The sequence below is a fragment of the Ictalurus punctatus genome, chromosome 13, assembly GCF_001660625.3.
Source record: "Ictalurus punctatus breed USDA103 chromosome 13, Coco_2.0, whole genome shotgun sequence".
Taxonomy (NCBI): domain Eukaryota; kingdom Metazoa; phylum Chordata; class Actinopteri; order Siluriformes; family Ictaluridae; genus Ictalurus; species Ictalurus punctatus.
Window position 1 is genome coordinate 885,540 of NC_030428.2, and position 72,089 is coordinate 957,628.

At 40.1% G+C, this 72,089-nt stretch overlaps 4 protein-coding genes and 1 long non-coding RNA gene across 10 annotated transcripts in view; 2 read left to right on the plus strand and 3 right to left on the minus strand.

Moving 5' to 3' along the window:
* The first annotated feature begins 17,446 nt into the window (after nucleotides 1-17,446).
* LOC108274251 (uncharacterized) lies at nucleotides 17,447-20,882 on the plus strand. Its single transcript, XM_053685162.1, has 5 exons — nucleotides 17,447-17,690; nucleotides 18,035-18,087; nucleotides 19,084-19,128; nucleotides 19,413-19,457; nucleotides 19,810-20,882. The coding sequence occupies exons 1-5, from the start codon at nucleotides 17,550-17,552 to the stop codon at nucleotides 20,846-20,848; spliced, it is 1,323 nt and encodes a 440-aa protein (XP_053541137.1). The 5' UTR covers nucleotides 17,447-17,549; the 3' UTR covers nucleotides 20,849-20,882.
* An 8,030-nt stretch (nucleotides 20,883-28,912) lies between these two features.
* On the minus strand, nucleotides 28,913-52,683 carry LOC108273550 (zinc finger protein 385D). Of its 2 annotated transcripts, none has more exons than XM_053685279.1 (9): nucleotides 52,475-52,683; nucleotides 36,991-37,197; nucleotides 34,853-34,935; nucleotides 34,514-34,624; nucleotides 32,799-32,967; nucleotides 32,420-32,707; nucleotides 31,090-31,274; nucleotides 30,009-30,107; nucleotides 28,913-29,846 (listed from the first exon to the last, which is right to left on the minus strand). In XM_053685279.1, exons 1-9 carry the CDS (start codon nucleotides 52,515-52,517, stop codon nucleotides 29,616-29,618), a joined length of 1,416 nt encoding a protein of 471 aa, XP_053541254.1. In that variant the 5' UTR covers nucleotides 52,518-52,683; the 3' UTR covers nucleotides 28,913-29,615. The 2 variants fall into 2 exon arrangements, with proteins under 2 accessions (XP_053541254.1, XP_017338313.3); XM_017482824.3 differs by having other exon boundaries at nucleotides 34,808-34,935; nucleotides 52,475-52,678.
* A 5,971-nt stretch (nucleotides 52,684-58,654) lies between these two features.
* Nucleotides 58,655-69,144, minus strand: si:ch211-217a12.1 (alanine aminotransferase 2-like). Of its 4 annotated transcripts, XM_053685228.1 has the most exons (13): nucleotides 66,747-66,837; nucleotides 62,725-62,926; nucleotides 62,199-62,358; nucleotides 61,982-62,071; nucleotides 61,737-61,845; nucleotides 61,479-61,612; nucleotides 61,077-61,320; nucleotides 60,741-60,820; nucleotides 60,483-60,619; nucleotides 60,143-60,317; nucleotides 59,866-60,021; nucleotides 59,644-59,756; nucleotides 58,655-59,092 (listed from the first exon to the last, which is right to left on the minus strand). In XM_053685228.1, the coding sequence occupies exons 3-13, from the start codon at nucleotides 62,337-62,339 to the stop codon at nucleotides 59,002-59,004; spliced, it is 1,470 nt and encodes a 489-aa protein (XP_053541203.1). In that variant the 5' UTR covers nucleotides 62,340-62,358; nucleotides 62,725-62,926; nucleotides 66,747-66,837; the 3' UTR covers nucleotides 58,655-59,001. The 4 variants fall into 4 exon arrangements, with proteins under 4 accessions (XP_053541203.1, XP_053541205.1, XP_017338855.1 ...); XM_053685230.1 differs by lacking the exons at nucleotides 62,725-62,926; nucleotides 66,747-66,837 and adding an exon at nucleotides 68,942-69,144; XM_017483366.3 differs by lacking the exon at nucleotides 62,725-62,926 and having other exon boundaries at nucleotides 66,747-66,885.
* LOC108273811 (uncharacterized) lies at nucleotides 63,331-66,841 on the plus strand. Its single transcript, XR_001814374.3, has 3 exons — nucleotides 63,331-63,504; nucleotides 63,800-63,859; nucleotides 66,754-66,841. It is a non-coding gene; the product is annotated as an uncharacterized LOC108273811 (long non-coding RNA).
* A 364-nt stretch (nucleotides 69,145-69,508) lies between the features above and the next one.
* Nucleotides 69,509-72,089, minus strand: part of ppp1r16a (protein phosphatase 1, regulatory subunit 16A) — a 19,987-nt gene continuing 17,406 nt past the window's right edge. For both annotated transcript variants that reach the window (XM_017483364.3, XM_017483363.3), the window contains one exon: nucleotides 69,509-72,089. This exon is cut by the window's right edge and continues 1,360 nt beyond it. The gene's annotated coding sequence lies outside the window, so the exon portion shown is untranslated.

A 72,089-nucleotide genomic window follows, 5' to 3' on the forward strand; every position in this document is an offset into this window, starting at 1 on the left:
AAAATGTGTGCAGCTGTTCAGAGTGTGCATTTTAGAATTCTTTCTAAACAATGTACTTCTAGGAGAAAATGAGAGATTAAATGCTGCACTACATTGTCATGTTGATTCCTTTAAAAGAATGTTCAATAATTCTCAAGCGAAAGCTTTAGTGGGGGAGAAAAAAAGGCAACATGCATTAGGCTTTTTTAAGAAAAAAGACGGATCTGAACCTAGAGTACTGGGACCATTTCCCACAGATTATTTAAATGGAAAGCATAGTGAAGATTACATTATTGAAGAAATTAAGAACATGATGCCAAATAAGGAAATTAATGATTATTCTGAAATTTGGATTTACACTGTGAATAGTCCATGTATAGGCAGAAAAGGAAAGTGCCCCTGTATGTATAATTTAATTGATTTATCAGTGAAATTAAGTAAGGAGTACGGGATTAAAATGTACATCGGCTTCACAAAATTTTATGCATGTATAAAAAACATGGCTGATTTGATTACATACAGTAAAAAACTGGAAGATTCTTGGAACACAATCGTTGAATATTGCACTTTGGATCTTCAGTTGATGTTTTCTGTTAAATTCGAAAATTTGACTAATTTGAACATATCCATGAAAACAATTCCCAAAAATAAAAAGCAGGACGTTTGTGAAGGTATAAGAAGTATTCTTTCTAAGTGTCCAGATTCAGAACAGACTTATGAAGCTTGGAAACAGACACGAAATGCAATGGAAGAAGCATTTGTGTTGACACTGAGAGAGAAATTCGGGGCGAGTGATGATGAGGGTTTTTTTGCCGCAGTCAGATCCGTGTTTAAAAAGGTGTGGGATGGTAAATTAAATGAAAAATTCACTGAAACTGTAAGCAAACAGGTGGTTCTGTTCTACTTAAACCGCTTCCAGGGCAGTGAACATTACCCTGTGTTTTTCAAATGTAACCCTTATGATTAATACTGTAATTTGTCTACAGTAATGAGGAATTTTCAGTAACACTTTACAATAAGGGTACACAAATAAGCAAATATTAATGAGTGAACTAATGCTTCCATGATGATAAATTAATACATGAGCTAATACTTAATGCATCATGAAATAATGAAGTGTATACCTTAACACAGTGTCATCTGATAAGGGCAGGGGTGCCAATCCTTCAAATATTTAATATAAATATCTGATGTCTGATATAATAACACAGACACAGAAATAATAAGACAGACACACACACGCATAACAATAATAATAAAAAATCGTATATCTAAAAAATTTCCCTCCGTCACATCAACATCAGTATGCGTAACGTATGCGTGTGTTTTATCCGAATAATTAACGTGTGACGATGCGTGTGTAGTGAAAAAGAATACAAACAGATTTCTTAAAAGAAAAGCTCCAGATGGACTTCATCCTTATGGAGCTAAAGCCTTGTTTATACTTCCGCCTGGCTCCCCAGTGCGAACCTCCACTGACTACGCGTGCACCTCCACAAATATGCCGTAAAGTGAAGGTAATCCCGTTCCCATCTATGGGGCACTAAATTCTTTTCATTACAATAAAAAGATCTATTGGTTTTGAGCGAGAAAATAAAAGTTCTCCATGTGTAATCCTGCAGTTTATTTTTTATTAGTGTTTAAAGTCGCCAATAGTTCTTTCCTCGCGTAATCATATTTTGGTCATGAGTGATGAGGTTTCGCGGACCAATCGCTTCCCGCTAGACCAATTCACCTTTTTCACACTTCCGGGTTACGTGTTTCCGGCGCTCGCCATCACGGGGTTAAATTTACTTCCGGTGATAACAATGGCAGAGTCTAAGCATAAGTGTTGTTGTAGTGTGCCTCAGTGCAGCAATTCTAAACAAAAACAACAATATTTAAGTTTTCATGATTAATTATCGGGGACCAATGTTTAATGAGTGAATGGTTTTTCTTACTAGTTTACATTATTACAGTGACATTGTGATTGATTTTTTTTTTTTTTTTTTTTTACAATAGTAGTGTTTTAGTAGTATTTAGTAGTATTTAACTTGATAGTTTCTTAAAATAAATTTGTGTTCTTTATTGTTACTTTTAAAGTTTACTTTTACTTTGTTCTTTTACTTGTACATTAAGTTTCCTGAAAATCATTTGATAGGCACAATGAAAAAGTTGGCAATGAAATGGCTTTTTAATAATAATTTATGAAAAAAATAAATAAATGTGACAAACATCAATTCTGGAGTCCAGTTGTTATTTCACTAAATTAGAACATGAAATTGTACAACTTCACTACAAGCATTCCCTGGGAGTACATTTGTTAAATAAACTACAATGTATTCAATGTAAATTCATACCATTGACAGATGTACATCCATGTAAACATTACAGTAATACATGTCTAGCTCTTCACTAATGAACGATACAAAGGCATCATCTTGCCAAATCCTCTGTATTGTGAGATCAGATTTTGTGTCAGTCACAAAGTCACATCACTGTAGAGAATTGCCACTGCAAACTGGCCTTGAACCTGCCAATAGTACTTCTGGGTCTCTTTGAGTTTGGTTTGGCCTCTTTGGATTTTCATGAATGGAACCTGAGCAATGCTGTCAGCAGACTCCTACTAGTCTGAATGGGAAGGTTTGAGATGGATCGTGCACTTGTTCATCTGGACAGGCTCCTAGATGTTGTGCTTCTGGGTTAACAATAAAACCACAAGGTAGGACACTAACTCTGGCTGTCTCAGAATATCTCCTTAAAATATCAGGCTCAAATTCAAGGCCACGATTCATAGAATTTGTCTGCCCTCTGCCCTTGATAATTCTTGTTGCTAATGACTGACTAGATGAATCCCCAACTACTTGACAAACCTCTCTGAACCTGCTTGCAGTAACCCTTGATTGACGAATTTGTCCCCAAGCAGTATATTTTGACTGTTGTCTTGTGCCCTCTTCAGTCTGACAAGCTAAGCTATGGGTAACCTTTATAGACTCCAGATGAAGTGCTTGATCGTGTGTAGGCATAAATTTAAAATCACAGCTGAACAGGCACTGGGGGGAAATTTATAATATGTTGTGTGTATTGCTTTGTCGATTTCCCTCATATTCGTCCCAATATGGTCTTGTCAAATCCCAAACACCACCCATAACTATCATACAACAGCTACTAACCAGGGAAGGTGGAAGGAAACACATACAGACATGAGCACACAGACACCCACAATTGGCTAGTGTTGATGTGATTGACAGGAGAAGGACCGTATCCCTCCCACTCCAGAGAGCATGGCCAATTTTGCTCCCTTGGCTCCTGGCCATGGACGGTTATAGCTGTTGTGATCTCCGGACAACAGGGCAAATGTTTTTCTGTTGCTTTGAAAAAAACAGCGAGACACAAATAAATAAATAAATAAATAAATAAATAAATAAATAAATAAATAAATAAAACCCATTTACAAATTAAATTTGAATGATGCACTAAAATTATGCCCATTCATAAGGAAAATGCTGCCAAAGCAAAGGGTAAACACTGATTCCTAGTCATTTTCAGCTGCTAAACAAATTGGGGCAAAAACACTCTATTTTCACAAAATTGGCAGATATTGCATTGTTTTCATATGACTGTTTGTCTAGAATGTACAAGTATTCTATATTACACATCATCAATCTTTACTAATTTGCTGAAGAATTACACTCTAACATCATATAGAATGTACACATCCAAATTACACATCCAAAGGATTTGTGAATCTATAATTTAAACATTTGTCACACTTAGTGTCTTCTAGTCTTTCACGAAGATAATTTCGTTGTTCTATTAAACATTCAAAATTCCCTCCAGACTTGTTATCTTGGCTGAAGCTCTACAGTCTGTTTTGCATTTCGAAGTGCAAACTGGACTGTAGGAGCTTCTTGCATGTCAAAACAAGGGAAAGAAATGTAAGAAATAAATTACATATGTAAGGTCCTGATCACAGTTTCACTTAGATGGATGGACTTTATTGATCACCATGGGGAAATGTGGGAAATCAGGCAAAATAAACACCAATCATCATTTTTATGCAAGCTATGGGTTTCGTTCCCTTCACATAATCAATTTACACAAAATTATGTACACAAAATTCATATCACTGTCCTTTTACTTTTACATACTCTGAGAAAGTTTGCACCTACCAGCTTCATCTTAACTCTGTTGCTCTGCTGAATGAGACACCTTGCTTACTAAAGGAAACACAACATACACAGATAACATATAAGTAATAAATCTGACAGATTAGTGTAATGAATATTAGCTCATTATTATATTTATCTTTAATTAATAACTTGATAATAGTAATGCACAGTAGGTTTGATATAATGATGCATAGCATAATATTAATAAAATGATCCTAGCCTCAACCACCATTTGTCTTCAATAGCCAAATAAACACACAGCTCTAAAAATTACACCTTTATCAAGTTTCTTTGGAGTCTGTGCCATTGTTTTCTTCCCAGTTTTAATAATAAATAAATAATAAAGTAAGGGAAAAATATAATACCATACAACATACAAAACATTAATGTAATGAACCCATTCTGTTTATTTATTAGTCATTTATGTTAGACAATTATTTGAATGCATCCTTGTGCGTAGAATGCGTTTGGTTTTGCAGTTATGTTAGCTGAGTCATGACTCATGACCAAATTTGTAATATAGTTTGGTAAATTTGCGAACGACTTAATTAAACCATAAATCTAATTATTATTAATAATACTCATTATATTGGTTCATACTACTGATGGTATTTTACTGACATGTTTTACACTTTACATATTTCCACTCACTAATCATCATCACAATCCATGAATCACTACAATGAATAACATTCTCTGAATTTTGATCCTCAATCACTTTTTAAAATGTAATTCTTTATAGGGTATGTCAGCATAAAGGTCACAGAGGCAAAAAATGCAGCAAGACTGTAAGAGTGGGATCCCTTTTTGAGAAATCAAAGATTAGCTTATTGTCATGGATGGCATATATCTACAAGTAATTCTAAAAAGTTAAAGCGGAATATACAAATTGATATGTAATGCAGTGATTAGGTTTGATTTGAACTTGTAACAGTTGCTGATATACACATGAACTAAAGATTCATCAGCCGTAATGGGTCAATATTCATAACTTTATATATATACTATAACTTTCAGTCTAATGTCCACCCATAATCCTAATTCCTTGATATAGGTCATCAAATTGGATTTTGCAGATTCTCTCAGGGCTTGCACCTCAGGCAACTTGACATGATGCAAGACAGGATTGCAAGAAGCTCAAGGACACTCTAATGATTGTTGTGGAATTCTATTAAGTCCTTAAAATATATGACTACCTAATACAAATTCAATGCTTTTCTGTCCTGTGTGTGTTTCAATAAACTATTGCCACTGATCAAATAATATTGTTTGCCATTGAATTAACTGATTTATAAATTAGACAACTTGCATTAAAGATAAATTAATGATATGTAAATAAGTTAACTGATGATTTGTATACATATACTTACATCATGACTTTACTTGGAGGGACAAATAATCAATTCATGTTGAATATAGACAAGTTACGCAATAACGTATTAACTAATGATTCATTATGATAAGTACTAACTAACAAATGTATCATGCATCCTGACTTCATTGGGCATACTGATAATAATAATAATAATAATAATAATAATAATAATAATAATAATAATAATAATAATAAAAAGAAGAAGTATAATAATTGAGTTTAATTAACATTGCACTTATAATAATAATAACACTTTCATCTGAAAAGAGAGTACAGGATCATCATTAAGAAAAAAAGGTAGTAATCAAACACTATTTAAATGTTGAAAAATTACCAGGAATTTACCTGACAGCTTTTCATTTGGGCTAACCTATAATGTCACCAAATAGTACCTTCATAGTTTAAATAATTGTAATTATAAATAATACTGCAGTTAATGATATTAACTAACAGAACAAGTAACAGGTAATTAATACTAAACAAGTATAATTATTAATAGATGTGTACACATGACTCAGTTGTCATTTCCTTTATACATTCCTCTACTTTATTAAATTGGTGTCTCTGATCTGGCTTTGTTGAAACATATATCTGGGTGTCATCGGCATAGCACTGGAAGCTAATACCATGGAGACAAATAATTGTACTTGGAGGTACCACAAAGTGTAAAAGAGACTCTCAGTCACTGAAAGTTTGCATTCCGCTCCTGACGATACCCAAGCCTAATTTCCCCGTGTTTACTATCCTGTGTGTGCTAATAACCAGTTTCTAAAATTTTGTCTTGGCCTTGTTTATGCCATTTGTGCCTCGCCTGACCCTCGCCTGTTTTCTGATATCGATCCTGTCCTTCATTTTGGATTTGACTTGGTAATTCTCCCAGCTCTAGCACACCAGGGCTTGGAGAGTTGCAGCTTTCCTATGAAAGGTACATCACACACAGAATAGCTCTGTAGCTCAGACTATTTGAATGTGTTTGAATGCATTCAAATTTGACCTGGCAGCAAACACAGAACACAGAGAAACACACCTTGCTCTTTTCAGCAATCTTGGCTTTAGCTTTTACTTTTTATTAGCTAGATAAGATACATCATTCTCATTTCTTAGAGAATTGTTCAAATACAGTATAACGCATTCTATAACATAAAACTGACTCAAAGACACCAAAAACATACAACATAAGACTTAAGCCACATTTATATACTCGATAAATTGTTGGGTTAGAGCCACCTAATAACCCAAACTTCCCAACAACCCAAGCATTGGGTATGTTTCTCTACCTAGCTTCCATCCATCCATCAATCTTCTACTGCTTACTCCTTTTCAGGGTCGCGGGGAACCTGGAGTCTATCCCAGGGAGCATGGGGCACAAGGCGGGGTACACCCTGGACAGGGTGCCAGTCCATCGCAGGGCACAATCACATACACACTCACACACCCATTCATACACTATGGACACTTTTGACACGCCAATCAGCCTACCATGCATGTCTTTGGACTGGGGGAGGAAACTCCAAAGATAATGCGAACGAGTTTGTGGAAATATTGGCAGGGACAATTCTGCCCTCCCAAAATATTGGTAGGGACATGTCCCTTCGTCCATATGCAAACCTACACCCTTGGGCCTGCTATTTGCACAGCCACCTCTCACAGCCCCGAGTGAGATAAGACATTTCCTTATTTCCGCAATTAAATGCAAAACAAAAGTGTGCTCAAGTCAAGGTGTGGCTCTCACCTAATAAGCAAGGCAAATTCTGTTCCTTCTCCACCAAAACAGGACATGCAGTCCAGAAATGCTGGTCTCTAGGAAACGGACGTCCACCACCTTATTTTCTTCTATGCAGAAATACACATTCCGATAACCCAGAGCAGATACAGTATATGTGCCTATAAACCTATAAGACCTTCCACACTTTATGCACTTTATAAGATGTCCAAATAGCACTCTGCTGTAAAAGGCTGGTTTATGAAATTCTTTGACATCTGAAATAAGCTTAGATTGTTAAAGTGACAGGTTTTTTTTTTACGTTAAAAACAAACACAATTGTTCTTATAGAAACACATGCTATTAGTTGTTTATGTACTGAATATAAATTTAGATGTTTACTGATGTTGAATAGTTGTTAATGCATTATAGAGCATTTAGGCTTGTTAAATAACACCAACAGCCCAATAAGGAGTAGAGTAGAGTGTTGAATTTTAACTTGTAATGCTTCTCCCCACAGCATTTAGAGGTGCTACGCCTCTGTAGTTAATATAAAATGCTCTCACACAGCAACAGGATAGTAAATAGAGCCAGTTCACAACTTGCACATTATTATTATTATTATTTTATATTCTGGCTCCCTGGTTTAGTACCACGATTTTCCAAATTTTGCAACATTAATTGATATTAACTAACAGAACAAGTAACAGGTAATTAATACTAAACAAGTATAATTATTAATAGATGTGTACACATGACTCAGTTGTCATTTCCTTTATACATTCCTCTACTTTATTAAATTGGTGTCTCTGATCTGGCTTTGTTGAAACATATATCTGGGTGTCATCGGCATAGCACTGGAAGCTAATACCATGGAGACAAATAATTGTACTTGGAGGTACCACAAAGTGTAAAAGAGACTCTCAGTCACTGAAAGTTTGCATTCCGCTCCTGACGATACCCAAGCCTAATTTCCCCGTGTTTACTATCCTGTGTGTGCTAATAACCAGTTTCTAAAATTTTGTCTTGGCCTTGTTTATGCCATTTGTGCCTCGCCTGACCCTCGCCTGTTTTCTGATATCGATCCTGTCCTTCATTTTGGATTTGACTTGGTAATTCTCCCAGCTCTAGCACACCAGGGCTTGGAGAGTTGCAGCTTTCCTATGAAAGGTACATCACACACAGAATAGCTCTGTAGCTCAGACTATTTGAATGTGTTTGAATGCATTCAAATTTGACCTGGCAGCAAACACAGAACACAGAGAAACACACCTTGCTCTTTTCAGCAATCTTGGCTTTAGCTTTTACTTTTTATTAGCTAGATAAGATACATCATTCTCATTTCTTAGAGAATTGTTCAAATACAGTATAACGCATTCTATAACATAAAACTGACTCAAAGACACCAAAAACATACAACATAAGACTTAAGCCACATTTATATACTCGATAAATTGTTGGGTTAGAGCCACCTAATAACCCAAACTTCCCAACAACCCAAGCATTGGGTATGTTTCTCTACCTAGCTTCCATCCATCCATCAATCTTCTACTGCTTACTCCTTTTCAGGGTCGCGGGGAACCTGGAGTCTATCCCAGGGAGCATGGGGCACAAGGCGGGGTACACCCTGGACAGGGTGCCAGTCCATCGCAGGGCACAATCACATACACACTCACACACCCATTCATACACTACGGACACTTTTGACACGCCAATCAGCCTAACATGCATGTCTTTGGACTGGGGGAGGAAACTCCAAAGATAATGCAAACGAGTTCGTGGAAATATTGGCAGGGACAATTCTGCCCTCCCAAAATATTGGTAGGGACATGTCCCTTCGTCCATATGCAAACCTACGCCCTTGGGCCTGCTATTTGCACAGCCACCTCTCACAGCCCCGAGTGAGATAAGACATTTCCTTATTTCCGCAATAGATTTTCCAATTTTTGCAACATTAATTGATAAAAAATGAACGGTCATATTGCCTCTGGCTGGAGCATTTTATTTACATTTATCTCACAGCGCTGCTGAATCCTCATATCTCATTTGTCCAAAGCCATTGATTAATTTTCTATAACAGCACACCCTGCCTTGTTCTACTGTTTACGTATAAGTAACACACATAGTCATACACCTAGTAACAAACAGATATATAGAGAAAACACAAACTAGGTGTCTTAATACATATAGGAATTGTGTGTGTGTGTGTGTGTGTGTGTGTGTGTGTGTGTGTGTGTGTGTGTGTGTGTGTGGCATGGGCCACACACACACATCAGGGCATGACAGTGCGTGAGTCTGAGTTGTGATGCTTTGTTTATGTTTCCAGGTGTGATTTGTTGTGGTTTCTGTCCTGTCTCCGTCCCTGTATTGTCAGTGTTTTTTTTTATGTGTCTAATGTGTCTCAGCTGTTCCATGTTTCCACTTCTGATCAGTCCATCCATCCATCTTCTACCGCTTATCCTTTTCAGGGTTGCAGGTAACCTGGAGCCTATCCCAGAGAGCATCGGGCACAAGGCGGGGTACACCCTGGACAGGGTGCCAGTCCATCGCAGGGCACAATCACATACACACTCACATGACAATGACATCATCACTGAGCAACAGAATTTAGCTCCAATGGAAGCCGGTGTTGGTAGCTTCGATCTGTCTTGATGCTCACCTCACTCTCTGCAGTGAATATTGCCCTGGGCTTCATCCTTCATTGTTGTAGTGATTAGTGATGACTATGAGCTAGTGTTACATCATCGACTCTATTTCTGTCTGTACTGTGTGCCATTCATGTGTCTATGCCGGTGGTGGGATGGGTGTCTCCTCCTCTTTCAGGCCCAGTCCACTACAACGTGCCACGCTCCTGCTTCCAGCTTGCCAGTGGATGATCACATCTCTTACATGCCTTGCTCCTACCTTGTGCTTTGGAATTGGTTGGATGTTCTTTTCTGGATGTGTATTGAATCCTCGACAGTCCTCATCCCCACACAGATTCAGGCATCATCTTTGATTACTCCATCACCTTTAAAGCTCATATAAAGTTTGTCTCTAAAATTCGATCCTTTCACCTGCATCGCATTGCCCACCTCTGTCCCTTTATTAGCCTCAAAGACGTTGAAACACTGGTTCATGCATTTATATCCTCACGTCTTGATTATTGCAATGCTCTCCTCATTGTTTTACCTGCTAATTTTATTGCTAGGTTGCAATATATTCAAAACTCTGCCGCTAGACTCTTACACATACCGAGCGCTCAGCTCACATTACACCACTCCTGTCTGAAGTGCATTGGCTACCGGTTTTAATTTCACATTAAATATAAAATAATTCTGCTCACATTTAAATCACTTCATGGTTTAGCACCTTGCTATCTTAGTGAACTGCTTCTCCTCTACAACCCGCCCCACTCTCTAAGATCCTCTGGGCTCGGACTCCCCTCTGTCCTCAGATCTCGTCTCTCCACTATTATTATTATTATTACCATTGTTGTCATTATTATTATTATTATTATTAGTAGTAGTAGTAGTAGTAGTAGTAGTATTACCATTATTATTATTATTATTATTATTATTATTATTACCACCACTTGTAAATAGTACATTGTAAACCGTGGTTAGTAAGTTGGCGCTGTTTATGTTTAATTTATTTTCTCTTGGTTCTTGGCTTAGTTAGGAAGATAATGTATTTTTTATTTATTTTTCATTTGATTTAGGTTAGTTATTTCACTTTGTGTATAGTTAGATGGAATTTTGTTTATTATTTTGGCCTGGTCAGCTTCTGAAGCTTTAAACAGTATATATCATTTTCAACTGGCTCTTCTGTGTGTTTTTCATTCTTCAGCTGTCTCAAGAACCAAGAACTTCACTCCACCTTAACACTACATCTCACATCTACCCCTTGCCTATTAACTTATGCTGTATGGACTAACCCTAGACTGGGTCGTAACAACACACACACACACACACACACACACACACACACACACACACACACGTATAGTGTTAATAATTCATCCTTTAATAACATCAATCTTATAATGTTAGATTACATGTTAAAAATCAGGACAAGTTTGTTTCCTAGATTGCAAAGGGGTGTGTGGCTTCACCATCAAAGCCCTAATAATTATAATAATATTATAATAATATTCTGCATCAGTTCTGCTTAAAATAAGATGTTAGTAATATGGGTAAATTGGAAAATGTAACACACCAGATTCAAAAAAGCAGAAAAAAGGAGAGCAGGCAAAAAAAAAAAAAAAAACACACACAGTTCAAAGAAAGGACGTGTAAGGGCAGAATTTAAAAGAAAAATCAGGCAATCCAAAAGGGCTAGGCAAGAGGCAAAACACGTCATATGCAAAAGTCAATCCAAAATAACATGGCTCAGGACTTAAGAGGAGCGGGGAAACTGTAGGGCTTCACATTATGAAAGTCCATGTGCTCTTTACAGTGTAGAAACAGGAAATGAGAATGGCCAATAAACATGAAGTTCAGACGTCGGGGGAGAGTGCCCTCTGGTGGTCTGAATTGTAACTGTCCTGGTTGGATTTTTTTTTTTAAATCACTGGTGGGAATATGTTTGCTTCATCAGAATGCATTTGAATAATGCCCAACAGTAGATGGTGCAATTTAGTAGGACTAGTACCGGTATTTTAAAAACATCACAAGCTTGAATATTGAAAAGTATTTAATAACATTGTCCTAAAATTCCTTGATGACAGTGCCGCCAAACATGATCACAATAAGATGCTATCAAGGCGGGGAAATGACAATCAATCGCATAAAACTAGAGAGCTTACTATAGCATACTCGACTTTCATTCTAAATTCTTTCTTAAGGATGGTTCTCAGCATTTGTGTACGAATCACATATCAAAAATAATGGTACAGTTAAATGCATGCACACAATTTTGGATACACTTAGGCTATAAATCAAACCTTGTCACGGAACTGACGGCATGTTTCCACTCCAAAAGCCATTTAACTCATTTCCATCAGTAGTTCTGGCGACAGACACGCACACAGATAAAAAAAAAAAAAAAAAGTTAAAAGACGACAGTGATGAAAATTTAGTCTGATATTGAGTGCAGTCGATAGCAGAAATGTACCTGCAGCCAGAAACACCAAAATCCGTCCGGCTTTGAGCGGTGAATTCTCTCCTCAGTGCCACGTCCTCAAGAAGAGCTAACACAGCCATTATTTATCATCTAGTAAAACATCTCAATCTTGTCGCTACAACTTAACATGTTCTTAATGAACAAAAAATAAAGTGCACCAGACCAAATAGCAGAGGTTTTAACCAGATATCTGCCATTTAATATATTTTTTTAATTGTCTAAACATTTTCACAACCTATAACTTGATGTTATGGCAGTGCACACACATTTTAGCATGAGATTACCGTGGATGGAACCACTTAGAAACCATAAAGATGTTCTTCCTCGGATGAGCTGTTACTATAGAAACGATAGTATATTAGAACGAGTGGATTAATATAAACCTGTGATTTGCAGCTGCGGTACTATCAGAGCCGCTGTTCTAGGAAACGATCCACACTTTCTGACCGATCACAATCCAGAACTCAACAGCACGATTTTGTTTCTTTGTCTTCATATGAAGTTTAATTTCACTTCATTTCATTTCTGTTTCCATGCTCTCACAAAACATATTATTCAGCTAATGGTACCTGGGTGTGTTAGGGCAGGAAAACACTGATCTGACATTATATATTGCAGATTTAAATCTGTACAACAAAAACTAATGAAATATAATTCAGTAAAACATGCGTGTTTCTGTGTATCCACACGGCTACACACACCCTGCTGAAAAAATCAAGCTGGTCTGAGGATTTTCGGCTTTAATGTAATAGATTTTACAGAATTGTGTGGACTCAGTGTTGCTCTTCATGAAAATTGGAAATACGTTTGTATCCTACGTTCCACTTCCAAGTTTCTGTAAATTTGGGTAGAAGGAGACTCATTAATGTGAATCTTAATTGATCAGCTTCAAATTTTAGTAATATGGACATACTGAAATACATAAAACCTATTTCTGTGTAAGCTCTCTCTCTCTCTCTCTCTCTCTCTCTCTCTCTCTCTCTCTCTCTCTCTCACACACACACACACACATACACACACACACACACACACACACACACACACACACACACCCTTTTCTCGTTCGGGGAATGTGACAACACAAGCTCACTGAGGTGATGTCATGATTTATTTTTATACTGACAATAAAATGTAACAAACACCACAGATACTGCACCTATGCTGTAGTACCGAAAGTATGTGCACACCTGACCATCACACCTATATGCACTTGTTGAACATGCCATTCCAAACCCATGGGCATTTATATGCAGTTGCTCACCATTTTTCTTCTATAAGAGCCTCGACTCTTCTGGGAAAGCGTTCCTCTACATTTTGGAATGTGGGTGTGGGCATTAGTGACATTGGGCACTGATGTTTTCCTGGCTTGCATCAAAGGCAGAGAAAGAGAAAGTCAAGCAAATAAGTCTACTGTAATGAGATGTAGATATCAGTAATAGAGTGTAGATATCAGTAATAGAGTGTAGATATAAGTACTGTAATGAGATGTAGATATCAGTAATAGAGTGTAGATATCAGTAATAGAGTGTAGATATAAGTACTGTAATGAGATGTAGATATCAGTAATAGAGTGTAGATATCAGTAATAGAGTGTAGATATAAGTACTGTAATGAGATGTAGATATCAGTAATAGAGTGTAGATATAAGTACTGTAATGAGATGTAGATATCAGTAATAGAGTGTAGATATCAGTAATAGAGTGTAGATATCAGTAATAGAGTGTAGATATAAGTACTGTAATGAGATGTAGATATCAGTAATAGAGTGTAGATATCAGTAATAGAGTGTAGATATCAGTAATAGAGTGTAGATATAGGTACTGTCATGAGATGTAGATATCAGTAATAGAGTGTAGATATCAGTAATAGAGTATAGATATAAGTACTGTAATGAGATGTAGATATCAGTAATACAGTGTAGATATCAGTAATAGAGTGTAGATATCAGTAATAGAGTATAGATATCAGTAATAGAGTGTAGATATAAGTACTGTAATGAGATGTAGATATCAGTAATAGAGTGTAGATATCAGTAATAGAGTGTAGATATCAGTAATAGAGTGTAGATATAAGTACTGTAATGAGATGTAGTTCGTGACCCTTCACCCCGGTCTCTTTGATTCTCTCAGGTTAGTGAATTATTCTCGTAGTGATACCGAACAGCATCAGGTGGCATTTTAGTATCGAGGGCGTATTCTCTACTGTTGCTGTCCTCTTCTCAAACCAGGAGATGAGCTGTTGGTATGGTATGAAGAGGTGTACGTCAAAGATCTTAGAATCCTGTTCGACGACATCTGGGACCAAAAGGAATCCAAAAATGCATTTACATTCATGACATTTGGTAGATGCCTTTATTTAGAGCGACTTACAGAAGTACTTTTAAGTACATATCAATAAACCTCATACTGATACTGATACTGATCCTCATACTGGTTCACTAGGTCAGGGACTAAAAGCACCATCAGTCCAAAAACACACAACAGATTCATTTTTTTAAGTGATAATTTCAGCACTTGGTGAAGAGGCAGGTCTTCAGTCACTGCTTGGTGAAGACATTATGTGTAAATGTCATGTCAATAAATTTGTCTTAATTTAATTTAATTTAACTTAATGTAAATCTTAATTTAAATAAGGTCAGTGTTTTCCTGCACCAATATACCTGTCATCATCAACTGGAAATATATTTTTCTTTAAATGAGTTGAGAATGTGAGAGAATGGAAACAGAAACCACCAAGTGAATTGAAATTCCTTTCTCATTCATGATTCCAAAGCAGTTCAAAGCACACTGTGTACACTGTAAAGAATGTAGGTGTGTTGTTACAAAATATTTTGCATTTTAGATGGAGCAGGTTAATGTAAATTAAGATTTAACACTTAACTTGTGCTACGACTCTGGAGTGATGATGTTGAAGGGCCGAGAAATTAGTATCTAGCTCAGGATTTAGCCGACTATTCTGAACACTCTGAAAATATGCATTTTCTGCTTTCAAAACGACATTATTATAACTACAACTGGAATAAAACATTGATTTTTACATGAATGGAAGTGAAACACATGGTTTTAATGCTCATGGCTAACATTAGCTGGGTAACTTTGATTCTGAGGAGCACATGTTAAGTAGATATGACCAAGACGAATATTTTAGTTTTCACTATAACCCAGCGCTGATAACCGATATCACTGTAAGAACAAGAAACTGTATTCCATGCAGGATATTAGTATTACTGGCTGATTCAGAAGTCATCACCCGATGTTTTTTAGTGTCAGACCTTGACCTGCTTTAAGGGGTACACTGTGTGCTTTGAACTGCTTTGGAATCAGGAATGAGAAAATCATTTAATTTCAGCTAGTAGTTTCTGTTTCCATTCTCTCACACTCCCAGCTCTGTTAACGAAAAGTGTATTTACAGCTGATGATGACTGAGGTTACTGGGGCGGGAAAACACTGACCCGACATATCACATTTTAGATTTAAATCTGTATTCAGACAAATTAATTTTAATGACATTTGCACCTGATGTCTTTGTCAAGCAATGACTGAAGACCTGACTCTTCACCCAGTACTGAAATAATGTCAGTTCAAAACCGATCAACTAACCTGGGTCACTGATGTGTGGTTTCAAGAAGGAGAAAAGCTGACTTCCTACGGCCAGTTCATAGAGTTAGTTCTTTCAGTGTGTCTTTGATCACTCACCTGAGGGGAAGGAGATCAGAGAGCAACTGCTCGCCATGTTCCAAGCACCCAGAAGAGTAGCCGAGTATGCAGCAGTTCCTCAATCTTGCTGCAGGCAGCGAAAACATCCTTTCATCAGGGCCTGAGCTCCAAGATCCTCACTGAGATGGCCTGTTGAGATGACAAACGGATTCTGGACTCTGACTGATTTCGCCATATGCCTGGTTCGCCTGCTTCACCACTGGATGCCTAGCACAGGAAACAGGAATTCACTGGGGTTAAGCAGCCCGTCAGAACCCATCCAACTGGGCCATGCCATGCTTAGTGAAGACAAATGGAAGAAGGTTCACAGAGAATGATGGTATTTCTGCTGTGGCCAGCTTGACCACTTTGTGGGACAGTGTCTCCTCCGCAGCCAAGACAAGCCCAGTGGAGAGCTGGAACACATCCCCCGCTTCTTAATGATGAGACCATTTCTTTCACTGTCTCATCAATCACTCACTCTGCACATGAAAATACATCACTCAGATGATGTCCCTGTCCTGGCAGCACTGATCGACTCTGGATCTGCTGTTAACTTCATCAATCAAGAAACCATGAACAGACTAAACATTCCCTCTCAACCACTACAATACCTCCTATGTATCCACACCATTGATGGAGACCTGGATTTTACTCTGTATACAGCCCCTCATCCTCCAATCAGCATGCTGCACCAGGAGTAGATTTCCTTCCTGGTCACCGTGACCATGAAGCAACCCATCATCCTCAGTTTCCCTTGGATGCAGCTACACAACCCCCAGATATCCTGAACTGATAAGATCACTCACTGGCCATCTCACTTCCACAGCCACAGCCTTTGACACAGATTTGTTTCTTTTATTATTTATTTATTTATTTATTCTTCTCTTATAGCTTTTATGTACTACATCAGAGCACATAGTGTACACAGTGAGTCAGATTGAATCTATCTCTCGGTGTATCCTTCCACAAGCTTCACAATAATTTGGATTTATTTATTTATTTGCCCATTCTTCCTGACAGAACTGGTGGAACTGGTCAGAACTGTGGATTTCCTCACTCAGATATGCGTTTCCAGTCAGGGCGTTGTGATGGCCACTACAATACTTTCACTTTGTTGACTTTAAGTCATTTTGTTACAACATTGGAGGTTTGCTTATGATCACATTACTGCTGGAAGACCAAATTACAACTAACTTTGAACTTTATGTCTGTTTGTACCAACATCCCCCACTAATTCTGTACTGGATTACGCCTTAATGTGAAGGAAAATGAGTGAGAAAAGAAGCTGCTGATCTTTTGTTGTTAGCAACAGTAAAACCTGACAGGTGTCATTGTATGACGAATACACATACGCAGGCTCCACCCACATTATCTGCATCACATCTGACTATAAATGGTCTGCACTTTCTGCACTTTATTCATTTTATTCATTTTGATGGTTTGTTATAGATAGATAGATAGATAGATATAGAAGTTTTGTTTCTAGATAACACTTTTAAACACAAACTTTTTCTGAGGGCTGGGACAACGAACTTTGGAAGATGTCTAACCCAGAGGAACCAGACGGTGTGAATGAAAATTTTACAGACAAAGACAATAAAGATTTGAATTCCCTGAAGGACTTGGATCCAGAAACAATTGCATCGACGCCATTGCTTCCGCGTCCCAGCCCTCAGGAGACGGTGAGGGTTCACTCTTTAAAACCTTTCACACTTGTGTGTGTGTGTGTGTGTGTGTGTGTGTGTGTGTGTGTGTGTGTGTGTGTGTTTATTGAGTGGAGCAACAGGGAAATTTCATGTTATATCCATTTTAGTACTGAAACTGAAACATAGTACAGGTATAAATAACCACAATAACAATTTGTTAATCACAATTTATACCAATAAAGAAGTTTGAATTTAAATGAAAGAGAGAGACAGATAAAGACAAATGGAGTGACACAGGGAGAAAGGAAGAGAGAGAAACAGAGAGAAAGAATGAGTTTTTAAGATGAAAAAAGACCTGTTTTTGTGTTTGTCTGTTTCAGAATCCCATGAAGTCTTCTGCCTCTATAAGTCAATTGGATTATTTACAGTCAGCGTAAGTCACAAATACAAAAGCGCACACATACTGTACACCCACACTTTTACTTTACGTTCACAGCTTTTCCTGCTGCTTCAAGCTACTTATGATCTACAGCTGTGCTGGTGCAGGTTTTAGCTGTGTCTTGGTGTTTTATAATACTCATACTCATTAAGATCATTACAAGTATTTTGATCCAACTCTGTAAACACCATAAAATTGTCCACTATTAGCACATTAGTCATATTAGCAATTTAGTACAGTGGCTCCCAAAATTTTGCTCCAAATGTCCCCAAACTAACATTCTAAATATTCTGCGATCCCATGGACCATGGAGCAATGGAAGAAGGTCTGGTCTGATGAATCACGTTTTCTTTCTCATCATGTGGACGGCCAGGTGCGTGTACTTCGCTTACCTGGGGAAGAGACGGCTACCAAGTCTCGCTAAACCACGCCCCCACCTGACACACCTATTTTTAATGATTTTAGCTGCTCTATTCTCAGAGCTGCTGTTATGGAATATTAATAAAGACCTTCTGACCAATCGTACTCCAGAATTCAATATTTCGGTGGTATAAAAATACTATCGATTACAGTTGATAGTCTGTTTGTCCACATATGAAATGTGTTGTGAGCATGCACAATCCTGACGTTTCTCTTCATCTGCTTTTCTCTTTGTAACATCATGACTTAATGTCAGTTTGCTCACGTTTATTCAGTCCATATGATCTTCAGTGCACAAAAACAGGTTTATCTTGCACTCACAGCTTTTGCTCCACCAAGTTCAAGCTCACTATCTGTGGGGTGTGTGTGTGTGTGTGTGCTTGTGTCTGTGTGTGTGTGCTGCCTCCATTCCGTCCACAACTGACGCTTGACCACGCCCCCACCACCACAGCGTCATACAACAACAGTGCTTAATTGCAAATGAGTCTAAATTAAGATTTGTGTGTGTGTGTGTGTGTGTGTGTGTTTGATGATGATAATGATGATGATGATGATGTGATTGGTCTGCAGGAAAAAGATAACTTTTGGCACCGAACATTCAGACACTAAGAACAAGTGAGTATTATGATCAACAAATTCCAAAGTACATAAAATAAATAAAATAATAACAACTGAATTATTATTATTATTATTATTATTATTATTATTATTATATAGTAGTAGTATTACTACTACTACTACTACTACTAATAATAATAATAATAATAATAATAATAATAATAATAATAATAATTGATTATTAGACTAATCTCTACACACTAAACTCTATGTGTGTGTGTGTATGTGTGTGTGTGTTTGATGATGATAATGATGATGATGATGATGTGATTGGTCTGCAGGAAAAAGATAACTTTTGGCACCGAACATTCAGACACTAAGAACAAGTGAGTATTATGATCAACAAATTCCAAAGTACATAAAATAAATAAAATAATAACAACTGAATTATTATTATTATTATTATTATTATTATTATATAGTAGTAGTATTACTACTACTACTACTACTACTACTACTAATAATAATAATAATAATAATAATAATAATAATAATAATAATTGATTATTAGACTAATCTCTACACACTAAACTCTATGTGTGTGTGTGTATGTGTGTGTGTGTTTGCAAAGAGATCAATTTATTTAGCTGTTTTACACTTTTGTGTTGTGTGCATAATTATAAAGAATAATCTCTTTTGGGCTTTTTTTGTTTGTTTGTTTGTGTTTGTTTGCTTCAGGACTAACCCGAAATATTCGATTCTCCCACCCAATATAGTTAATCAAAATGATATAAGCACCATGATTATCAGTAAGAGCTCAATCTTACCATTTATTTTTGATGTTATTAAAGATACAACACGAATTATTCATACATTTATGTATGACTCTGATGAAAAAAAATATATTTTTGAAATGTATAAAAACTCTAAGATCAAAGATTTAGTGATTGGAGTACGTAAGCAATATGCATTCGCAATCATAATGTGGAAAGATAATTCCCCTCCTGAAGAAATCGGACCATATTACCCAGGCAAATTCCACAGTGAGTATTATATTATTGAGTACATTAAAAAAATCCCAAAAAGTAAAATTATTAATATTTATGCAATTTGGATTCACACATGGTATAATCCTTGTATAGCGATAGATAATATCTCAGAAAAACCCTGTATGTGGAATTTAATCTTTTTAACTAAGGACTATGAGTTTAAAATTTACATCAGCTTCACAGAATATTATATATATCACAGAAATATGTATACGATTTATAAAAATAGTAAAGAATTGGACGTTAATAGTAAGGAAATCATAGAAGTGTTTGATTTGGCTCCTCAATCAAAGTTTCATGTTAAATTTAATATTAAAGAATATAATGATGAATTTAAAACATTTATGAAGAATATTCCCAAAGATAAATGGAAGGTAGTTCATGAAAATAAAATATCACCTAAATCTCTAGATTTAAAAATGACTTATAACGAGTGGAAGCAGAGAGGAGAAGAAACAGCAGAACAATTCATATCAGAAATGATACAGAATGTGAAAGAGATAATCGGGGAGAGCTTTAAAGAAATTGAGCCTCATTATGATGAGCTTAAATCTATGATTAAAAAGTGGTGGGATAAAAATATAAGGACATCCATATTAACAGATGAAAAATTCATCGAGTTTATTAAAGAAAAGGTGGTTCTGCACTACTTGGAGGACATCCAGCGCCTTCCACATCCTCCTGTGATTTTCCAGATTGACCTCCACAATCTGCATCATGAGGAATAATTGCAGTGATCACAATAAAATATGGCTGATTGGAGTGATTCGTCTCGTTGTGTTTATTTATATTGTTACTTTAGTATTTACCACACAATGCATTGTTTCTGATTCCACACACACACACACACACACACACACACACACACACACACACACACACAGAGTAATTATCTCATTCTTTAGTACCATATTTATTACTATTATATTACATCAAAATGACAATATTAATGAATATATCTAGATGCATTTACAATTTAAAAAGTATTCGTCTTAAGCTACATCAATTAGCTGTAAAAATGTCCCCATTTAGTCCAGGGGTTCCCACGATTTTGGTGCAAACTTACCCTCTGCTCTCACACCCAGCTTCAAACCATACATAAGGAATAAAATGTGATAGGGTGTGCTGTTGTAGAAAAATACTCCACACAGTGGTGGGGGGTACCTAAAAGACGATCTTCTTGAAAGCATCTCTGGGACGTTACCTGTGGATGATGAAACACAGCTGTGTTCCAGATGTTTATATAATACAGTGTAGAATAGTGTATGTACTCAGCCATGCATCTGAAATATGACACGGAATATTAGAACATGTATAAGCATATCAGTAAAGCTTGAACCTTTCCAGCAGCGGCTATGTGATGTTCAGATCCGTCTTTTCACACTGAAGACGACTGAGGGACTTGTACACGACTATTACAAAAGGTGCAAACGTTCACTGATGCTCGGGGGGGGGGCTTTTGAACACGTGTAATTTGTTTTTTTTTGTTTTCTGGGAAATGTGTAAATATCTTATGTAGCTTCTGAAGGGCAGGACTACATGGAAAAAATTAAGATATTTAAATAAAATAATTATAATTTACACCGAACATCCTGTTCAAAAGTTTACACCCCCACTGGCTCTTAATGTATCGCATTGAAGCACCTTTGGATGTTATTACACCACTCAGTCTTTTTGGGGAAGAGTCTATCAGTGTGGCACATCTTAACTTGGCAGTATTTTCCCACTCCTTCTTATTAAAATGTTCCAGATCCGTTAATTATAAGGGCATGTCCTGTGCACCGTCTAGATCTGTTAAATTATAAGAGCATCTCCTATGCACCGTGTGCTTCATGTCACCTCACAGATGTTTATTTGGATTCAGGTCTGGACTCTGGCTAGGTCATTCAAAACCATTCATCTGCTTTTGGTTAAGCTTATTTACATTTACATTTATTCATTTAACAGATGAATAAATGTAAAGCGACTTACAAATGAGGAAATACAAGCAAAGCAATCTATCAAGCAGAGAACAGTACAAGTAGAGTTACTGTACAAGATGTTTAATTGAGTTCCAGAAAAAGCAAAGTGCACAGAGTAGAGGTGTAATGTATCATTTAAAAATAATCATTATTTTAGGGGTTGGTTAGGTGTTGACGGAAGAGGTGGGTCTTTAGCTGTTTTTTGAAGATGGAGAGATTCTGCAGTCCGGATTGAGGTCGGAAGTTCATTCCACCACTGAGGAACAGTTAGTGTGAAGGTTCTGGAACGGGATCTTGAGACACACTGAGTAGGAACTACTAAACGTCGGTCGTTGATTGATCGCAGATTGCGTGAAGGAACGTAAGCCTTCAGGAGAGAGTTGAGGTAGGGGGCGCTGTTTCAAACAAGGTCTTGTAGGTGAACATCAAGGCCTTGTATTTGATGCGGGCAGCTACAGGAAGCCAGTGGAGTGATATGTGGGGTTTGATAAGGGTTCTCTTGGGCTGGTGGAAGACGAGGCGCGCTGCAGCATTCTGAATCATCTGAAGGGGTTTGATGGAGCTGCCAGAAGGCCCGAGAGTAGTGAGTTGCAGTAGTCCAGTTTTGAGATGACAAGATCCTGGACTAGTATCTGTGTGGCCTGTTCAGTGAGGTAGGGTCGGATTTTCTTGATGTTGTACCGGATGAACCTACAGGATGTTGAGATGTGGTCTGTAAAGGTCAAGCTGTCATCGAGAATCACCCCGAGGTTCCTGGCCGTCCTGGTTGGCTTGAGTGTGGTTGAGCTGAGCTGTACAGTGAGGTTGTGGTTGATTGAGGGACAGGCTGGGATCACGAGAAGCTCAGATTTTGCCAGGTTGAGCTTAAGGTGGTGTTCCTTCATACAGACCGAGATGTCAGACAGGCAAGCAGAGATTCATGCAGAGACGGATGGATCATCAGGCTGGAAGGACAAATAGAGCATAGCAGTGATATGAGAAGCCATGAGACTCAATCACCTGCTCCAAAGATAGTGTAGTGTAGACAGAAAAGAGCAGTGGACTCAGAACTGACCCCTGTGGAACGCCAGTTGTGAGTTGCTGAGTTTCAGAAATACCCTCCCTCCACAACACCTTGAAGGATTTGTCCGAGTGATATGATTCCACCCAGCGCAGAACTGTTCCGGTGATGCCTAGACTGGAGAGAGTTGACAGGAGCATCATATTGCATATTGCATTGCATCATATTCATGATAGCTATATGTAGCTGGTCATTATTTCCACAACCTTAATTAAAGCCCCAGTTCTGGCTGAAGAAAAGCAGCCATAAAGCAGGATGCTGCCACCACCATGCTTCACTATGGGGATTGTGGTCTTTTGGTGATGTGCTTTATTTTTGCACCAAACATACCTTTTAGAATCAGACCATAACACATTTTTCCACATGGTTGGGATGATTTAGAGAGTTTCAAAACACAAGAAAGGAAATAAATTGAGGTTCATGTGAACTTTTTTATCCAGGACTTTTAAGGCTTAACTGATACATCTTTGATACTTTTACTTTTGCATGACTGGACGTAAAATATACTATCCAAGATCTTTGATGGGGGATAGTGTGAAACAGCTGATGAATGCAGTAAGACAGAAATATGTTTGCTTTCGTCTCCGTTCAAAGATAATCGTGCAAATTTAAACTTTTTGCTTGCTTTTATTTAGTTCATTAGGAATTATATTACTAAACGATACAGCTAGAATCATCATTATGCGAACTTATGATCCAATCATGTTTCACTCCCTGAGAAGACATGAGGAAGAAACCCTGAGGGTACTTCTGGGTGATGAGTGATAGCAGGATTATAAATTATTATGAAATGCCCTTCAGCTGAAGCCCAAGCCTGGTGAAGACGACGAGCTATTGTGTGTAGATTCCACTATCACACTGACATTTTACACCGCGCGAGAGAGCTCCAGTGGATTAAAGCGAGGGATTTGACCATCTCCGTTTCCCCTGACTACACAGCCAAGACAGCCCGGGCCCGGGCCGTGTTTAACGAGGTTCGGCGTCAACTGCGTGGTATTGAGGGCGCTCGCTATGGAATACTTCACCCAGCTCGGCTTCGCATTACATATAACGGTGTCCAGAAGGACTTTGTTTCAGCGGAGGAAGCGGGAGACTACGTTAAACTCTTGATATCGGGGTGAACTGCATCACCTACACAGCGGAGTCTTTTTCGCTCTTCTTCTATGTTTATTTTTTTTGCACTCGGCCTTCCAGCTGTACAGAATTCGGATTTTTATAAATTACCTCTTTATGTAAGCTGATCAACTGCCATGTATTTTCTGTCTCTTGAAAAGACTTATTTTCATAGTGTGCTGTGTGTTTTGTTTTGTCTATCTGGCTGGCCCCTGCACCAGTAGAAACTGTCCATGCGCTGCTGTTATCAATAGCTGCGTTTACATGGACAACAATAATCCACTCTTAATCCGATTAAGACCATACTCTAATTAAGAAACTCGCATGTAAACAGCAATTTTTACTTACCTTAATCTAATTAAGGTCATACTCGAAGTAAGCAATAATCGAATTAAGACAGGTGGAGTACTCCTGTTTTACTCGCATTATGGATGTGTAGTAGTGACATGTAAACACCATAATCACATTATGAACGTCGTGTGGGAGTTTTCACCGCATTTTGCGACAGGACACGATCACACACGGCAGTTTTACGTTTTACGGCGAACAAGAGTTCGGCTACGTCCCAAATTGCCTACTTTCCTACTACAGGCCTGTAGTGGGGAAAAATACATGTATCTCAGCTACTATATAGATGGTAACTACGCGGTTTCAAGCAGTTGTCTATTAGCACGTACAACATGACAAATAATTAACTGCACTTAAAGCGTTCATTAAAAAAATAAATAAATAAAAACACCCAAAACTGTATACAGTACCATAACGAAGACAAAACTGTATACGTGAAATTCTGGAGGGACGTCGGACGACGTGGCGCGGTGACGTAATGACGGGGGCTGTTAATCTAATTATGTTCTATAACATGTAAAACGGGAACATGACAGGAGTATTCTAAAAGCGACTCATGTAAACACCTTAATCACATTATTATCTTAATCAGAGTAAGCTCAATAATTAGATTACTGCTGTCCAAGTAAACGTAGTCAATGTGTACAATGTGAATAAATACTTCTGTTTTGAATGAATCAACCAGAAGTCTCAGTGAAAATTCATTTGTGTCAGTGTGTATGTTCATTCAGACTCTCCAGGCATGCCTGACTCTCTGTGGTAAACCACACTTTCTAAGCACAGAACTAAAAGTTAATAGAAGTAATAGTAGAACAGGCTGAAAGGGATGACGGAGATCTGAAGAAATAAATATGAGATTCCTGAGATAAATGGAAATCCAACAATTTTTAAATCTAACAATTTGGTGTCAGAAGTGCGATTAATCTGGACCAGGGGAAGTGTTTTTCTTTCTTCCCGGGTGCAGTGTAATTCCGAATCCTGAGATAAATGGAAATCCAACAAGTACTGTTCCAGTACTTTTGCTCACCTAAAAATATCCTCATATACCAACGCTAACCAGGTTTCCTATTTGGTTTCCAAACCAAACCAGGAATTTCTAGATTAGAAAATATTCTGCTGTAAGGTCGAGGAGTTTTTCCGCTTTGAGATGCAGGATCATGACGACAATCATGATGATGGCGTGACGTTCTCGGAAAGACACAGAGCTCATCGGTGTGTTTAAACGTATCGCCGTGCGCGACTTGGAAACCTGAAGGACATCAGGGAAATCCAGGCTCTGGTCACGAGATCTTTGCGGATGTCTATCTTTTTAAATGTCTTTTTTAAATGTTGCTTTGTGTTGCTTTTATGTTTTATGTAAAGCACTTTGAATTATCCTCTTGTTGAAAATGTGCTATACAAATAAATTTGCCTTGCCTTTAAATCGTAAGATTCATAATGTTGCTTCTGATTGAGCACGCAAATAACGCGTCGAGTATAAACCTATTCAAGATATCCAAGATAAATGTCACAGCAGTCCTACAGTATGTATATTATATAAACCTGGACTTTTTAAAACGTGTATATACGAGGTCACAGAATATTCAATAACACTCATTTGGGGTTCCAAAAAAAGTTGGGGAATCTGTGGATGTGAAGTTAAATCTGAACTGTCATTTTCATGCTTGATTAAGCATATAATTTATTTTTATGTCATAATTCACATTTGTATATTCTACAATTTAAAACAAATCTGCTTAAAATGTCATTTTAAAAACACACAGTATAAAAATAGTCAATGAGATAAAATTCCTCCTTGTATGTAGTGCTGCGTTTAGGACGTGGGAAAAAAAAACCCGCCAATCTTCATTCCAGTAAGAACCTTCCACTGAGACCCAAATCTCTCTCCGTTGGGTTTATAATGCACTACACATGCATTATAAACGTGAAACTTTAGAGGGAGTAGGGATACATTTGGAATACTGCTTCCACGAGAGTTATTTTGCTTTACCTCAGTGTATCGCGCGACGCAATGAATCACCTCAGACGGCCACAGTAACATTTTGTTTTTCGGATTTAACTGACTTTTTTTTTTTTTTTTACTGTAGAGATGATTATTAGGATCAGTAACCACAGCGTAAAATAAACAAATAAACAAAATAAATAAATAAATACATAAATAAACCGTCTCGTTTTCCTCTCCTGGTATACGTTCGTGGCAGATAAGGAACTGCACGCGCGCACACCGCCCTCTGCTGGACAAATGTGGAATAGTCAGTCAGCGGCTATTTATTTATTTATTTATGGTTTTGTTGATCGCTTTAAGCAGATATCTAAGTTCTGCGCGTGCTGTTTTAGTTAAATAATCTACTTCGTTTTAGTAACAAGTACTAACAAACCAAAGCGTTTCATTTTTCAGTGTCATGCGCGTTTTATCCGGTGAATTCATGTAGATTGCGACAGTTTTAATTCAGCAGCATTGCAGTGGAACGTTTGAAAATGATTTAAGTCGTGTGACATCGTGTAAAGGGTGTAAAGAAGAAATTATGGTGTGGATTTGAGACTAAATCATTAAAATATTTACTAGCAATACGTGTGCAACACTAGCGGCGGCCAGCAGGTGGCAGCAGATATACAATAATAATTTTGGGGGGGAAAAAAACCCCAAGCGAGGTTTCCAAAACTTGGAATGGATTTTACAGTCAAGTGAGAGTATGTCTAACAGGTTCCTCGTTTTGAAAGCCTGGAGCTGTTAGAAGGAAAGTTTAATAAGTACATATTCGGATTATTCTCAGTTCTGCAGAAAGTTTCAGAAGGAAATTGCAGTTTTATGAGACGTCTCGAGGCTTTCAGAGGAAGACTGGATGAGTTTATTCTTGATTTGTGACAGCAAAAAAGCTTTATGCATTGTGCTGCTTGAGGCGTGATTGGCTGAGCTAATAAAGCGGACGGAGAGTAGCCCACATTGTAGATATACACCGCCAATGAGTGACAGTCCTGTCAGGCTCAAAACAAACCCTCGAAGCAATTCAACAACCACTGCAACTTATGAATAATATATTTATATTAAACTGATTGAATAAAACTTTTTATCCATTTGTTGCTACGTTTAATGTTGTGGAACGTCCCATTCCTGTTCTCACTTACGTTAAAGCAGTTATAAAGACTCGTTCCCTCACTGGCCTCGCTTTATCCTCTAAACTTTACCTCTGACACTGGAGACTCCTTCCGTACATGTTAAATAAACATCTCATTACAGCAAACTTCACCACATCGATGGTTTAAAAAAAATCGTTTATATGCAGAGTTTGCCATACAAGTCCTTGTGAATGTGCTGTTACTATGGAAATGACGTTTCTTCTAGTTAATATAGTGATTTGCAGTGTAAACGGTCCAGTTACACCGCTCTTTGTTCACGTAAATCCATCAAAAAGGTAGTGTGAAGTACAGTGCACTTTAATACGGTCATTTATAATTTATGCTTTATTGATGCAATAGAACATTTTTTGTTTATAAAAAAAATCACAAAAAAGATTGACGTTAAAACTAACGCTGACGTTAAAGCCGACGTGTCAGACCTGATTAAAATAACAAAAAACAAAACGAATATATGGCTGTAAGGATGTCTGTATCTGTAAAAGATCTTGTTATCCCATCTGCGTGCTTCATCGTCCCTGAAAATACATTCCTCCGACAAGAGATGACGCATACGCTAACATGCTAACATTGTAGTATAATGCTAATTTGAGAGGCCTGATGGTCTTTTTTGTACTGAATCAGCGTACGAGCGACAGAAACGGATGGTCGGTGGCTTGGATGAGAAGTCGAGCTTGAAAAAGTCTATTGTCTCTTGTATTTCTCAGCTCACCCATCATCCTTTGCAGCAGACCAAACAGGAAGAGGAAATGAAGATGTCCTGAATCTCAATCACAACATTTAAATCAGTGAAATCTCATGATTATAACTCCTTTAGTCACTTGATACTGAAATACATGTAGTTTCTTAAAACATCACAAACTATTAATGTTTTGGCTCCGCCCCTTTTCGATACTCCTAGCTATGTTAGTTACAGCTACGTAAATTATATCGACTTGATTAAGATGCCAAACAGGAAGGGAAATTGATTTTAAACTATAATAAAAGATTACCACACCTTTCTTAACCAAACTTTCTAACCCTAACCCTTCTAAAATTCGTTATTTTAATAATATTAATAATTAGTCCTTTATTTTACTTTCCTTTCATGAATTTTTCCTTTAAACGTTACCTAAATGTTCCGCAGTTCTGCTTCAGAACATTCCCTTTAATTTCCTTTACATTCTTAATTCTCCTTTTTAAAAAAAAATCAATAAATAAAATAAGTAAAAATCAGTTTTCTTTGAAAAGTGTCATTAATTGTATTCTTACACAATTTCTTTCAAATTTTGCTTCATAACTGTCTTTAATTTTCCACACGTTTTAAATGAAATGCTTAACTTCTGTGCTTACTAATACTCTTGTGAAATTTCCTTACGATCTTTATTACACGACCGTCACAAACCTCAAGTCCTGTTTAAAGCGTTCGACGTGACACGATTCTCCGTAAGACCTGATGTACATCTTAAACTTCTCTTACTTTCAAGTTTCTAATACTTCCTTACTTTTGCAGTTTGACTGTAAGGAACATGTCCTCATTTCAACTGTTTCTTTAAAACGCGTTGGCATTTCCTTCATAGCTTTCCTGTGTTCAATTTCTCTTTAAATCATGTTTGACTGGCATTACTTGTGTACATTTTCATCAATACTTTTACGTAAATATTTGCTTTGCATTCCTCTAAACACGTCCTGACGGATCTATTGTGATGTTATTCATTGCGTTTAGACGCGAGTAGAAATGCTACAGAGAGTTGACGGTAACAGCGATGAGCATTTCCATGAAATGTTTTATATTAGAAGTAAATATTGAATATCGGCAGCGTAACCGGTAATCGTCGTGGCCGTGTAGTTCTCTTCCTGAGCGGCTTCCTGTGAAACGTCTGAAACGTTCCGTCTCTTTCAGTAAGGAGAGAAGACAATCGGACCGTGAGCCGTCCTCAGGGGGCGGAGGGCGGGTCTAAAGAGGGTGGGGTTAAACAGAGGGGCGTGGACTATGGCGGTTGGCGGATGAACGTGGCTCAGAGACAAAGGCCCGGTTGCCATGGCGCACAGCGTGGCGGGGGTGAGAGCTGACGTTAGGAAGTTGGAGGTCAGCGTTCTGGAGAGTTCCTTCTGGAGTGTGAGCTTGGTCTGAATTTGGAAAACACACACACGATGATAACTAACACAAATCTGTAGTCCTTTTACACAGTAACTACTAATAATATAACGAATATATTCACGTCTCTGTAAAACATAGTTCCTACTTGAAGAAATATAAATAAACAGTAAAATAACACGGCTCTTATTGACCGTTAGCACCGAGTGAGCCGAGTTGTTGATGTACGGGCTGAAATTTGTTGTAGGTGGTTTCCCGGTCGCTCGGTCTCGGTGTCTCCTGCTGCTCATGTGCTGAAAAGACAAACAGATGCGTAGAACGTAATAAAATGTATGGAATGCGTCACTGGAAGTCAGTTCTACAGCTTTATAAATGTTTGAGCTTTAAAATGATCATACACTGATTTTTGGTGTGAAATTGTCATTTTGGTTGAATTTTTTTTTCTTGTAGAATGTGTACAGAATAAATTAATTGCTAAATGTTTTAAGTTAAACTCGAAAGTTCGTTTTTACGTAATTTAATAGCGATTTTTCACCGAGTGGTAATTTTCACAAAACTTGACAGCTAGAGTTTGATTGATAAACGATCTGAATTAAACTGGAAAGCTAGTTTTTACTAAAAGGAAAGTCATCTTTATCGTTATCGTTAAAGATTTCCCGTTCGCTAGCAAGCAAGCTAACGTTACGCTAACCGCGAGGGTGCAAATACTAAATTCCGAGCTAATGTTCCCAATTTCATGATTTCAAATTCAGTTATTTGTAGCTAATGTGTTCATTCTTCGTTCTCTGAGGACAATTTACATTTGCGTGATTTCATCGCTCTTGGGAACAACATACGGAATATGCGGCACGTTGGATTAGTTACTCGCCAGTTGTGCGGTTGTTCTCGAGTTTCTCCAACAGCCGGTTATTCGTTCTCGTTAATAAAGCATTCGGAGGAAAATTCCGAGTTTTCCTTTTTGGTTTCTATCTGTGTATTTCTGTAAATACCGTCGTAAGATATGTTTATGGTATCGTGACATCCCTACTAGTTTGTGCGAAATTTCCTAGCACAATTTTAACTGCTACTCTTTAAATGATGATTCGTTTTGAGTAAACTTGAAAGCTAGTTTTTTCTCGACGTGATGGTTACTTCTACTTGAATAAGATTCATATGCTTGTTTTTATCGGATACATCTTACACACCTTTTCAGTTAAAGTCTGAAGAAAATGTAAAGTTTTTATACATATTGTGGTACAAGATTCTGTTTTGTTTAATGTTAATGAAAACACAAACTTGTTGGAGCTGAGCTTCTGAGTTGACGTCTATATCACACACAGTGCAGTGATGTGATTGGTCGGTGGAGGCGGGGTTGACGGATGGCCGTTTAGGGCGGGGTGTGGCACAGGACGAATACACTTTCCCGCCCCGTTTTCGTGACGATGTACAGCGACCCCCCAGCATCAGTCTGTGCTTAGAACCTACAACCATGACAGCATCAGGATCAGGACAGCATTTTTAGTTAAAAATTTATTTTTTAATTTTTTTAAAATAGTTGCTACATACAGTTACTTTTTTGTGCAATTTTTTTATATATATTTTTACAAGATTCAAATTTCTACAATTTGAAAGCTAGAATTTACTAAATGTGAGAGCTAATTTTGGTTTATAGGCAGTTTTTCTACATTTGATAGCTAGTATTTAAATAAATAAATAAAAACTGGTGTTTTTTTTTACTTGAAAGACATTTTATAACAAAATTGGACAGATTTCTATTAAACTCAATGTGTTTTTAATTATTAACTAACTTGGAATCTTGTTTTTTTACCAAATTTGATAGTTGTTTTTTTTTTAATCAGGTTTACTACTTAATTTCATAGCTAGTTTTTAATTTGAGAACCATTTTTTATTAACCTGAACTCTAGTTTTTATAAATGTGCTAATTTTAACTGATAACTAGTTCTACTATATTTGATAGCTAGTTATTAACAAATTTTGATGCTAGTTTTTATTAATAACTAGTTTTTATTATACTTTAAAACTAGCATTTTTTAACCAAATTTAATAGCTTGTTTTTACTAGTTTTTATTAGACTTGAAAGCCAAGTTTTACCAAATTTGATAGCTAATTTTGACAGTTTTACTACTTAATGTCCAAGCTAGTTTTTAATTGGATACCTATTTTTTATTAGCTTGAAGTCTAGCTTTAACAAAATGTGCTAATTTGAACTAATAACTAGTTTTACTAAATTTGCTAGCTAGTTATTACCAAATTTTGATAAATAGTTTTTATTCTACTTTAAAATTAGTCCTTTTACCAAATTTAATAGCTAATTCTGTTTAATTGACAACTAGATTTTATTAGTCTTGAAAGCCATTTTTTACCAGTTTGACAGCTAATTATACCCTAGCTAGTTTTTAATTGATAACTAGTGATTATTAAACTTTAAAGCTAATTGGATTTAATTTGATCGCTAGAGTTTAAATTAATAACTTTTTTTAAAATTAAAACTGAAAGCTAGTTTTTAACTGATAACAAATTTTCTAAAACTTAAACGCTCATTTTTGCTAAATTTGTTAAGTGTGTGATTAGTCTGTTGAAGTGCTTAGTGGAGAGACTTCAGTACCTTTATAATGATCCTCAAGCTGCGAGCCCGAGTTGACGGTCACTTTACAAACGGGACACTGGAGACTCTTGCTGCATTTCCTCCTCTTTCTGTATCCCTTTACTACGGACTCAGAGTCCCACGAACACTTCGGGTCAGCTGGAGGCACCAGAGCAGGGGATTCTGGGATACGTTTGCTCTCACACAGCCTTTGTGAGGCAGAAGTGTGTGAAATGTGTGTTAGCGTGACTGAGATCCCCTGAACACGTACGTCTTCTGGGTTTGATGCCTGTGATGAACAGATTGATGCTGCAGAGGGAGGGAAAGGAGAGTGAGACAGACGTTCATGATTGGTGTGTTTACTCTCACGCTCATGTGTGCTTAGTTTGTTTACACACACCTGTCCTCTCCAACAGACTGCCGTCCTCCATCTCGCCCTCCATTGGTTTCTTTCTCTCCCTCTCCCTCCACACAGACTTTCCCAGAATCCTTTGCTTGTTCTTCAGCTTGTCTATAGCTTTGAGCTTGCGTGCATGCTTGTGCCCTTTGTAGTGCGCTTCTGCTTGGTTCTGACAACAAACCAGAAGAAAAATAGCACCCCCCCCCCCCCCCCCAAATATTAAACAAACAAACAGGTCAACAATTTATCATAAATTTGCATGAAGCTCAATAAACAAACAAGCAAACATAAATAAATAATACTGAAGTAAACAAATGGCAGAAAGTTTCTTTTTCCAAAAACCTGCACCTAAAGGAGTGTAAATGCTTACGCGTAGCATAACACGAATTCGCTGTATTAATAATGAGGTCAATGGACGGTCCTCACAAGGAGGGTATGAAAATCTTTTGGATTCGTTCTTGTATCAAGTAAAAAGCAAAAGACTAAATGACCATAAAAGAATGGTCATGTTCGCTAACAAACTAGCTAGGATTCCAGATTTCGGCTACGGAAATTCAGTGGAATATAATGGGTACAAAGCAAGACTGGGCGCACTTCACGAGGAGGTTGATTTCCAAAGAACATGATGGACGCCATGGAAAGCGGTGAAGAGAGAGAAATCAGCACCGTGCTCCTAAAATGCACCACCTCGCTCCATCCACTGCCAAAGACATGCAGCTTGATTGCCCCAGTTTATCACCACAGGAGGGACTGAATGCATCGATGAATGCGATGCCTGGGAAGTGTACAGATGCCCTGAGCTGTGGTGAAAAGAGGTCGCTCACTAGGGTAACAGAGGAGTGCTCCGAGTGCAGGACGAATAACCGCTCAGACTGAACTCCTCTCTCTTACCGTCATTTTGAGGACACGACTAGGGACCATCTTCATCATGTTGCCATTAACATGTCTACAAAATATATGCTTATTAGAATATTTTATACAGGTAGCAGTGTGCAGGTGGGGAAATAGTAAGTAGCACACAGCCTTCAGTAGGGTTTTGCTCAGGTATAAGAATCAATATTGTCTGCTTGGGGTGGACCAAGTGCTGGGTCTTTACAAGCAGGTCTGTCAGGCTGAATAGTTTCCTGTCTGTCTGCTCAGACTGCTCTGTTCTTGTCATGCTTCCAGTACTTGGTGGACTGGACGTGTAATATATATATATGTATGTGTATATATATATACATACATACATATACACATATATACATATATATGTATGTATATATATATATATATATATATATATATATATATATATATATATATATATATATATATATATATATATATGGCACTCCATATGTCCATCAGAGGGTAAAACTGAACAGGTGGAAGTGGAATCCTGTGGCATGTTCAACTCCTTTACGTCTGACTAACTGCACCTGCTGTCACTTAATGCAACTTATTTAAAGACTCTGATGTTCAGAGCTCATTTCAGAAGGTAAATGCGTAATGCCTTCCTCATGTCCCTCTGTGTCCTCTGGTACTCGGACAGACCTGATGAAGATTTCATGCCATTGTATGTTTTTATCACCGCATATGGGGACATTTCGTTTTAATCTAGGTGTCTTTAACCTTCCTCTATTATTGTGCTCACCTTACTCCTTACACCTTACTGTGTGGGTGTGTGTGTGTGTGTGTGTGTGAGTGTGTGTGTGTGCGTGTGTCCATCTCACTGTTGAGTTGAAGCGCAGGTGACAGATATTGCATGTGATGATTTGTTTCTTCTTCAGCGATTGTGCGATGCTTAAAGTGTGGCTGATAACCGCCTTCCGAACAGGATCCATCTTTACACACACACACACACACACAACAAGAGGAAAAAAGCTTTATAACTGTAGTGCTGAAGCTGCATGCAACACTACTTCTTACTGCAAAGATACAAAATGCTTATTTACACACACACACACACACACACACACACACACACACACACACACACACACACACACACACACACACACACACACCGCACTGAAGTTGGAGAAGGGGCTGAGGGGTGATGAGCTGTTTACTCTCAGAGGCAGAAAGTGCTTCAGGTCAATCTGGGGCTGAACAGGAAGTGATGTCAGCAGAGCGCCACCCTGGGATGGACTTCCTGTACAGACAGGAAACAGAACTATTTAGACATGAGAGAAATTGTGTCTCGATTGATGTGACTTGATCTTCCTCGAGGTGAAATTTTTCCACACGTTAATTTCTTGTTCATCTCTAACCGTGTGTGTGTGTGTGTGTGTGTGTGTCACTGATGTACCGCTCATAAATTCACATCTATCTCTCTCTCGCCTCTGATTTCTACATTACTGATCTTTCTTCTCCTTCACATGAGCTGCTCAATACGCAACAGATGGAATGATAGATGAATGGAAAGATATGGATGGATGGATGCATGGATGAATGAAAGAATAGCTGGGTAGATGGATAAAAAGAGACAGATAGATGGAGTAATAACGGATGGATGGATGGAAAGAGACTGATGGATGATGCATAGATGGCTGGGTAGATAAATGGGATGGATGGATTGGTAGATAGATGGAAAGAAGAGATGGGTGGATGCATAGATGCGTGGGATGGATGGAATGATGAATGTGATGGATAGATGGATGGAAAGAAGAGGTGGATGAATGCTTAAATGGAATGATTTGGATGAAATGCAGTGGAACTATTTTCTGACATCATGTTCTTCAATTTATTATATAATTGTACCTCTGCAGTGATGGATGGATGGAGGGACGGACGGAGGGAGGGACGGACGGGTCGCCCTATCGTCGAGAGACCGTGAAGGATGTAGACGGCTAGTACTATGGGTCAGATAATACCTCCCTCAGGAACCACCATTACACGTGTAATATAAACACACAGCACAGACGGATATAAATACGACAACGCTGCGAGCGAGCCAGCGCCAGGATCCCTTGGAAAATCCGATGCCTGCTTTAGTTTGGATCGTTTCCACGGAATAAATGGGTCTGATGTGGACGCATGCCAGAGCAGCACTGCTATGCTGAAACGGAGACGCTCTACAATGCGGAGTGTGAACAATACGCAGCGACTAAAGCTTTTAAAGACCTGTCGCATATCTATTTTAGCACGCTGAGGCCATTCAGCGCCGTGAACTAAAGTGTGCGGAACATTCCATTTCCTCCATGGCTTACAACACCACGGTGTTCAATGAATACCTTGATATTGTGGCAAAGTCCATTTTGTGTGTGTGTGTGTGTGTGTGTTAATTTATCTACGCATGTACTTCAAAATGTTTTAATAACTGTGAAGTCATGTAAGGAAATTAAATGTAAAAAAACACCCACAAGCAACATTTGCAATATTTGCATATTATGGAAATGATATGCAAATACTCTAATGTACTGTGTGATGCGTAGTGAGGTCACAGCGGGTCAGAGTTAAATTAGCATAATCAGTCAGGCCATTTTGCGGGGTATTTTTTTATGTGATGCATTCACTGCAGAGAGACGGGGCTAGAGCAGCTTTTCAACCTCCTCCCTCTCTCTCTCTCTCTCTCTCTCTCTCTCTCTCCCTCTTTCTCTCTCCATCCATCCACCCCCTGGTGTGTAATCTAAATAGACTCATTCACAGGGAATGTAATTATAACTGCTGTTCTGGGACATTAAGATAAAAGATCGCCTCTTACACCACATACCAAAAGCGGGGTTTTTTTGTTTTGTTTTTTAAACCGGAGCAAAAATAATCCAGCCCAATTCCAGTCTGTCCCATCAGCCTTAATGAAGCATTTAAGGAAGTTTGCTTTGATATTCGGGACTACACCTGCTCCAAAGAGCTTTAAAAATTTACCACAAAGAACTCTGGGGAAAAGTTGCTTTACAGAATTATGGTTAAATTCTACGCTAAACATTCTGAATTAAATGTACTTCAAAGAATTCTCAGGAAATACTTGCCTCAACGACTAATTGGTAAAATGTGCCTCAAAAAATTCTGGGTAAATTTGCCTTTAAATTGTTTGTGTTAGACATGGCCTACCTTAAAGTGACACTACAACTGAATTAGACTAAAATTAAACTAAATCAAACTCTCAGACTTGGATTTGTCTCATAGATATAGATATTACAGATCTAAAATATAAAGCAGACTGAAAAAACTCCGAACACAGAGCCAGGATTTCAGGCGTCGCCGTTACCCGTGCTGTTTCTGGCTTCGCCGCTGGTTTTGGCCCTGCTGGCTTGGCGCAGTCGGCGCTGGTGAGTTTTTCCGTTGTAGTGGATCTGAGCCTGAGCGCTGGAGTTCAGCTGAATATTACACACCGCACACAGCGTTAGGGTTCGCTGCTTTCGCCTCCGTTTCACCTCCGACGCCTCGCACTCCGCACCCAGCAGACGACTCGTACCTGAGAATCAAAGGTTAAAGGTCACACATGAGAACATGTTAGTATGCTCATTACATGAATCTGTTCTGAACATCGAACGCACAGATTTGTTCACAATACAACTGTAACGTGATTTTTTTTTTTTTTTTAAAAACCTATTCCACCCCACACCACCAGTGGTCCCTATCACCAAAATATTAAGCCACATCCAGGTCTACACTTTATTTCCTCTTTTTGGTCCAAAATGATGGACCAGATGCATAGATACCGGATCGGCAAGGCACCAAAACTGTGAAAATGTCAAAGCTCAAATTGAAGTACTTTCCCCCTCCCCTCCCAAACTGCTGCCACAAATGTGGAAGTATACAATTCTTCCTTCCTCTAAAATGTCTTCATTGCTGTAGCATTAACATTATCCTTCACTGGAACTAAGGAGCCCAAACCCTGAAAAACAGCCCCAGACCTTTATTCCTCCTCCAAACCTTACAGGTGGCACTATGGTAAATGGTGCACTTATAAGGCGCTTTTATCCAAAGCGCTTTACACGGTGTCTCATTCACCCATTCACACACACACTCACACACCAGTGCTAGCAGAGCTGCCATGCAAGGCATTAACTTGCCATCGGGAGCAACTTGAGGTTCAGTGTCTTACCCAATGACACTTCGGCATGTGGAGTCATGTGGGCCAGGAATCGAACCACCAACCCTACGATTAGTGTACAACCCGCTCTACCACCTGATCCACAGCCGTCCATACATTCTAGCAGGCAGCATTCTCCTGGTATACATCAAAACCAGATTCATCCATCAGACTGTCAAAACATCCCGTGTCCACTGGTCCAGAGTATATTGGTAATCATTGTAAATAGTGATCTTAGGCTTGTGTGCAGCTGCCTGACCATGAAAACCCAATTCATGAAGCCCCTGACATACAATTCTTCTGCTTCTTATGTTGCTTCAAGAGGCAGTCTGGAACTCTGTAGTGAGTGGTGCAAGGGAGGATGGGTAATTTTCCACACACTACATGCGTCAGCACTCGGCAGCCCTTTTTGTGGGTTTGCATGGACTACTGCTTCATGACTGAGCTGTTGCTGCCCTTAGACTTCTCCATTTCACAGGGGCAGATCTTGCAGCACAGAAATTTCACAAAAGGTGGCACATCCTACTGTATCCTTCTGTGATGGTGATCAATTCTACTGCCAGTGTTTGTTTCTAGAGATTTCATGGCTATGTGCTTGATTTTATGCACCTGATTGCAGTGGGTGTGGCTGACACACCTGATCTCAAAGTGATGATTTCTATCGCTTCTACACAAAGCTAACAGCAGACACTTGCTGGTACTCGTCCACTTCTTATTGTGATGATAATATTCAGCTGTAAATCTGAATATTTCCAAGGTCAATCATAAACCCTTACAGTGTGTGTGTGTGTGTGTGTGTGTGTGTGTGTGTGAAATATGTTGACTGATCTATTCCAGTAGAGTTCAGAATATCCCACTCAGCACAGACGCTCACACCAAACACATGAAAGATGGATGCACATGTGTAAATGCCACGGCTGCTCATTTGCGGCATGTTTACTGCCACCACTTGTGCCATGACGTCATACTAAGACTTCAAGACCAACTTCAGGAGCAGAGGTGCATTCTGGGAAACATTTTCTTTGAAGTGTGGATATACACGTTTGATTTTTTTGGCCAAAGTATCACGAGGAACCAAATATTAACACTTACGCTCCATTAGACAAGTTAAATCTAGCACTTTAAAGCTTTGAAAATCCGAAGAACAATTAACCATCGATGGAACCCTTGAGGAACAGTTTTCCCGGGATCGTGTGGATGTCGAAGTTGATTCGAGCACACCTTACCATTACGCATGATATACTGTTTGATAACTGATAAAACAGAACCACTTCCTGGTCATGTTCTCAGATTTTTGGACATGATTTCATCCTAAAAAAATACCTGTCAGAGAGTGTGTGTGTCGATAACGAGGTGCTGTGGTCAGATAGAGGCACATAGAGTTCCACTTAAAAGACTTTAAGCCGCCACACACTCTCACTTCTCGTGGAGTGGAGGGCTATATCACTATTTTAGGATGCGACCTTCTACTACTACCAAGAACTAAGGTAGTCGGTGTTGGGTCAGATGTAATTTGGTGACACAGACATAGTGATACTGCTAAGACATTTTAGTGTTGCTGTTGTTATGTAGTACAGGGGTGCATATTATTTTGGTAGTATTTGGTATCTTTGTATGCAGTCATGGACGTTCACCGACGATCAGCCATAAAATTAAAACCACCGGCGTAATATTGTGTAGGTCCCCCTTGTGCCTCTAAAACAGCTCTGACTCGTTGAGGCATGGACTCCATAAGACCTCTGAAGGTGTGCTGTGGTTTCTGGCACCAAAACGTTAGCAGCAGATCTTTTAAGTCCTGTAAGATGCGAGGTGGGACCTCCATGGATCGGACTTGTTTGTCTAGCACATCCCACAGACGCTTGATTGGATTGAGAGCTGGGGAATTTGGAGGCCGAGTCAACACCTTGTCTTTGTTATGTTCCTCAAACCGTTTCTGAACAATTTTTGTAGTGTGGGTGGGCGCATTATCCTGCTGAAAGAGGCCATTGCTATTAGGGAATACTGCTGCCATGAAGGGGTGTACTTGTTCTGCACCTACACCTGCACCACGTGTCAAAGTGTCATCCAGCTTGCCTCTTCATATAGTGCATCCTGGTGATATCTCTTCCCCAGGTAAGCGATGCACAGGCAGCTGGCCATCCATATGATGTAAAAGAAAACATGATTCATCAGACCAGGCCATCTTTGCACATTGCTCCATGGTCCAGTTCTGACGTTCACAAACCCATTGTCGGCGCTTTCGGTGGTGGACAGGGGTCAGTATTGGCACTCTGCAGCTAGGTAGCAAGCTGTGATGCACTATTTTCTGACACCTTTCTATCACATTCTATCACAGCCAGCATGAATTTATACAGCAATCTGTGCTACAGGAGCTCTTCTGTGGGATCGGACCAGACGGGCTAGCCTTCGCTTCTCCACACACATCAGTGAGCCTTTGGCAACCATGACCCTGTCTTAGGTTTACCGGTTGTCCTTCCTTGGACCACTTTTGGTATCTATACCAGGTACACCCCACAAGACCTGCCATTTTGGAGATGCTCTGACCCAGTCGTCTAGCTATCCCAAACTGGCCCTTGTCAAAGTCACTCAGATCCTTATGCTCACCCATTTTTCCTGCTTCCAACACATCAACTATAAGAACTGACTGTTCCCTTGCTGCCCAATACATCCCACCCCTCGACAGGTGCCATTGTAACAATGTAATCGATGTTATTCACTTCACCTGTCAATGGTTTTAATGTTATGGCTGACCGGTGTAGCTACAGCACCATTTATCAAAGACTATTCATTGTTTCCACACACGCAGACCATACTAAATAATGTGACAAAAGTAACACCATCTCTAATGAATACTATTTAGCAAGCAGCGTTATTTAGCTAGATAAGCTAGAAAACATCTTAGTAGCACGAGGGACAGTTAGCTGTGCCCTAATCCACCATACTATCATACAACTGAGCTATCATTAGGCACTTCTCAGGAACTCAGGAGCTTTTATGACATTTCTAACCAGAGTGTGTGAGCAGGGTTTTGCTGCAGCCACACTGGCTCGAGGAAAAGAAGGGGATGAGACATGTTGCCCCATGTAACACGTCTCATGTACACAATGAGTCATTACAACAAGGAGACATTGCAGAACCTGGCTAGAAGTTGTCCAGGAGAGTTCCAGAACTGTTTCCTGAACCTCAGTGGAAACACACCTGTAGATGTGTTAGAAGCAGCCATGGAGAGACCGTATCGCGCACCCACTATTTATACTAAATCCGTTTTCATTGGCCTGTATCACATCGTGTGTGTGTAGCAGTGTGTTCTCTAAAGCTAGTAACTTTGACTGACTGAGAACAGCAAACTAACAACTGTGTCTGTGTGTGTCCTTGAAAGACTAAGCAGCTGTAAACGCCAAATGACAAGGCATCTGCTACCATCACCTCATCACTCACTCTAAACTATGGTCCTGCCTGTGTGTGTGTGCGTGTGTGTGTGTGTGTGTGTGTGTAAGAATTCTGTGAACTGTGTTCAGGGAACTGCTCCAGAGCATCACTCTGTAAAAATAGTGTGTATTTTTCCATACACCTGTTTGAGTGCGTATATAATTACACCCTATATAATTATATATAGATTTATTATATATATACTGGCTGTGTCCCAAAGCGCAACAAAATAGATCGATATCTACAGTAACCAATCCTGTCTTCCTATTTAGCATAGTAGTACGGAGGCTTGGTGGTTTGGGACACAGCCAGTCATTGAAACTGCAAAAGCTCTCTTTGAGCTGCTAAGTGCTGAGCTAGCTAAACACTACTTGTTGAATAGCACACACTACAGGTGGGGCATATAATAATAATAAGAAGAAGAAGAAGAAGAAGAAGAAGAAGAAGAAGAAGCCTTTACTTGTCACATATACCTTACGGCACAGTGAAATTTTTTCTTCGCATATCCCGGCTTGTTAGGAAGTTGGAGTCAGCCATGATACAGCGCCCCTGGAGCTGCTTGAACAGCTGACCTTCTGATCAGTAACCCTGAGCCTTAACCGTTGAGCCAGAACTTTGATTTGGACAGAGTCCAAGCCTGTGTGTTTGAGGAGTTTGAGAGTGGTCGTCTAAATAAAGATACCGTAGTAGTGACTCTGTGGTGCTATTTAAACACGTTGTGGGTGGCTGGGGAAATGACGTAAAAGTAAGAGTTTAGTTCGAATTATTCTTCTTCACTACTGCGAGGTTTGAACTCAAAGTGTGAAACTGAACCTCAAGAATAAAGGCAACTAAAAAGCAGAGATCCATAAAAATTGTTTGGCCGTGAGTTGACATCTGACAGCAAAGGTTTGGCAGTGTGAGAAGTTTTTTATTAAAATCTCAAAGTGTGAGCGCTGCTACGGTGCTAGTCCACCCAAAATCCACACTCAGGAGGATGGCAAACTCACGGGACGGCTACAAATATTTTAACGCGATGGTGAAACAAATTAAATGGACAGTAAATGAAACATCCTTATTACCTCAAGTTCATGTTGAAAAAAAAAGCCTGTATTCTGATTCCGGATCACGCTGATTGATGACGTGAGCAGAACGTAGTAAAATTCTTTCAACGCAGGTCTATCGTTAGTGGATCTTCATCACTTATAATACAGAAATATCGACCTTCTGAAAAGTATGTTCATTTATGCACTCGTTCCTCGGTCGGGGCTTTAATCCTTTTGCAGGAATGACTGCATCGATGTGGCGTGGCATGGAGGCGATCAGCCTGTGGCACTGCTGAGGTGTTCTGGAAGCCCAGGTTGCTTTGACAGCGGCCTTCAGATCATCTGTATTGTTGGGTCTGGTGTCTCTTGTAGATTCTCTATGGGGTTCGGGTCAGGCGAGTCGGCAGGACAATCAAGCACAGTAATGTCACGGTCACAAACCAGTTACTAGAAGTTTTGTCATCGTGGGCAGGTGCAGAGTCCTACTGGAAAAGGAAATCAGCATCTCCATGAAGCTCGTCAGCAGGTGGAAGCACGAAGTTCTCTAAAATCTCCTGTTAGACGCTCAGTCTAGGTGTCGAGGTATACTACTACAAGACAAGCAGATTGATTTTCTTCAAGACCATCAACCTCTGTATTATTTTAGAGTATGCTTTTTTTTTTACTCTGTACTTCTCCCTTTCCCTACATCCTGCCATATCTTCTTTTTCAATATATTCGTTCCAATACGTCCCTCTATGACTCTCTGCATCTTTTCTCCACTGGCTGTTTTACTCACCATATTTGTCATCGGTCTGCTCCTGTGTTTAATCTCCTTCTTCTGTACTCAGAAATAAACAGCTACATAATGGTCATATATTAGCTGATAATGACTGCTGGATGTAGATTTGAGGACTCATCATTTACGTCAATGTGCTTCAGTTCATTGTTACCTGCTTCTCTCCAAATAGCAATGTTCGGGTATTATTCTCATATAATCAGTGTTCGGATTTTGTTATCTATTGGACACCCTTGAAACCACAAAGGTTCAACTGAGCTCCAAGACAACGACAAAGGAATTGGTGGAGTTGGAGGCATCAAAGTATATACATCTACCATTAAGAAAGTACTACATGGACTGAAAGAAAGAAACTCCTATTCTAAGACCAGCATAAAAAAAAGCCAGACTGAAGAAAAGAAAATTGATCTGTTTGTCCATAATGATCAGCACTATGTATGGAGGAGAAACGTTCGGGCTTTTAATCCAAAGAACACCATCCCAACTGTGAAGTCACGTTGTGACACCTCAAAGCCATAGGAGATACTATTGTTAATTAGCGAGAGATAGGGTGCACAATAGAACGATGGCATGTACCAGCATGTGTCTTTGTGATCATTTCTAAATTTCGAAATTAAAGTAAGTACCCTAACTGGCTTAACACGGGAAATGGATGGATTTGAAGTTTGAATGACTAACCTAGGTGTATGTAAACCTTTGGCCTCAACTGTAGTTAAATTATTGGGACACATTAGAACATTGTCCTGTCGAAATATAATTTATGTTATGGGAATACATTTCTGTTGAGTAAATAATTGAAATTCTATACAATGTGTCCATTAAATCATGCAGAATAAATATCCACAATGTGTCCATAAAATCATGCAGATTAAAAAAAAATCAGGAGCACAGCAAGTACAGATTGACTGAAACTGACTGCTGAATATTGGACAAACAACGCCTGGTCTTTTCACAAGCTTCAACCATCAAGTCTGGGTGATTCTGTGTCCACTGTAGCCTCATATTCCTGTTCTGACAGAAGTGGAGCCCCACGTGACCTGATTTTGTAGCCCAAAAGGTTAGACACGACCATTCGGATGTATGCTTCCTGACAGCTCAAACCAGTCTGGCTATTCTCCTCAGACCTCTCTCATCAACAAGGCGTTTCCACATGCAGAACTGCTGCTCACGGGATGTTTTTAGTTTTTTTGCACCACTCTGTGTAAACTCTAGATACTCAGAGGATTTTTTTGTTTTGTTTTTTACCCATTCTGTTGTTTCACGTGAACATTAACTGAAGCTCTTGGCCTGTATCTGCACTGTTGACATCCATCTTCATACACAGAGGCTCTGACTTACTAAGCTCACAAATAAGTGCTAATTTTGCAATGGGATGAGTTGCATGTGTATTTAAATGGATCCTGGAAAAGGAAAACCGAAACTAACCTCGTGCACGTCCAGTGGGATACGTCGAAAACGGTTTAAAGACCAAAGTTTTGAGCATGCATCGAACGTATAATAAAAAATTTTATACTTTACCAAGTCATTACTTTAAGAAACTTTTCAATCATTTTGAGATACTAAAGCATAACGTTAATAACGTTTAAATGGGTCATACGGTATGGTTTCATTTTCTATATCAGCATTTATTTCACATGTTTATATTAATGTGCTCGTTCTAATATGTTATCGCTTCTACAGTAGCATTAATGGAAGGAGTCACCAGTGTCAGTTCTTTCTAACAGTCTAAACCGGCAATTTTATAACCCCCCACCCCCACCCCCCAAACAAAGTCTTTGGGTGTTTCTTTATGTGTGGTATGACTGGGATGGGGATTGTGTAATGAGCCAGAACAGTTTGTTTATAAAATCCGAGGACATAGATCTGGGGCCACGAAATCATTCATATACATATATAAAACCTAGCCACTGGAAATCCGGGAGCAACTGACGAGTTACATAATTATCGTATTGTTGTTACTGGATAAAACAGCTCTGAATTGTTTCAATTCATATTCGTCTCCAGATTTTTATTGCCTCGCTAAATATGACGTCAAAATTTCAAAACTTCATGAAACGACTACGCTGAAAGCCATCTGTAACCATGGTAACACATCTTAACCTTCTAACATGTCTACATTTATCCACTCATCTCTCTCTGTTTCTTCTCTCTCTCTCGCCATGAGCTTTCTCAGAAGCGGATTTGCATGTAATTGGCTGTAATCCTGTGCGTGACAGCTGTAATTGTTTTGAACAGTGCTTTGAGGGGGAGGATTGATATGTGTGTGTGTGTGTGTATGTATGTGTGTGTGCGAGACAGTGAGAGAGTAACTGCTGTAATGTGTTTCATGCCTGATAGGCAAAGAAAATACATAGAGAATTAGGGAGAAACTGATAGCCAAAAATGTATAAAACTAGGGTTTTTTTTTTTTAACTAAATAGACCTAAATGTGTGTAGACAAAGATTCTAGACAGTTGGTTAGACTGAAATAGTGGTACATAAACAGACACAGCACATGGATATTAGATCGTCGACTAGACAGGTACATTTGGTAGTTGGATATGTAAGGAATAAAGCACTTGCGGCTTGCTGTTATAGGAAAATAAGCTGTGATGGGGGTGTGATGTGACCCGACATGAAGCAGTTATTGACACCTCATCTAATTTAGCCATTTTCCTATAACGGTACGTCCCAAAACGTTTACTCCTATTAAACCACTGCAATTCACCAACAAAAAAAAAACTTAAATTAAGAACAAGCTTTTTTGTTCAACAAACAAGAAGTCCATTTGCAAAAGTGATTTGCATTGTAGCCGGAACTTCTGTCCAAGCTGTCATAAAACATTCATCAACACACTCTGACAACCAGATTCAAGAATTCAACAATGCTGTGGTCCGACATCTAGACCTGCGGATGGACAGATTTATGGGTAGCTAGACTGAAACTCAAGGTGGCCACTAACTGCGTCATCTTTCTCAACCTGGAGGCACGAAAACATTGCTTATTAGTGGAATAGAGGGGGTTAACCATACTTCATCTTATATGGTTTGTGCTTGTATAATATTATCCAGAGCTATATTATCCGTGAAAACCAAATTGGAAGCTGTGGCTAAAAAAAGTAAGCAATCAGAGATTGTGTATTTCTGTGTTTATGGCAACAGAATGCATCTGTTAGAGGCCTTCGTTCAACAACAGCAGGTCATTCAAGAGCTGGCAGCCTGTCTTAAAACACACATGGAGGACAACACTGTGCAGGAGGACATGCAAGAACTGTGGTGGGTGGGCAATGCAGGCATGTTACCAATATAACAGTATAGATAACAACATTAAAACCTACTTGGACCCAGGCCATTTGGCTCAGAGGGTAGCTATGGATCTTTCTTGCTCCGGCAGAACACCAACAAATAAGATGAACAACTGTTCTGTCATCAGGTGTTGATGGAAGGTAGAGATTTACACCTACCTATGCAAAATGCAGCTAAGAGGTCAACTGTAACTGCGTGCCCTCCTCCGACTTTGTGGGTATCCGAAAATAATATTGAGCAACCAGGGTGCCCACTTTGTATCCAAGCTGTAAACATCTACCCCTCTCAGACAGAAAGACTGGTTTGAAACTGTAGCCAAACTCTTAAAGGGTTGGTGCCAGGGATACTCGAGACTGTGAGGGACGTTCCTTAAGCTTAGTGTTTCTCTCCATACGAGTAATTTGTCCACAGGCCTTGTGGATGGTTAGATTTATCCAAAGAAGCCTGGGAGCAACTGTCCTCCTACTGCCTCCTTCTACTAGACTAAGTACAGAGAATGCAAGCCCAACCCTGGATTTTACCAAAAGCTTTTGTAATAAGATAGCAAAAAAAAAAAAAGTGCTGCCAGATTAGATCATGTAGTTCCCTGAAGAAGCTTGACCCACTACTCATAAACCCACACTTTCAACAGCCATCAAATCTCCAACAAGATTCAAGAGACGAGGCTAGAAATTGTCCTTTCCCAACAGGAGGTGCTCACCCACAGAGAAACATTGTTTGGGCAGTGGAGTTGGAGGAAGTTGCTTTAACATGGACAACTGAGATGTTCACCATGTTGCCCTTCATGTTGATCAGAAACTACACTCGCTTTCAACATAAGGCAGAAGCAAAGGACACAATCCTGAGTCACCAGTTGGTTCCTTTCCCTTTAAGACTTCACGTTCAAAACAGCTGGCATTTCTCTTGTATATCTGTATGCCTTGGGGTAAAGTGTGTCCTGGCACACATTAACTGTAATGCTGGGTCTTTCTTACTGGTACCACCAACCTAGAGGACTGGTTCAGCACCATGGCCAGTGACTCAGTCAGCACATCGCACAGAACTACAACCACAACAATTGTGCTTTACTCATTCATGGTGGAAGGGCATTAATTGCACCAAGACTCCCTTGACTGGAAGTGTTAAGGAAGAGGTACAAAAACACTGCTTCTTGCATCACAGAATCTAGACAGTTGATAGATATATGGGTAGTTAGATGGTTAGACTGATGGAGGTATGATTAGCTACACAGTTGTTTGGACAGAAAAACAATAAGATGAAGGATCGACAGCTGGAGAGAGTGTTGTGTAGTTTGTGTTTAAAAAGTTGAATAGAGAACGTGACGAAGTAAAGCGTCATGGTGGGCCGCAGCAGCACTACTGCAGACTGAAAGCTACTGAAAACTGACTGAACCATTCATGTTGTTCAAAAGGGGTGCTCTGTAATTGCAAATACCGGGCTAAAGGAAACAGTAACTTAATATGGCATACTGTTGATTGTATTTAGATTTTTAATATTATCTGTTATTTAATCAATGAGACATAATGAACAGGTGAAGTTGATCGAGGTACAGTGAGGGAAAGAAGTATTTGATCCCCTGCTGATTTTGTACGTTTGCCCACTGCCAAAGAAATGATCAGTCTATAATTTTAATGGTAGGTTTATTTGAACAGTGAGAGACAGAATAACAACAAGAAAATCCAGAAAAATCGCATGTCAAAAATGTTATAAATTGATTTGCATTTTAATGAGGGAAATAAGTATTTGACCCCCTCTCAATCAGAAAGATTTCTGGCTCCCACATGTCTTTTACACAGGTAACGAGCTGAGATTAGGAGCACACTCTTAAAGGGAGTGCTTCTAATCTCAGCTTGTTACCTGTATAAAAGACACCTGTCCACAGAAACAATCAATCAATCAGATTACAAACTCTCCACCATGGCCAAGACCAAAGAGCTCTCCAAGGATGTCAGGGACAAGATTGTAGACCTACACAAGTCTGGAATGGGCTACAAGACCATTGCCAAGCAGCTTGGTGAGAATATGACAACAGTTGGTGCGATTATTCGCAAATGGAAGAAACACAAAAGAACTGTCAATCTCCCTTGGCCTGGGGCTCCATGCAAGATCTCACCTCGTGGAGTTGCAATGATCATGAGAACAGTGAGGAATCAGCCCAGAACTACACGGGAGGATCTTGTCAATGATCTCAAGGCAGCTGGGACCATAGTCACCAAGAAAACAATTGGTAACACACTACGCCGTGAAGGACTGAAATCCTGCAGCTCCCGCAAGATCCCCCTGCTCAAGAAAGCACATATACATGCCCGCTGAAGTTTGCCAATGAACATCTGAATGATTCAGAGGACAACTGGGTGAAAGTGTTGAGGTCAGATGAGACCAAAATGGAGCTCTTTGGCATCAACTCAACTCGCCGTGTTTGGAGGAGGAGGAATGCTGCCTATGACCCCTGGAACACCATCCCCACCGTCAAACATGGAGGTGGAAACATTATGCTTTGGGGTTTTTTTTCTGCTAAGGGGACAGGACAACTTCACCGCATCAAAGGGACGATGGACGGGGCCATGTACCGTCAAATCTTGGGTGAAAACCTCCTTCCCTCAGACAGGGCATTGAAAATGGGTCGTGGATGGGTATTCCAGCATGACAATGACCCAAAACACACGGCCAAGGCAACAAAGGAGTGGCTCAAGAAGAAGCACATTAAGGTCCTGGAGTGGCCTAGCCAGTCTCCAGACCTTAATCTCATAGAAAATCTGTGGAGGGAGCTGAAGGTTCGAGTTGCCAAACGTCAGCCTCGAAAGCTTAATGACTTGGAGAAGATCTGCAAAGAGGAGTGGGACAAAATCCCTCCTGAGATGTGTGCAAACCTGGTGGCCAACTACAAGAAACGTCTGACCTCTGTGATTGCCAACAAGGGTTTTGCCACCAAGTACCAAGTCATGTTTTGCAGAGGGGTCAAATACTTATTTCCCTCATTAAAATGCAAATTAATTTATAACATTTTTGACGTGCGTTTTTCTGGATTTTCTTGTTGTTATTCTGTCTCTCACTGTTCAAATAAATCTACCATTAAAATTATAGACTGATCATTTCTTTGTCAGTGGGCAAACGTACAAAATCAGCAGGGGATCAAATACTTTTTTTCCCTCACTGTATATTGTAAGTAATAGAGGTACTTTGACATTAATACTTACCTCTTGATGGTTGGCTCCAAAAGGGAGAGGAGTCATGGGCCTTTAAAAGGAGTCCAAATTCATTGTTAAAGAGAATTCTTACAAACGAGTATGTGGTGGATACGTGTGTGTGTGTGTGTGTGTATATATATATATATAGTAATTGTTGGCACTTTGTTATTTCGTGTATTATTCTTTTTGTGCACTTCAACCTTTTTCTCGTGAACCCTTTCAAATTTTCTATATTTCTGCATAAGATGTGTGTCTGCCTATAACATTAGTTAGTTTTGGTCCCTTAAATAGGAGGATAACATATACAAAGTGGTGTAATTCCTACACAGCTCACCCAATTTGGACGTAAATGCTCTTAAATTAAAGCTGAAAGTATCTCGCATAATTTATAAATAATATTTAGTGACCAGTCCTCAGGAATTTTATGTGGTCTAATCTGGCACCCTTTGAAAAACGTTTGGACACCCCTGATTTAGGTAGACCACTGGACAGTGAGATACTATTATGGTTAGCTAGACAGTTAGGTAGTGTTAAAGAGTAATAAGTCATGTAAACAAACAAATGAAGATGTGATGTTTCCCAGTCTTGATGCTCCATAAATGAAATGTTAGTCCAGACAAAGTTTTATTCATTTCAAGATGCAACTGCATGTCTAGGCTACGTGTGTGTGTGTGTACGTGCGTGCATTTTCTACAAAAGTGTCATGTGAGCTCACCTTGCCAGTGGTAACTTCCTCTCCTCTAATATTGTACTTCAAATTAGGCTGCATGTGTGTGTGTGTGTGAGTGAAAGGCCAAGAGAACCAAACGAGGGCTAATTGTTGAGGGAGGGAGGAAGTGAGGGATGAACGTTTAATGAGCTTTGGGACAGAGCTTGGCAGATACTGTCTTCACCTTTCTTCACTTGGGTCGTTCCCTACAGAGCTGAGACACTAACACATATTTGGAAGTGAACCAAGTAAAATCAGTATTAATATAAAACATTTCCATCACTGTCGCTGCTAGTGTACACTTGTACAGCTTTTTAACCCAAAACCGGATAATCATAACAGACACTATCGGTACCATCTCAAAGGAAGCTTAAAAGACACACCACAGGAAAACAATAGGCATTCACGTTATTTCACTGAAGTACCTCTAGGTGGTAAAACAAATTATTTTTTTGTATTGATAAACTTAATAAACAGTAATAAAACACAACAAGGATGCGGTTATAGGAATATAATCAAGGACAGGGTGGTGTGATGTGGGCCGGTGCAAAGATGAGTTAGTGCTACCGCCTCAAAATGGATTACCATCCTATAACAAAAACATCCTATAGCAGCACATCGCCAAGGTACGGAATTTTTAACTCATTAAAGAATGACATGTCATACTTTATCTGTTTATAGTTACACGTAATGTTGCAAAACATTACCACAAAACAAGTTATCGCTTACATTACAGCAGATGTAAACGACTGTTCTCTCACCAGCCTCTCTTTTTTTTCTCTCTCTCGTGATATCAGTAAGACAAAAAACAACTTGACTGTTACTAAGTGCTAACACTGGAGACTACTTCCATAAATGTGTAATACATGTCTCCTTATAGAAAACTTCACTATATCAACACTGTATGCTTTTCTTTGTGAAATGTGTATTAGGTAACATTACTTGTGTTTTCCCACCAAGATTTGGACTTTAAGGTGTAGGGTTCAACATTTGCATGATTCCCACCCATGTTCACAAAGCTCCGCCCTCAGAGTCTACGGTTGCCTATACCAGTATAGAGTCTTTAAAATCTATTGTAGCATTTGTTTGCTGGATTTTGATTTGATCGACAATTTTGTTGTCTAAATAATTATTTAGGCTACAAAATAGTCAAATACACGCAAGTTTGCAAGCTAGCTAAATTGCAATGGCAAAAATGTGCGTATGTGCCATTGCTACGTGTCCATAAACGATTTAACAGTAACGCTAGTCAAAAGATGAGCATCGTACGATATTTGAAGAGGAAGACGAGAGAGGACGACGAACATCAGGTCAAAGGAGTAGAAAAGACGGAGGAGGACGAGCTTGTAAGTTTTGCGGATAGCTACTGGTTATCCAGCTAGTTCACGTCACACCGTGTTGGATGTTTGGGACGCGGGCGCCATCGCATTTCAGCGTCCCTTCCAGGTTCAAACTCGCTCCAACGACTAGTTGGACAGCCTCGCATTACAGTAAACATGTCTCGGCTGTCTGTGGACATTACAGACATTTTAATAAAGTAATTAATTGTATGAGGAAATGGTATAATTAAAGTTATTTACCAGCATAATAAAGTAAATTCAGAAAAGTCAGTTATAATGATAATGTCCTCTTTCCTCATGTAACATTTACTCACTGAGGTAAATTCTGAGGCAAACTTTAACACTATCAATTAACAATAATAATTTTTTAATGTACATGATATTAATTGAATATTAACCAGTAATGAGGTTATATTTACAATAATAACTAAGTCCATGTTTCTATTCATAAGAAAATCCTTTAAAAATATAATCCTGTCAGTTTTATGCTTTAGTTAGCATGTTGCTAGTCCATTTAAGGAAAATACAACTACACAATGTTGCATTTTATAATAATAATAATAATAATAATAATAATAATAATAATAATAATAATAATATTCACACGCTAAAACTATCATTAATCTGTCTTCATTTGCGGAAAATAAATTTGCATATTCAATATTGAACCAAATGAACTTCTTTAAAGACAGCGGCTCAGTTCTAAATGGAGCCCCCAGTGGACACAAAGTGCACTACGTAGGCGGTAGAACTCCGCTGCTTCCAGTTCCAGGAAGCGCGCGAGTGTAGGGAGCGCAGAGCCGTTTGAGATTCAGCCCTCAGTTTAGTCAGAAATCCGAAAACTAACCCAAAGCGTCCGTTAGAAATCTCTGACTGACTGAAGTGTGGCATTTATTCTCTTACCGGTTTGGCGCGAGCAGTCCGTTTTCTCTTCCGGACAGGACATTTAGAATATTTAATCGCGTGTGTGTCGCGGTTAGCGAAAAGTCCGTCCTGTCCCAGCCGGTGATCCTGTGGAAATGAGCTCGCGCGCTATCTGGGATTCCCACCTGAAGCGAAGGCTGACGGTCACGTGACCGACCTCGGCGTCCACTGAATTCCCGTAATGGTGTTGAGCATCTCCAAGGCTTATGAGATGCTGAGAGAACCTTTTGTTCGACGTTATTCTCTCTCATGTCATGATAATTCTCTCGTTATTAAAGTTATAAACTTAGCTTGTCCTGACAAGTGACAAACAAACAACAACTGCAAATGCACTCAATGAACCCAGTCCAACAACTCAATTATCAATAAAGCCATTTATTTATACGCTCGCTGGCAGACTACCATACGCTAATGTTCAGTTTGGCTTGAATAACAATTACACATAGCGTTGAGGGAAGCTGCTTTGGGGGTGTAACTTCTGAAGCTCCTCATTTAAAAATAGCTAAGCTTCAGCCAAGCTACGCTTATGAGAAAGTGGCTAGCTAGCTGAGGCGCACACGTATGTGCATTCTGCGGTAATTAGTATTATGTTTGCAGACGGATACATTTCGATGAGTTCAACTCAAAAATAACGTTGAACTGGCAAAAAGAAAAGTTCAAATGTGGCGTAGTGTTTTTGTGAAAATGTCGGCGAAAAAAGTTGCTCATTAGCCTACTGGGAAAGCTACATTATTATTCAAAATCGCTCAGCTGCTAAAATATGTAGTTACACCAGTAGCATCAGGACTTCCAGATTACTAATGTTAATGTTAAATATAGTTGCAAGCAGCGATTAAAGGGGCCAAGCATAAAGCACAGCAAGCGCAATGCGGAGCCTGAAGAACTTTTGAAGAAATTATGAATATCAAAATTCTGTTCAGTCAGTCCGGCTTTGTCCATTGATGATCTGAGCCAATGTTAATATGAATTGGACCAAATTTGAACAAGGAGTAGCGAAAAAACTGAATACTGTACATTTCAAAATGACTACTGTATTGGGTGGAGCTTAATGTAAAGCTATGGATTGTGATCACCATGAGGAGAGTAATCTCCATCCATCCATCCATCTTCTATACCACTTATCCTTTTCAGGGTCACGGGGAACCTGGAGCCTATCCCAGGAAGCATGGGGCACAAGGCAGGGTACACCCTGGACAGGGTGCCAATCCATCGCAGGGCACAGGAGAGTAATCTGATCAACTAAATTTCTTTTCTCTTGGACAAAGTGTTCAACCATTCTAACCATTTGAAAGGTGAATTTTTGAACTAGTGGTGGCGCTATGGAGTTGGTCCTAGAGAGCACAAAATTGGTCCAGATACTATTCATGGTCATATCTATGAGTGTTGCAAATTTAATAATTTTCCTATTTACGGTTCATAGGGATGCCATAGACTACAGTTGGGGAATAAGAAGAAGAAGAAGAAAACTAACAGATGCCTACTCACCTTCGGTGCTTGGCTTCTAATAGGAATTATGAGTATAACAAATTTATTACTCATAAATGACACGTAGCAATGCTACATACAGTATATATTAAAGCTCAAAGTGATTTAGTTGGTGGTATTTAAGGTGGTGATAGGATTGTTTTATTTATTACCAAAACACAGCAGCACTCGTCAGTCAGTGAGGCACCTCAGTAGGGCACTGAAATACAACCGTGGCATTTTGGTTAAGTCAATATGCTGGATATCAGATCTGACATACAGCAAGCAAAAGCTGTAGGTGTGAAAGTCTGTAGCTAACGTGTCCCAGGTAAATAAACAAAGGCTGAAAATAGGAATGTGACAGATAAGGGAGCTTATCTTGATGCTTCAATGAAACTTACATATGTAAAAGGAGACACACACACACACACACAAAGTAAAAAAAAAAAAAAAACTTGTTGGCAGGCTCATTAAAAATATTTTGGCTGCCATCAAAGGTGCACTAACGTGTCTCACGATGATGGCTCTGTCCCAAACCACACTACTGTAGTTTGTAGGCGTATAAAAATATCATGGCAAATGTCACCTACTGGGGTCCTAAATATTTAATCTCATAATAAAAGTGGTTGTGACACAGTTTTTATTACAGTACAAACATCCATCCATCCACTTCCTGTACCGCTTATCCTACACAGGGTCGTGGGAAGCCTGGAGCCTATCCATCGTACACACGTTCTCACACTACCGACAATTTGGAAATGCCAACGCATGTCTTTGGACTGTGGGAGGAAACCGGAGTACCCAGAGGAAACCCCCAAAGCACGGGGAGAACTTGCAAGCTCCATGGAAAGTCTTCAGGACAGAGGAGTTTCTTCTTTGCCATATCCCGGTGACAGGAAAAGCTGTGTTTATAACTTCAAGAGAGAGAGAAAAAAATTGTAGCAGAGTACCTGTAATACCGGACATGCTCTGGCATTCCTAAGCACCACAAGAGTGAGAATTTCTGGTCTTGTCCCATGTGTGGCCTTAATTGTAGTTGATGTTATGGTGATGGAGGGATGTCTGATGCACCAGTGGAAACTTTATAAAGACCTGGTAAGAATGGCCTTATTGGAACAGGAGATTTGAGGCTTGTATATCTGGAGCCGTGTGATCCTTGACCAACAGGACCAGGAACGAGATGTCTCCAGGCACATTAGAGGGGTCTTATGATGCCCTCTTCTACTGCCATCCAAGGCATGAACATGTCACCAGTTGATGGATGTGGTGGATCCACCATGTGCCTACCACTTTGAAGAATTCAGCTCTGGAGGACTTGGACACTGTGAGATTCTCCACGGTCCACAGACCCTAATCGCTGCACCACATACACCTTCCAGTGTGTCTGAGCGTAGAAGGTAGCCACGTCTTCTGTCCTTTCGCAGCTTATCTAGACGAATCACCAGATCATGAGATCATTGAGTGTTGAATGACTGTTGTGATATGTTAACTTAGTGAGCACGTCTTGCCAAAGCCCATAGGAGAAAGCGGTAATGAGGGCTGGTTCATTCCACCTGCTGCGAGACTGGTCCCTTGTTTTAGGGTCAAGGAACGTTCTCCTGTTTCCTTCAGTTCAGCAGGGTAACTGACAATGTTGCAGAAGAAGCAGATGAAACGATCACATGACTGGATCGACCCTACATTAGACCACACCTCCAGAGCCAAGGTAACATTCTGCCTGTGATCAGTGAGATAAATAGATTGTAGTGTGGCCTAGGCCACATGGTGACATGCTGATTGGGACGCAGCCCAGTAGAATTAAATGTAATAAAATGGACCTAAATATAAAAGCAAAAAATGTCACCCGTCATAGAATATCGTCCTTAAATGTCACCCAAGGGGCCATTTTGGTTTGGGACGAAGCCGAGAAGTCCATGCTCCACAGATGTGAGACGCTTTTTGAAATCCATCCAGTCCGGGTACTTTAGATAACTAAAAATAACTCAAAAGACACAATAGCTGGGGTTGGAGAGGGGACAGGGTTAGTGGGGTGATGCACCCCCACCCCCCCTACAGAGGAGGAGGTCATAACTCAAGAGGTGTAAACCAAAATGGGGAGGGGAACAGTAGCGGGTGAAGTGTGCAATCGTTATTTTTAACAACTGTGAAAAAAGGGGAGGAATGTCCAAGGAGGAAGGGTCCAAACTCACTAGGGAGGGTGGGTGTGCAGGCCGGCTTTCCAGGCTCCGTCACGGTGTATAAACTGCGCTGCTCAGAGAAGATTCCAAAGGACTTCATAAAATTAAGCTCATGTTTAAACTTCATTCACTTCTCTTCTCAACTCGATATTTTATTCAAAGGAAATTGAACACAACACTTCGGTGAAGTGCCGTCATTTGCATCTACACTATGGTTTCGTTCTCACTCTCTCTCTTGCTTTACTGGCCTGGCAAAAGACTGGCGCCCTAATCAACTTCCACTTACCTGGTTACCTTGGTAACCTGCTTTGAAGTCAGCACAGTGATTGTAGACATTTAAAGGAAGTGTGTGTGTGTGTGTAATAATGACAGACAGGCACAGTTCTCTCCACTTATATGACCCGAGCTGTTACCATCTCTCTCTCTCTCTCTCTCTCTCTCTCTCTCGTGTACAAAACTTTTCTCCAAGAAATTTACATTCTCATTAAATTTAGCATCCACCATCTGCCCAACTCGGAATAATTTCCAGGCTGTTTTGACTCCTATCTCTTTCTAAATCTGTTCCAATCTGCCCTAGCTGCTATGCTCGAACCGCTCAGAAGTGTACACCACCTACATCACACTTCACCTGGGCAGCAGAAATTATATGATATATTCGATGGTGTGTGCTTCTACACATTCTAGAACGTACTGTGTTTCCTCTGTACATGGTACAGACTGACATCGGCTTCCTCGTTATCTAGACAGATAAAGGAGAAAGCATAATAGCTACTTGGGTTGGGAGTGAAATATGTGGAAATGTTTATTTCCATGTAACTGTAGTCCCAAAACGAGCATCCCTATATTCACAAGACACTTCTTTCCCAGGCCCCTATATTTCAAGCGCACTATATTCCCAGGGCAGTATGTTATCAGTTCCCTCTGCTTCCAGGACACTGTTTCCACACCATAGTCACATTTCCTTATGTTCTTGGTCTTATATTCCCAGGGCTTATGTTACACAGGCACATATCTAGGGCCCTATGTCCCCAGGGTCCTAAGTTGTATGGTAAGTAGGTTTCCTAAAAAACCCTATAGTCCTACATTCCAAACATACAATTTTTCAGTGGTCATATGTTCTACGGGTCCTACATTCCCAACACACAGCTTTCCAAGGGCCCTATGTTCCCAACATCCTACATTCCCCTGATTTTTTTCAGACTTGCATTTATATGAGTGCTCGTAATTAAAGGTGGTGCTCTACATGCTAATGTATCAGACGCTGCGTGCGGGTAATTTGCAATTACTCTGAATGGCGCACGCAGAGAATCTACGTCGGGTTTATCGTCACTCCTCTCATCACACAGGATGTAGCGTTAGGAACAAAATTTAGCTCCAACAAATTCACAGTGGGGGCAACTTGAGACGTCAGGTGTGTGTGTGTGTGCGCGCGTCACACGACTCTGAATACTCATAACTTTCTCCACATAATTATGAATTTCATTTATGGACTTTGAATACCGCCCTATATTCTCAGTGTTCTCTCAGTGACGTTCCATTACCCCGTCGGCTTGACCGAAACACGTTAGATAAGTGTTAAAATCTCGAGTAACTAGCTAATTAGTAAGCTAGGCTAATGCAGCTCTGTATAATGTACGAAGGGATACCGAAGTGTAAAAAAAATTCCACACTACACTACTCTTACTCCTGAGGTGGAGTGAGTTTGTGTTCCCAAACCGACTACGCGCTCCTCAGTGTTTCCCTGTATAAAGGTTCCAAAATGGCTGCCACAGATTGGTTTGGGCTTTCTGAGAGACGCTTTCTTTTTAATGACCGTCATTAACGCCTGTGCCAAATGGAGGCATGGGGGGAAAACGTTCCAAAAACCAGATGGCAAAACACTGAAGCGTGATGAGTCATTTTGTAATTTCCTTACTCATTTTCTGTCAGCGATGTTAATAAGCTATAATAAGGTGGGTTGTTTTTTTTTGGGGGGGGGGGGGGGGGGGGGGGGGATGGGGGGCACACGTCTCTACTACTATGTATCTCAGTTATTAATTTTTTTAAATGTTTTTTTTTTCCCCTCCCCTTTCTTTCTTTCTGGCTCAACCCAGAGCTGAAGCGAGGCTTTCGGAAAGGCAGCAGAGAGCGGTTTATTTTTGAGGTGCTCCACCAAACGTGACGCACCAGCCATCGCTCAGGGATAAATAAACAGCAGGCTCAGAAAAAAACATCGCGTTTTTATGCGAGTAATGTTAAACTAGTAACTTTAAGAAGAACGATCCTTTTCGTCCTAACCGACTGCACTATGTCCATGCAGTCTGGCTTTCTATCTATTTTCACTACATCACAGTGTCTGGATAAAATGGCATTATTAAACACAAGGAAATATCGCATCAAGTGTTAGACAGAATGTGTGACACAGCGCCCTCTAGTGTGTGGAGCTATACAGTACACACGAGGCCATTTCTTCTGAATGAGGATGAGCTCTGTTTAGCCATATGAGACATTTTGACATGACGTCATGTCAGGGCAGAAATCAACAACAGAAATTGTTTATTTATTATTTTTCTTGAAATGAAAAAAAAAACAATTCAACATTAAAAATCGTAGAATTGGGTGAAATCCGGTGCCCCGTCCTCAAGGTCTCTATCGAACATACTGTTTAAAAACCATCTTGAGGTCAAACTAAAAGTAAAAAAGCACGAGCAGTTCATCACTAGCAACACACACACACACACACACACACACACACACACACACGTTCCATCACGTCCGTGTTCGTTAATACTAAGTAGGTTACCGCACGGGTCGGCACTCTGATTGGTCGGACGCTGTGTTGAAGTTAACGCCGTCCTGCATCCTCTCAGTGCAAGGAGGAGAGTTTTATTCATACTGCCGCGTGAAACTCAGATGAAACTCCTTTATCTTCTCCAAAACTATTTTCAGTTTCTCAGTCGGAGGAAGGATCGTCATCCTGAACGGCAGGGAAGGGCACACGTCAACACTCGAGCCAAACAAACACACAGAAAGTGCGGTTGCAGACACTTAAAATAATCTTAATACTCGTCTAGCTAGCACTGCAACAAAACGCTAAGCTGCTCTACACGTTCAGCTAACTGCTAAATAAACATCAATCTAACCTAAACATTCAGCTAGCTAACACTTCTGACTGGATGCTAAGTTAATCGCAATACTTAGTTGTCTAGCACTGCTAACGAAAAGTTAATATCAGCTAGCTAGCACTGCTACCTGGCTGCTAATCTAATCCAAGTATTTGGACAGATTCCTAATGAAATGCTAAAGTAAAAACACATTTGAATATATAACTGGACAGTTAACCAACACAACAAAGTACGTTATATCAGCTGATCAGTTAGCTATAAGACTTAATGCTAAAAAACCAAAAACAAACAAAAACACGTAGCTATTTATCACTGCTAACTGCCTAGCATAAGGAAAGTCTGACTGAACAGACTAAACGGCGTAAAAATGAGCGATTTAATTCTTCCTCTTCGCTGTACAAACCTGAAATGGTACGTTCCGTCTTTCTGACCGAATCCACTTCCTGGTACGAGGCAGATGCCCATCTCCTCGAGCATCTTCATGCAGTAGAACATGTCCGGAGCCTGACCGTTCTCCTGCACACGGTGACAAAGAGCGACAGCTTCACTACTCACAGCACTTTAACGCTGATTAGAAAGCGAACAGCACGGACTAAACCACTCCAGGACGAACAAGGGGACGCACCTGAGCTGCAGACACGGCTTTAGGCGGGATGTGGATGCGAGGGAAGGTGTACATGGCTCCCTGGACCGGGTTACATGTCATCCCCGGCACCTGATTGAGAATCTGCTGTGTCATGCTAGCTTTCTTTGCTAATTCGGAGAGAGTGTGTGAGCGCTCCTACAGACAGGACCAGAGACAACACGGCGTCAGCGTTCCCGCCTTTTTACAAATCAAAATGGAGGACGCACCGTCGCTGAGTGTTTGGTGGGGAAAAACAGATATGGCCTATTTTACGTACCTTAATGAAGGTGTCGTATGAGGGTTCGTGCGGTTCAGGAGGATTCACCACCAGGTCCAGTAAAGCCTGTCCAGTTACAGGAGGACACAAGCGCACCGAGACCAGCTTCATCAGCTGAACTTTGACCGCAGGGTCCAAATTCACCACCTCCATGTAGCCACCCCGAAACCCACACCTGAGGGAAGACGGAACAAACACCTAATATTAGCATGTTAGGTCAAATTATCACAGTGTACCATCGCCTTCCTTTACCAGGTGATCGCTTACAACACCAATACAACTCCCGTTATAACCATTAAAACCATTACAAAATCGTATGAGGGTTTCATTCAGAACTTACTCTCCCATATAGCACTTTGAGGTGGAATGAAACGAGGCCAGCTCCACTCGGCCCGAGTACTCCGGACCCATCTCAAACAGCACCTTCTTGAACGAGTGAAACGCACAGCCATCTGCGTACACGTTGTCCTGGTAGACCTGCGTGGTCGGAAATCGGATTCATCGAGGACCTCCAGGAAAACAGAGTGAAACAGGGACAAAGGAGGAGAGAGAGAGAGAGAGAGAGAAAGAGAGAAGGGTTGAATTTCCATGAGCTCACCTCATCTGCCATCAGAAAGAGACTTTCTTCAGCGGCGAATCGGATCACGTCCTCGATGCACTGGCGGCTCTGCACCTGACCTAGCGATGGAAAACCCGAGCGTTAAAACGTGTTCCAGTACAGCTCTGTTGAGTTCTTAACTCCGATTGGTCAGAAAGCGTCGATTCGTTTTCTAGAATGGGAGCTCCGACGGTTGTTTATTTATTTAACATTTAGGGAAGGAGTCTCCAGTGTGGGAAAAGGTTTACGGCTGGAGTAAACTCCTCTAACGTTCAGGACAGAGGAGTTTACACTCGAGACTGTAGATCTGGACTATATTTTTGTTTGTTTTTTTACCGGTCGGGTTTCCGGGGTTGATGATACACAGGGCACGAGGTGTGCAGTGTTTCCTCGCCTCCTCCAGCGCACGCCGCAGCTCTCGGACGTCCAAACTCCAGCACGTTTCCTCGTCCAGATAATAATTTATCTGCACGGCGGCGAGCTCGGCGAGAGCGGCGGAGTACAGCGGGTACTGAGGGATAGAGATCATCACTCCGGTCCGAGAAGATCCTTCACCTGAGATCAGCAGCTTCAGCATCGTCTGGGAGGTGAGAGGGTCAGAGAGAGAGAAAAAGAGAGAGAGAGAGAGAGAGAGGGGCCACGCCCACAAGTGCCAACAGAACAAAGGGTAAGAGAAGAAGCTGGAGAACTATTGGTGATGCTGTGTGTGTGTGTGTGTGTGTGTGTGTGTGTGTGTACCACAATGCCATCACTGGCTCCAGCGGTGAGGTAGATGTTGTCTGGATTGCATTTGATCCCTCCGTCTCTCTTCTCGATGTATCGCGCCACGTCCTGTCGAACGAGCTCGATCCCCTGACTGCTGCTGTAAGATCCTGAGGGGCGGAGACGTAAAACGAACAATTAAACCACATCTGCAGTTTAAAAGAATAAACCGAAAAGTAAAACCAGGAGAAGAAAGAGAAATAAAAACAAGAATGTCGTAGCGTGAGGCTTTACCCAGACTCCCTCCGCAGCAGGCCTGAAGGATCCGTCGTGCTCGACTTTTCACGTCTTCTGGAAACCTGTCGTCACCTAGAAGATCGGGATACGAGCAGACGGCCAGCACCTGAAACATACACACATCAGCCATTATTTCAACTGCATTAAATTGAATACGCTCTACTTATTTTCAAGAGAACAGATGGTTGTTTAGCGTCACTACAGAAGCTAATAATTCAGGATCTCTGCTGTTTGACACCAACCTGCCTGAAAAAGGTGATGGGTTTCTGCCCCATGGCGTGGCAGTCTCCGATATTCGCCCTAATCACTTCAGTGAAGGGCTTCTTTACTCCCTGCGTGAGCAGAGAACATTAGACACACACCTTCATCATTCCACTGTGGGCGTGTCCCAAACCTCTCACCTTATTCCCTAATTCAGTTCCTCTTATAATCACATAGGTGTAACAAACCCATTCCTACCTGCTGAAGCTCCGTTTCGATCTGCGCAGCTCTCTGCACTATGGGCCCTCGCACCGCGTACTCCACCTTCTTCACATTCGGGTTCATGGTGTCTACCGTCAACACCTTCACGCCGCGAACCGCAACATGGTCCGTCATCATTTCTCCAGCCGGAGTCCCTCTGACAGGAAGCAGAGATAAACACGGCAGGCCCAGTCGAGTTACAAGTGTGAGGGAAAGGATTCATTTTTACTTTGTAATAGTTTTGTTCTTGTTCTGTTCATATTCATCTGAGATCAGTGCAGAATGTTTATCTACGTACAGAGACACAAACATGTTCTTCTGTCCTGTTCAAGGTTCGTCTAAACATCTTCCAAGATCCAAAAACAAAGCCTGTTTGAACTGCCTCAAACTGCTTCTTATCGGTACACAGAATTATGTCATGCTCTGCGTTTTGTATATATAGTAGTGGTTCAGCACAAGCACTTCAGAGCACTCTCATTATTCGATCCTGTATTAACCATCTTTCTGTAATAAACCTTTTTACCTTCAGAGGAAGAGTCTGCGAGTGTTGTCTAATTTCCACGACAATTTGGCGTCTCCTGGCTGGGCTGCACAAGTGTCCTCAGCTTTTCTGGACAAGAAGTAAACCGGAGGACGCTTGTGGAAAAGTCCCTGAAGTCCATGTTGATACAGGCGGTTTGACCTTTATTATGCAGAGCGAAAGACCGATGCAGCCTTGCCACTGACTGGTAGGAATCATCAAGAATTTAGAATTAGAATTTTATGAAGTCATTGTGTATTGCTGTCTGTATGGAAGGGAGACTCAAGGGCGTAGGTTTGCATATGGATAGTAGGGACATGTCCCTACCAATATTTTGGGAGGGCAGAATTGTCCCTACCAATATTTGCGTGAACTCGTTCGCATTATCTTTGGAGTGAAGTCATGTCAATTCCATAGCATACTCTCCCAGAAGCTCCAGGATTTAGGCATGCTAGCATTCGATTGGCTGAAAGGGAGGAGGGAGGGGCTATCTGAAGGCTCACCTTAAGTGCAGATATCGAGCTGCCAGTGTAGAGTACAGACACGGAGGCGAGGGCTGATCGGCTGACAAGTGTAACTACGTTATCAAGGCTGTCAGTCCATACCTCAAGCATGGGTGAAAATGTAGTCTTTCAGATGACTTTACTCCCTTTCCTCTATTGCCTGCACGGCACAGCATACGATAAAGTATTTTTCCCATGACAACACGTTTTGTACTTTGTAGATATCATGCCAGCAGAAAAACGACAAGACGTCAGAAGCTTTTTCCTCAACACCCAAAGCGTAAGTAATAGGTAGTACACTAACTGTCCAGTAGCCACATTGAGTTAAAATGAAAACCTGTCTGCGACCAAACGTCAGCAGCCTTGCACTGCGGAAAGTAACGCCAACTGATGTTAGTTAACCGTGTTAGCAAGCATTACCTAGCAAGCTAACCCTGGCTTCTGTCATCTGCAGGCTAGCAGTCAGGTTTCTAGCTTTAACATAAAATAGGTGTGAATACAAAATTATGTTGAGTTGAATTTAGTCTAGAAATCCCATGAAAATGTCATGATTTAATGAATGAGTTTGTCTGCAGGAAACTCAGCAGCAGGCTGAAGTAGAGCAGGATGAAACAGCTGCGTCTTCAGCGTTTCAGGTGAGGTCCTTGTTATGAATTCTATTTGGGAATTGTAGGGACGCATCAGCATTAAAGTCAGTCTTTAGGATGTTCAGCAGATATACAGTGTAACCTTTGAAAGTCAACACACTGGTCATGAGTTTGTTTTGAAAAAAGTCTTACGTCAAAACAACATAAGCTCCTGTTTTTTTATTGCGCATTCCAGGTAACATCAATCACACTGCATTTGGGTTGTTTTAATTAAGTGAAAATAAAAGTAATCAAAACAACACCGTTGCAGTTGATTTGTATGACCTGGAATACACAATTTTAAAAATGATTTATGGAAATGAATTAAAATGGTGGATATCTGTTTTTGTAAATGAACTCTTCATATGCTGTTATGGATTCATTGTAAATGACCACTTTACATGTACTGTACATACCATAGTCTACCTATTTTAATGTTAACTTAGTTCAAGTTATTATAACCCAGGATGCAAAAGAATAATTTGTGAATGTTGATAGAGACCAGGTTAGGTTTAGTTTCCTCTTTAGGAGACAGTCAGTGTGAGTGAGGACGATCCTGAAGCAGGTCGGTGTAGCAGTGTCATGGACATGGGGAGTAAACCATACCAGCCTGATCCAAACTTCATCCAAGTCCAGCAACTTCCAAACGAGATTTGACGGTTTCGGGCGAGCTGGTACAGTCAGTATTCATGGCTTCGCTACAATCCAACGCTGAAAAAGGTTCTCTGTTTTGAGTGCGTCAAAGCATACACCGTAAAAAAGTCCACTTTGGAAAAAAAGAATGACGCTGCCTTCTGCACAAAGGGTTTCAATAATTGGAAGAACGCCACAGGTCGCTTTAGTCGCCACCAAATAAAAGAAGGGACGCACAAGCAGCTGAACTGTTCGCCCTCGTAGAGGCATGAAGACGTGCTGAGGGACAGTCAGTAAATATCGACACAGACAGTAGATATGCCTTTGAGGTAGGACATGATTTTGGAACAATTTGGAAACACAGGAACTTCCTGTCGAGTTCAGGAACACACACAGTCCACCGCAAACGAGTCTCTGAGCTGCTGGACGCAGTCCTACTCCCCAGAACGACCGCAGTATGCAAATGTGATGCACACACTAACAAATTAGACCCTGTGTTCCTAGGAAACGCTCGAGCGGACAGTGCAGCAAAGCACGCAGCTGCATGTATGGTCTCCTACGCCGACGAGGAAAAGGCTGTGTGGCTGCACGGTTGTATTGAAGTTTATTGTGTGGAAGACTTAATGATCAATCACGCCAATCACATCGTTGCAGAGGAAGACTGCATGACGCACACACTTTCACCCAAATTTGGTATTTAGCTCATCATGGTGACGGGACTAAGTGCCTAAGGCGACGTGATTTCTATAGGTCCCAGATAAGCCCACGAAGTTCTCTAGTAGACTATAGCTGCAGATTGGACGACAATTAATAGTTATAAATAAATAAATATTCATTAATATTTATTTGGATGACAATTAATAGTTATAAATAAATATTCCTCTGACCATGACGACTCTCATTTCACCCTTAAATGAGCGTGCTTGACGACAGGATACTTTATATCCATAAAAACAGCCTTAGCGCCTTCATTATGTCTGTTTCATGATGAATTCAGTTGAACCGTGAAAGGATTCTGAGGTTCTGATGAACTCACAGCATAGTGATTTCCCTGTTAATTTGACTTATCATATTTTGCAATGATAAAAGAAGAAGAATGATAAAAGGGGGAAGTGTGCAGGAAATGATTCATTTTTACTTTGTAATAGTTTTGTTGTTGTTCTGTTCATATTCATCTGAGATCAGTACAGAATGTTTATCTGCGTACAGAGACACAAACATGTTCTTCTGCTCAAGGTTCGTCTAAACATCTTCCAAGATCCTAAAACAAAGCCTGTTTGAACTGCCTCAAACCGCTTCGTATCAGTACACAGAATTATGTCATGCTCTGCGTTTCGTATATATAGTAGTGGTTCAGCACGAGCACGTCAGAGCGCTCTCATTATTGTATCCTGTATTAACCATCTTTCTGTAATAAGCCTTTTTACCTTCAGAGGACGAGTCTGCGAGTGTTGTGTAATTTCCACGACACAAGCTAGCTAGGTTATTAGCACAAAAACCCCCGCTATAATTAGCTAAATAATTAGTTAAATAATCAAAACATTACACTGACGTTAATTTTGCGATTAAAAAGAGCTAGCTCCAGGTAACGTAGACGAATCATCATCACATTTACGTTCCGGAATTGTTAGAAAGAAATTCGTTCTAGTGAACGAACTACCCACTAACTCGACAGCGCTTACATGTTGCACTGAAAAGCGAAATCTTGTTTAGAAACTAGCTAGCTCCAGATAGCGATCATTGCAAGCGGAGATCAGGGGTGGTGTAAACTCAACTGGATAAAATCGTCAGCGAGTACCCTTGTGAAAGTGTATGAAAACGTACATATGGCTCGTTTTAATACTTCATATATACTAAATGTGGCATTTCAAACCAAGTTACGTGTATTTAAATTGCAATTAATGCTTTTAAGATAAGTCTGTAGAGCATGTGTGCTTTGTTTTGATGATGTATCTTGGCAATACCTTGATTATATTGTGAGAAAAAGCACACTTGGCTAAAAAATAAAGAAAGAAAGAAAGAAATATTATTATTTTTTCAATCCAGTGATGTGAGGACAAGCAACCATCCGACCAATCAGGTCACTGCTACGACAAGCGCTCAGCTGGACAACATCTAAACATTAAGGGGTGTGGATTTGGCCTTGAAAAACAGCTAGATTTAGCTTTCTCTCAGTCCGTCCTGTGTACGTGCTGCTCATCTTGCTTTCGTAATAAAAGCTATGAGTCTCTGTATATAAACACCTCAAAAAGACCTGTCCTACCTTACAGATCATCAGACCGACACCTGAGTGGCAGGAGGAGTCCTTTACTTGGTGAAAACCCTTCCTATCTAGGCAAGATGGGGATTACTCTGGAGTTCCTGAAGAGACCAGAGGTGTAAGAGGAGCTGTACAGTACAGCACGCACTGCACTCGTCAAGACTAGTAACACATATTACCTGTAAAAAATATATTTATATAAAAAATAAAATAAAAAATTAAAGTGCAGGAAAGCCCAAACATGCCCAAGACCTCCGAAGCTATGATTTGCTGAGCTTCCGTGACATCTGGCAGCGAGTGGAAGCACATGCTGGCCCGGCTATTTTTAAATCGCTTAGCACACACCGTGCGCCTCGAGGTTCGAGTGTAGAGTTTCCACAACCGCACGTGTTTGAAAGATCACACGCTACGTCAAAGCGAGAACATGTTCCGACCAGCTGAAGCTTCTTCAGGATCAAAAGAACGAGGGGGAAAGCAGCACAGTGCTGTTAATATGCCACGGCACTGATTACTTTCCGGGAAGAGAACGCTGAGGACCGTGTCCGCTCCTTACAGAAACCCACACCCCAGTCCTGGGTCGAAGACGCAGTCGTGCGAACGGCTCAGGCGTCAGATGACGCTCGTAAAATTGTGCTTTTGTCATAAAATAAAATGATGATATGCTCACTGAGGTTAAAGCCGCTAGGCAACCGAGAAACATGGATGATGAGCTAGCTAGTGACTGGCGATTTATCTAGGATCTGTTCACGTCTACCTTCAACATTTACATAAACACCAGGAACGTCAACAGTTCCCTCCGAAGTGTTGGTAAATCACTACACCGTAGCTGCCCTTAGGGCTATAACTACCCTGCAATTACCCTTAGTAATAAAACTACCCTGCAATTACCCTTAGGAATAAAACTACCCTGCAATTACCCTTAGGGCTAACACTACCCTGCAATTACCTTAGGGCTAACACTACCCTGCAATTACCCATAGGAATAAAACTACCCTGCAATTACCCATAGGAATAACACTACCCTGCAATTACCCTTAGTAATAAAACTACCCTGCAATTACCCTTAGGGCTATAACTACCCTGCAATTACCTTTAGGAATAAAACTACCCTGCAATTACCCTTAGGAATAAAACTACCCTGCAATTACCCTTAGTAATAAAACTAACCTGCAATTACCTTTAGGAATAAAACTACCCGTATGACTAAACCTACGCCGTAATTACCCTTAGGACTAAAACTACCCCTAGGACTAAAATACCCTTAGGGCTAAAACTACCCTTTTACTAAAATTACCCGTACGACTAAACCTACGCCGTAATTACCCCCAGGACTAAAATACCCTTAGGGCTAAAACTACCCTTGGGAATAAAATTACACTTAGGAATAAACCTACGCCGCAACTACCCGTACGACTAAACCTAAGCCATAATCACCCTTAGGGCTAAAACTACCCTTACGTCTAAAATTACCCTTAGGGCTAAAACTACCCTTACGTCTAAAATTACCCTTAGGGCTAAAACTACCCTTACGTCTAAAATTACCCTTAGGGCTAAAACTACCCTTACGTCTAAAATTACCCTTAGGGCTAAAACTACCCTTACGTCTAAAATTACCCTTAGGGCTAAAACTACCCTCTTACTAAAATTACCCATAGGGCTAAAACTACCCTCTTACTAAAATTACCCGTACGACTAAACCTACACTGTAATTACCCTCAGCATCGACGGCACTGCTAACTCGACTTCCGCCATTTTGACAAACATCAACAGCACACGACTCAAAGCAACAAAGCTGTCAGAAAAGTCCGACTCCTGGGCCGGTCACGTTCAGGAATCATCTACCAGAACCCCAGCAGACTCCATGAGGATCAAGTCCTGACATCAAACACTTTATTTTTAACCCAAGGGAGCAGAAAAATGCACTGAAACCGTATAATGTATACGTGAAACTGTTTCGAATAAATATATCTCATCAAACTTGCACAGGAAATAACGACCAAATACGGCGTGTGGAAGAAGGAACATCAAGAGGCTGAAAACCACAGTGTGGATATGAAATTGCTCTATACATAAAATTAACTACTTAAAAACAAAGAGATGGAGGTTGACATGTACGGTGTCAGAAACACGTTCACACACACACACACACACACACACACACACACACACACACACAGTGTTAATAATCACATACTCACCTCAGGCACCGTTGATGAACACACTCAAAGTCACTCAAAGTCAGTTCCCCGTCTGAGGAACGGACACCTCCTTCAGCTGGGAGGAACGACCTTTGACCTCTGTGACCTCAAAGAGTCCAGAAAGTCACAGACAGCTCCTCCCACCTCAACTGGTTCCGAGGTCCAAGTTCAGAGAAAGCTTAAAGGACAGTGAGGAACTGAGAGTCTGAGAGTGCGCGTGTGTGTGTGTGTGTGTGTGTGTGTAAGTGAGAGAGAGCAAGAGAGTGAGTCAGTCGAGTGATGTCAAATTCAGACGAAGATTTTCTTTAGCGCGTGAAAACAATACTCTTTTTTTTTTTTTAAAAAAATAATTAATTAAAAAAATTACAAAAGTGTGTTTCTAAATGAAATTCTCTTTTTTTTAATAAAAAGTGTCCTTTTTATTTTTTACAAACACATAAAACAAATACTGATTACAGACTGATTAAAAAGAAAATACATGAGAAGAAACATTTTTAAAACGATACGACAGTGAGAGAAGAAAAAAAATCACTAACCGTATTTTAGAAGGTGTGTGTTTTTTTCCTGGGGTTTTTTTTTGTATTAAATTTTTTATTCTTCATATATTTAAAATCTTCATCAGCGTGCAGAACCCGACTCTGCCTTGATCATTTTTTTTATACAAGCAAAACAAAAAAAGGGCATCATATTTTTAAAAAATAAATTGTATACTTTTATCATAAGGACACGTGAAGCACTTTCCACGCACGCGTACACAAAACGTTTTAAATAAAGACCATTTTAATCATTTAAAAAAACACAATGCAAGAGGTACGTGCCAGTAGGTCAGTTATACAACGTGACGCAAATATTTATCGATTTTTTTTCGATTTCCATCGAGAGAAAACTTTTTAAATGTATCTTTTAAAGTGAGAACTTTCACAATGTGAGCATTTAATACAGCATCAAAGAAAAGAAAAAGACAGTTTTAGGTCCTTTATTTAAATTCGATTCAAGCTTTTGTTGTGCAACGTAAATATCAGACAGTAGACACTCTGCCAGTTAAGACTTTTTTTTAAACATTTTTTTTTTTTATAAGATTACGAAAGTACGTCATCCTCAACCGTGAAAACGCCATGAAAATAGTTTCTATATAATAAATCGTTTTTTTTTTCATTGTTTGTTTTAAAAATCTAGAATCTAGCGACTCCCCATCAAAATATATTTTTATGCTGAGTTTGCGTCCGTACGGCCCCGGGAAAAAAAAAGAAAAAAAAAAAGTAAAAACGGACAGCAGTTAAAGGCAGCAGGACGCAGGAAAACAAACAAAAACAAAAACGGATGTTTAAACGGACGTTAAAAATTCTTCCTCGCACTTCATCCTCAGCGGTCCAGTGCTTCATCAAATAAATAAATAAATACATCTCAAAAACAAAATTTTTCATAGAATAATCTTCCACATCCAGGTTAGAAATTTTTTTTTATATATATATTTCGTCGCTTGCGGTGGAAATGATTCGGATTAATTACGTAAGAACAACAGGTCGTCTCGCGAACTACGAGATTTTATTAACGCTCGGGTCTGACGGATTTCATCTCGCGCGTCAGGCTTCAAATTGGCGAGGTAGCATTCGTAGCTAGCTTGTGAACTGGCTAAAACCATCGGATGTGGACATGCTGTCCCGAATCAGACGTATAAACGCTAAACGTTACACAATTTGTTGTTTGTTTTTTTCGTTAGCTAGTGACGCGCGTGAGCTAGACTCGTTGGTCTCCGACCGCGGCCAATCGACGCACTTCCTTACGATGAATATGATGGAAAAAGCCATCGCGGGACGATATTAACGTATGACGTTGAGAAATGATGCGGCGATACTAATCCGTTTCGTTATCCGGAATGTTCTTCATGCGACGGGAAGCTTTTCTGCTGTGAGGAAAAAAGAAAAAGAAAACGGTGAAATAAGAACGGATATATTCAAGTGCACTGCGCAGGCGGAAATAACGGTTTCTACACCCCACCGAGTGCACTAGATCTCGCAAACATATACATCTACGGATCAAAATCTACGTCAGTGTCGATAAGAGTCCTTGAATCGATCTTTACACAAAAAAAAAAACAAACATACTGTATAAATATCTTTACACCAAGTGAGAAAGTGTACTGTTTCACTGCTTTCGCACGGCTTTCGCACGGCGTTAGTCTGAAGCCTGTAAACGCAGTTCGGGTCAGCACTACACACCGAAGTCTATTCTTCATGAGGAATGTGTTTAGTGGAGCTTCTTTAGCCGTGTGCTGATCATCACGTCCCCTCGATCGCTCGTCAATCAGTCGCCTGCACGGACGCACGGGTGAATCGGATCAATCCATCGTCAGATCTGTGAACCTGCAGCCGTGATGTAACCTCGTACTGCAGCTCTGAATTCACCTTCGCTACGTCAGCATTTTATCTACTTACAGCTACTGGGTTTTTCTTCTTCGTTTATAAATCACTGGTTTTGCAGTGACTTTACCATTCTAACGTGTAGGGCCAAGGGGATAACGACAAAGAGATTAGGGGGTGGGGCTAAAGGAGTAGCGCCAGAGAGCTGAGTGGGCGTGGCTAAAACGATAACGGCTGGCTTCAGAGAGCTTAGGGGTGGGGCTAAAGCTGTAGCGCCAAAGCGCTGAGTGTGTGGAGCTAAGGGGCTGGCTCCAGAGAGCTGAGTGGGTGGAGCTAAGGAACTGGGTTCAGAGAGCTGAGTGTGTGGAGCTAAGGAACTGGGTTCAGAGAGCTGAGTGTGTGGAGCTAAGGGGCTGGCTCCAGAGAGCTCAGTGGGTGGAGCTAAGGAACTGGGTTCAGAGAGCTGAGTGTGTGGAGCTAAGGGGCTGGCTCCAGAGAGCTGAGTGGGTGGAGCTAAGGAACTGGGTTCAGAGAGCTGAGTGTGTGGAGCTAAGGAACTGGGTTCAGAGAGCTGAGTGGGCAGGGTTAAGGGGCTGGCTCCAGAGAGCTGAGTGGGTGGAGCTAAGGGACTCCAAATCGAGTGCTCACTTATTCCCAAATGCAACGAAGATGACAGGAGAACACGATCATCAGCACACAGCTAAACATCCTGCTTACAGAAACTAATTAGCCATGTTTGTACACTGGAAGGAAGGAAATTAAAAGAAAGTTCTCACACCCTACCCTGA

Coding starts and splice junctions, on each gene's coding strand:
- LOC108274251 (XM_053685162.1), top strand. CDS start 17,550: ATGTCTAACCCAGAGGAACCAGACGGTGTGAATGAAAATTTTACAGAC. Junction 17,691..18,034: donor GTCCCAGCCCTCAGGAGACG/GTGAGGGTTCAC, acceptor TGTCTGTTTCAG/AATCCCATGAAGTCTTCTGC. Junction 19,129..19,412: donor CATTCAGACACTAAGAACAA/GTGAGTATTATG, acceptor ATTGGTCTGCAG/GAAAAAGATAACTTTTGGCA.
- LOC108273550 (XM_017482824.3), bottom strand. CDS start 52,517: ATGTCCTGTCCGGAAGAGAAAACGGACTGCTCGCGCCAAACCG. Junction 34,625..34,807: donor CCTTCTCCAACTTCAGTGCG/GTGTGTGTGTGT, acceptor GTGTGTGTAAAG/ATGGATCCTGTTCGGAAGGC. Junction 29,847..30,008: donor CGGCTCACTCGGTGCTAACG/GTCAATAAGAGC, acceptor TTCCAAATTCAG/ACCAAGCTCACACTCCAGAA.
- si:ch211-217a12.1 (XM_053685230.1), bottom strand. CDS start 62,339: ATGATGACGGACCATGTTGCGGTTCGCGGCGTGAAGGTGTTGACGGTA. Junction 61,846..61,981: donor CCATCACCTTTTTCAGGCAG/GTTGGTGTCAAA, acceptor TGTATGTTTCAG/GTGCTGGCCGTCTGCTCGTA. Junction 60,318..60,482: donor TCAAAGTGCTATATGGGAGA/GTAAGTTCTGAA, acceptor GTCTTCCCTCAG/GTGTGGGTTTCGGGGTGGCT.